Source organism: Procambarus clarkii, chromosome 15 (genome assembly GCF_040958095.1).
Source record: "Procambarus clarkii isolate CNS0578487 chromosome 15, FALCON_Pclarkii_2.0, whole genome shotgun sequence".
NCBI classification, from domain to species: Eukaryota; Metazoa; Arthropoda; class Malacostraca; order Decapoda; family Cambaridae; genus Procambarus; species Procambarus clarkii.
This window is the reverse complement of record NC_091164.1, coordinates 25,627,766-25,698,810: the sequence shown is the minus strand read 5'-3', so window position 1 is coordinate 25,698,810 and position 71,045 is coordinate 25,627,766. Positions and strand designations below refer to the sequence as shown.

General features: G+C 46.9%; 5 protein-coding genes across 5 annotated transcripts; all 5 read right to left on the bottom strand.

Annotated features, from left to right (window-relative positions):
* Positions 1 to 22,958: 22,958 nt before the first annotated feature.
* On the bottom strand, positions 22,959 to 23,489 carry LOC138365016 (ice nucleation protein InaU-like). The gene has a single exon (XM_069325112.1). It carries the CDS (start codon positions 23,487 to 23,489, stop codon positions 22,959 to 22,961), a length of 531 nt encoding a protein of 176 aa, XP_069181213.1.
* Positions 23,490 to 29,841: 6,352 nt separating this feature from the next.
* On the bottom strand, positions 29,842 to 33,825 carry LOC138365015 (ice nucleation protein-like). The gene is made up of 2 exons (XM_069325111.1): positions 33,284 to 33,825; positions 29,842 to 30,298 (listed from the first exon to the last, which is right to left on the bottom strand). Exons 1-2 carry the CDS (start codon positions 33,823 to 33,825, stop codon positions 29,842 to 29,844), a joined length of 999 nt encoding a protein of 332 aa, XP_069181212.1.
* A 4,482-nt stretch (positions 33,826 to 38,307) lies between these two features.
* LOC138365014 (ice nucleation protein-like) lies at positions 38,308 to 38,814 on the bottom strand. Its single transcript, XM_069325110.1, has one exon. It carries the CDS (start codon positions 38,812 to 38,814, stop codon positions 38,308 to 38,310), a length of 507 nt encoding a protein of 168 aa, XP_069181211.1.
* Positions 38,815 to 44,923: 6,109 nt separating this feature from the next.
* Positions 44,924 to 45,430, bottom strand: LOC138365013 (ice nucleation protein-like). The gene has a single exon (XM_069325109.1). It carries the CDS (start codon positions 45,428 to 45,430, stop codon positions 44,924 to 44,926), a length of 507 nt encoding a protein of 168 aa, XP_069181210.1.
* A 24,106-nt stretch (positions 45,431 to 69,536) lies between these two features.
* Positions 69,537 to 69,983, bottom strand: LOC138365012 (ice nucleation protein InaU-like). Its single transcript, XM_069325108.1, has one exon. It carries the CDS (start codon positions 69,981 to 69,983, stop codon positions 69,537 to 69,539), a length of 447 nt encoding a protein of 148 aa, XP_069181209.1.
* Between the last annotated feature and the right edge of the window lie 1,062 nt (positions 69,984 to 71,045).

Below are 71,045 nucleotides of genomic sequence, written 5' to 3'. Positions count from 1 at the left end.
GATAACATCCATCTGATCACCAATGTCTTATCATTCATGCACACACTCCACCGACAAGGCCGACGGGTGCTTATCAACTGGGTGCCAAGTCATGTGGGACTATTAGGTAATGACATTGCAGACGAAGCTGCAAAACTTGCTACTAAGAGGAGGAATGTAGACATTTCCATACCACCGAGTCTCTCCCAGATGAAGAAAGTGATTCGAAACAGAGCAATGCGAAGGCTGTACAGTGACCACGACGCAGCAGTTGCAACATCAGGATCTGCGGGTTGGTACAAGAATTCCACCAACTACGAACCACTTAGTTTGATGAAAGGGGGCAGTAGAACAACAGAAGTGCACTTACATCGCATCAGGCTTGGATACCCATGTGCATGGGAAATAGGCTTACGGGTTCCGGAAGGTGAGAGGAAATGTCAACACTGTGGAGAAATGCCCGACAGACCACTGGAACATTATCTAACACAGTGCACAGTTACATACCCGTTAAGATTTCACCTTCGATTCGACAGAGCAGAGGAAGTTGTTAAACACATATGGCAAAATCTTACTGAAGCGACCATACGGGTCATACATACTCATCCTCCGCCCAGGTAAACCAGAAACGAGCATCACTTAGTGGGCCAGCCAGAGGCTTAGGGCCCGCGCAGGATTATCCCTGCTAAAAAGAAAAAAAAAGAAGAAAAAAACCTGTCCCAGGTGTGGCATCTATACTTATACTTACGAAATCGACGGTATGGTAAACAACACAGCTCAATTCCAACACAATGTCACACAAAATAATTCCTTAAAAAATAAAATAAATCAAAATCTATGAAAATAAAATTTATCAATGCAATCGGAAGTATTGAAATGGAATTCGTGATATATTTAATATAGCGTGCATGTTGCCATTATGTGCAACAGATGGCGCTGTTTTTCTAAAACGCATGTTTTTTACATGTCACAGGGGGTGGCATCAATATAGTAGGTACATAAAAACATGCTCCTATTCGAATGCAACGTTGTGTCAAAATTTCAAAGCAATTGGTGAAGAACTTTCTGAGATTACAGCGTGTGTTGCCCTTACGTCCAACAGATGGCGCTATTTTTCAAAAATAGTATGTTTTTTCCTGTCACAGGTGAGGCATGTATATAGTAGATATATAAATATCCGCGGCTATTCGAATGCAACGTTGTGTCAAAATTTTAAAGCAATCAGTAAAGATGTTTCAAAGATTTCCCTCACATGAAAAACACATAGAAAACACAGTTTTTCAGAAAAAGCCTTTTCTTTACCGTCACAGACGTGACATCTATATAATATGTATATAAAACCTGCTCGGATGCGAATGGAACGTTGTGTGAAAATTTCAAAGCAATCGGTGAAGTACTTTCGGAGATTAGCGATTTTGAACAAACGAACATTCCCATTTTTATTTATATAGACTATCTGTACCCGGCCACACGTTGCTGTGGCTCAGCAACGCTTGTGCGTTGCTGAGCCACAGTAGCCTTCCCTGTCCCCCAGTCCTCCCCAACATTGCCCCCCTCTCCCATCTCCTTGTCCACTCAACCTTTCCCTACTCCCCTGTCCCCTCGTCCTTCCCACCATTCCCCCCCTCCCCCGTCCCTCTGTCCTCCCAACCATTCCCCACTCCAGCGTCCCCTCGTTCTCCCAATCATTCCTCACTCCACTGTCCCCTCATCCCCACCATCCCCAACTCTACCATCCTTTCCATCATTTCCCCCTGCCCCATTTCTCTCGTCCTCCCAACCATTCCTCCCTCCCCTTTTCCCTCGCCTTTCCATCCATTTTCCACTCCTCCGTTCCCTCGTCCTCCCTAACATTCCCCCCTCCCCAATCCCCTTATCCTCTCAACCATCTCCCACTTCCCCGTTACCTCGTCCTCCCTACCATCCCCCCACCCCCTCCCCCATTTTACCGGCATCCCCACCATCCTCCACTCTCCTGTTCTCTTGTCCTCACCACCATTCTCCATTCCCCTGTCTCCTCATCCCCAACTCCCACGTCCCTTTATCCTTACACACCATTACCCCCTCCTATGTCCCCTCTTCCTCCCCACTATCCCCCACTCCCGTCCTCTCGTCCTCCCTACCATTCCCACTCCTCCGTCCAATGTGTTCCCAAATGATCTGATGTTCCCATCACTGAAATATAAGAAAAACAGTTAAAAAAAATGAAAAATTGAAAAAATACAAAATAAACTATTCTCACAAAATGAACAGTATGGTAAACAACCCAAGTCAATTCCTATGCAATGTCACAGAAAATAGTTAAATCAAAATGAAAATAAATCAAAATCAATTAAAATTAAATTTATCAATGAAATCAGAAACCATGAAATGGTATCGTAACATATTTAGTACAACGTGTGTTGCTCTTACATGCAACAGATGGCACTGTTTTTCAAAATAGCATGTTTTTGCCTGTCATAGGTATGGCATTAAATACTTAAACTCATGAAATGAATGGTATGGGAAACAACACAGCTCAATTCCAATGCAATGTCACACAAAATAATTAAATCAAAAAATAAATAAAAAAGAATCTATGAAAATTCCATTTGTCAATGCAATCGGATACATTGAAGTGGATTTAGTATAGCATGTGTTGCTCCTACGTGCAACAGGTGGCGCTGTTCCTTAAAAAAAGAATGTTTTTAAGTGTCACAGGTGAGTCATTTATATAGTAGTATATAACAACAGGCGCGTATTTGAATGGAATGTTGTGTCAAAATTTCAAAGCAATTGGTAAAGAACTTTTGGAGATTACAGCATGTGTTGCTCTTACGTCCAACAGATGGCGCTGTTTTTCAAAAAAATCATGTTTTTTCCTGTCACAGGTAAGACATGTATATAGTAGGTATATAAAAACACTCGCCTATTCGAATGGAACCTTGTGTCAAAATTTTAAAGCAATCGTAAAGAGTTTCAAAGATTTCCCTCACATGAAAAAAACATGAAAAACACAGTTTTTCAAACAAAGCATGTAACGCTTTTCCCATCACAGACGTGGCATCTATACAGCATGTATATAAAACCCCCACTCGGATGCGAATGGAAGGTTATGTGAAAATTTCAAAGCAATCGGTGAAGAACTTTTGGAGATTAGCGGTTATGAACAAACGAACATTCCCATTTTTATTTATATAGATATTTATAGTAAGTATATATTTATATATATGTATACGGCATTTATATATATGTATACGGCATTTATATATAAGTATACTTATTCTTATGAAATGAAAGGTATGATAAACAACAGCTCAATTCCAACACAATGTCAAACAAAATAATTCAATACAAATTAAAATAATCGAAATCAATGAATATTAAATTTATCAATGTAATCGGAAACATTGAAATTAAATTCGTAACATATTTAGTATTGCAAGTGTGTTGCTATTACGTGCAACAGATGCCGCTCATTTAAAAAAAAACATGTTTTTTTTCCTGTCATAGGTAAGGCATGTATATAGTAGGTATATAAAAAATACGCGCCTATTCGAATGCAACGTTGTGTCAAAATTTCATAGCAATCGGTAAAGTAGTTTCGAAGATTTCCCTCACATGAAAAACACTAGAAGAGACACATAGTTTTTCAAAAAAAGCATGTTTTTTTCCGTCACAGACGTGATATCTATATAATATGTATATAAAAACCTGCTCGAATGCGAATGGAGCGTTGTGTGAAAATTTCAAAGCAATCGGTGAAGAACTTTCGGAATTAGCGATTTTGAAAAAACGAACATTTCCATTTGTATTTATATAGACATATATTTTTTGTAATTTTAATTATGAGGCAATACAAAGGCGTCTCTTCGTCGCCATTACCATATAAGGGAATTGCGTGAGGTTCTGTGGTGTGCGCATTGTTCCCAGTTTAGCGTGCTGTTGTACCTTGTATTTTATTTATGTTTAATGATGATTCTCATTCCTGTATTATTTTCTATGTAATGTACATTAATACAGCTTTAGATTCAGACGTGTTTTGGAGTGAGTAGGTCAGGATTTCCTAGTGACAGAGAGAAGTCGTCTGTCAAGTTAAGGGCACTGTGTGGAAGCTTGGCTTGCTAGCGTGGGAAAGAGTTAGCAGTTGTGGGGTGCTGGTATAGGTCTGATGTGTGTTCCCAGGTTCAGAGATAAGTCTGCATGCCTTTCTGTTTTATGTTCATTGTGTTGCTTAATTAATCTGGTGAGATAACTATCCATGTATTATACCATTAATCTAAGTGTGTGCCATTAGTGATTTTGTGCTTATAAGAATTTATTGGATCCATCCTTATGTGATTGTAATTATACGTGTAGGGCTTTTGTCGCCCCCCTTCACCCCCCACCGCTATAAATTCATTGATGTAATTATTAAGACGGTTTATCTTATCCCTAGACATTTTTTTCTAATCTTGTGAGGCCATCTATTTGACTTGTTTACCACTGTACAGTAACATGAACCGAACTGGTACTGGCGGCGGATTGTAACAGATATCGTGCCCACAACGTTACCCATTGTCCCTCACAGACTCCCGCTACTCCAAGGTGGAGGAGCATCATTGTTTCGATTAAAATCGTTTCAAAGAGTTATGGATATCATTAATCATTATATTTACTATAACTTTGCTTTTAATAGTATTTTAATTTGAATATCTTATTTCCTCGTAAGGACTTGAGTGTAATAGCAAACTTCCGGGTAATATTAATAATATTCCATACTTCATCTGCCTGAAAGTGTTCACCAAATTAATTGGGAGCATTTATCTTCAATCACCAGATGTAAGGACAGTGTACATATAAATATATTTTGAATGTGTTTTAATACAAAGAACTTAAACATGTATCTTGAGGTTATCTTGAGATGATTTCGGGGCTTTTTAGTGTCCCCGCGGCCCGGTCCTCGACCAGGCCTCCACCCCCAGGAAGCAGCCCGTGACAGCTGACTAACACCCAGGTACCTATTTTACTGCTAGGTAACAGGGGCATAGGGTGAAAGAAACTCTGCCCAATGTTTCTCGCCGGCGCCTGGGATCGAACCCAGGACCACAGGATCAGAAGCCCAGCGTGCTGTCCACTCGGCCGACCGGATCACTGTAGCACGAATATTAATAACGAATTGAACTCTCTTCGTTAATTTGTAATTATTTTATAAAAATTTTCGATACCTTATCCATGATAATCTCCTAGACTATGTTCCTTCACCATAGCTGTGTCATCCTGGAAGACCTAGATTAACGGAGTCATTGAACATTAAAGGGGATCGTTCTGTCTTAAATATAAGCGACTCTTCTGAAGAACGTTACATATAAGCTTCCGCATTTTAATATCTAGTCGATTGCATTTTTTATTTTTTCGTTTTTATTTATATTAAAATTTATGTGGATTAGAAATTAACTCCATTGTATTGTTAGGAGTTGTCAAGAATTATTTGTATTCCTTTTGATAATTCTTTTTATTTCTATTTTATTTGATCTGTCAGTATCGTTTAATGATTATTATCTTCAATACGACAATACGAGCTTGTATGTCGTTCTTCAAGGTATGTATACAGAGATGTGTTCTCCACTTATCCCTCGACACACTCTGAGAAGTTCTTGTGGTCCTTGTCTTGCATCAGGACCAGAGTGTAGTAGCCGGATCGTCACTAACTGGTGTTACGGCCTTAAAAACCCTCATGCAGTTAAGAGGCCTTAAGTCCAAGACCAAGCAAATGTTTGTCGTTGTTGTCGTGGATATACACTAAGAGGTGCATTAATCTTCTCAGCGTAAATACACAGAGGCAACTTTAAACCTGAACAAAGTTCGGAACTTGTATGCTTACTGACTCGTCAACAAGTTTGTGGTATTTTTCTGTTTTGTACATTAAAATGTTGTCATAACCTTCTCTTGGCGTTTTCAAGATTATTTTCTTTTAATTTTTTAATGTTTGTCAAATTGAAACTATTTTAACTTGACAATAAAAAAAGTTTATCTCTTTATTATTTTGTTATATTCAGATCTGACGAGAAAAATACAATGTTTAATAACGTAAAGAGGCGACGAAACAAATGTATTCTTGCACGACATGTTTCCCATTACCCTGATACACAAGCAGGAGAGCACGTTCCTCATCAGTGGAAAGTTTCCCGCAGACTTTCTGAGGGCTCGGGTGAGGAAAATACGAGACATCGTACTTATGGTATGGTCCTATTAGCATGAGCCTCACTTTCTCCTGTTAGCTTTATACGACAACACCCGAGTTATGTTTACACTCCAACGGCTGAAGTGTATGGAGAGTGAAGGCATAGTTTATGAGGATATGCTGCAGGGGGAGAGTGGTGGTGAAGAGTATGGTTGTCACTGCTGCAGGGGGTGAGTGGTGGTGAAGGTATGGTTGTCACTGCTGCAGGGGTGAGTGGTGTTGAGGGGGTATGGTTGTCACTGCTGCAGGGGAGAGTGGTGGTGAGGGGGAATGGCTGTCACTGCTGCAGGGGAGAGTGGTGGTGAAGGGTATGGTTGTCACTGCTGCAGGGGGTGAGTGGTGGTGAAGGTATGGTTGTCACTGCTGCAGGGGGTCAGTGGTGTTGAGGGGGTATGGTTGTCACTGCTGCGGGGGTGAGTGGTGGTGAAGGGTATGGTTGTCACTGCTGCAGGGGTGAGTGGTGGTGAAGGGTATGGGTGTCACTGCTGCAGGGGGTGAGTGGTGGTGAAGGGTATGGTTGTCACTGCTGCAGGGGGTGAGTGGTGGTGAAGGGTATGGTTGTCAATGCTGCCGGGGGAGAGTGGTGGTGAAGGGTATGGTTGTCACTGCTGCAGGGGGTGAGTGGTGGTGAAGGGTATGGTTGTCACTGCTGCAGGGGGTGAGTGGTGGTGAAGGGTATGGTTGTCACTGCTGCAGGGGTGAGTGGTGGTGAAGGGTATGGCTGTCACTGCTGCAGGGGAGAGTGGTGGTGAAGGTATGGTTGTCACTGCTGCAGGGGGTGAGTGGTGGTGAGGGGGTATGGTTGTCACTGCTGCAGGGGGTGAGTGGTGGTGAGGGGGTATGGTTGTCACTGCTGCAGGGGAGAGTGGTGGTGAAGGTATGGTTGTCACTGCTGCAGGGGGAGAGTGGTGGTGAGGGGGTATGGCTGTCACTGCTGCAGGGGAGAGTGGTGGTGAGGGGGTATGGCTGTCACTGCTGCAGGGGTGAGTGGTGGTAAGAGGGGATGGTTGTCACTGCTGCAGGGGGTGAGTGGTGGTGAAGGTATGGCTGTCACTGCTGCAGGGGAGAGTGGTGGTGAAGGTATGGCTGTCACTGCTGCAGGGGGAGAGTGGTGGTGAAGGGTATGGCTGTCACTGCTGCAGGGGAGAGTGGTGGTGAAGGTATGGTTGTCACTGCTGCAGGTGGTGAGTGGTGGTGACGGGGTATGGTTGTCACTGCTGCAGGGGGTGAGTGGTGGTGAGGGGGTATGGTTGTCACTGCTGCAGGGGGTGAGTGGTGGTGAAGGTATGGTTGTCACTGCTGCAGGGGGAGAGTGGTGGTGAAGGGTATGGTTGTCACTGCTGCAGGGGAGAGTGGTGGTGAAGGTATGGTTGTCATTGCTGCAGGGGGTGAGTGGTGGTGAAGGTATGGTTGTCACTGCTGCAGGGGGTGAGTGGTGGTGAAGGTATGGTTGTCACTGCTACAGGGGGTGAATGGTGGTGAAGGGTATGGCTGTCACTGCTGCAGGGGAGAGTGGTAGTGAAGGTATGGTTGTCACTGCTGCAGGGGGTGAGTGGTGGTGAAGGTATGGTTGTCACTGCTGCAGGGGGTGAGTGGTAGTGAAAGTATGGTTGTCACTGCTGCAGGGGTGAGTGGTGGTGAAAGTATGGTTGTCACTGCTGCAGGGGAGAGTGGTGGTGAAGGTATGGTTGTCATTGCTGCAGGGGGTGAGTGGTGGTGAAGGTATGGTTGTCACTGCTGCAGGGGTGAGTGGTGGTGAAGGTATGGTTGTCACTGTTGCAGGGGGTGAGTGGTGGTGAAGGTATGGTTGTCACTGCTGCAGGGGTGAGTGGTGGTGAAGGGTATGGTTGTCACTGCTGCAGGGGGAGAGTGGTGGTGAAGGGTATGGCTGTCACTGCTGCAGGGGAGAGTGGTGATGAAGGGTATGGTTGTCACTGCTGCAGGGGTGAGTGGTGGTGAAGGGTATGGCTGTCACTGCTGCAGGGGAGAGTGGTGGTGAAGGGAATGGTTGTCACTGCTGCAGGGGGAGAGTGGTGGTGAAGGGTATGGCTGTCACTGCTGCAGGGGAGAGTGGTGGTGAGGGGGTATGGTTGTCACTGCTGCAGGGGGTGAGGAGGTATGGCTGTCACTGCTGCAGGGGGTGAGGGGGTATGGTTGTCACTGCTGCAGGGGGTGAGGGGGTATGGTTGTCACTGCTGCAGGGGGTGAGGGGGTATGGTTGTCACTGTTGCAGGGGGTGAGGGGGTATGGTTGTCACTGCTGCAGGGGGTGAGGGGGAATGGTTGTCACCGCTGCAGGGGGTGAAGGGGTATGGTTGTCACTGCTGCAGGGGGTGAGGGGGTATGGCTATCACAGCTGCAGGGGGTGAGAGGGTATGGCTGTCACTGCTGCAGGGGGTGAGGGGGTATGGCTATCACTGCTGCAGGGGGTGAGGGGGTATGGCTATCACTGCTGCAGGGGGTGAGGGGGTATGGCTATCACTGCTGCAGGGGGTGATGGGGGTATGGATGTCACTGCTGCAGGGGGTGAGTGGGTAATACAACGGGACGGCTGTGGGACGACTGCCCATTGTTTCTCGCCAGCGCCTAGGATCGAACCCAGGACCACAGGATCACAAGTCCAGCGTGCTGTCCACTCGGCTGACCGGCTCCCTAGGCTCAAGAATCCGTGCACCAGTTGATTGACAATTCAAAGGAGGGGCCAAATAGCCGAAGCTTAACCCCCGCATGCACAACTAGGTGAGTACAGGGCGCTGATGCCTCTGACAGTGGCTGGACTACTATGACATGGCCTTAGATGTCATGGAAGACAAACAAAGCGCTGATGTAATACACAGATTTCACACAAGCTTGCGACAAATGTCACCATAGTGATATTCCTCACAAAATACGCGGAAAGGGAATTACTGGCAAAATGGAGATCTTTACTTTCCTAATGAACAGAACCCAAAGTGTAATTAATAGTCAACACAGTAAGATCAGAATCATCCAACGTGGAAAGCTCAGTACCACAAAGTACCGTTCCTGCTACGGTACTTGTCTTCGTCCTCATATCAGACTTCCACGAGGATACAAACTGTAGTGCTTAATCATGCTTTGCACATGACTCTAGGATTTTCCTTAGAGTAGACAATATAGAGGACAGAACAAACCTCCAGTCTGATTTTACTCAAGTCTCTCAATGAGTCACAGAAAATAACATGATGAAGATAAGTTCCAAAAACTGCGCTATAGAAAAAACGAAATTATAGCAAAACCCACATCAAAAACACAGTCAAATTACACTATTGGAAGAAAAAGCAGTGCAAAAGACTCATGAGTAATCATATCGGAAAACCATACCAATAACGAACACAGCAAAGTTGTTGTCTCAACTGGAAGAAAAATGACATAATGGATAAATTTTCAAACAAGAGCTCACATACCAATGACGATATTTTTCAAGACACTAGTGCTTCCTAGGGGTGGGATATTGCTGCACGTTAACCGCCTCATCCAAAGATGGAGAAATTGTTGAAATGGAGAGCGTACAAAGATCTTGTACTGCTGGAATCCACTCAGTAAACATTGTATTATTGAGATGTTCAAATTGTTGAGACTGTTTAAAAGTTTTAAATCACTACTCCCTATAGACCGCAGGCGGGATAGGTATATAATAATTTGCACTTATAAATTATTAGAATGACTAGTTCTAAATCAATACACTTGGTAATTATTAAGAGGACTGGATCCAAATCAACACACAAAAATAACACCACATGAGGCCAGAATCCATAGCAAGAAGTGTACAACAGCCCCACTGAGGAGCAGAGGTACAATAGGCACGCTGAGAGAGAATTCGTTCAACATCAATCATCCAAAAATTGTCAACATTCTTCTCTTACACATACGAGACATAACGGGTCGACCTCTCGAGGGGTTCCAAAAAGAGCTCGCAAGCTCCATCAAACGTTATTTGATCAACCAGGCTGTGGCTCATACATCAGGCTGTAAGCAGCCACATCGAACAGCCTCGTTGATGAGACCAGCAACCTGGAGACCTGGTCAGAGACCGGGCCGCAGAGACATTGATCCTCGAAATCATCAACAGGTAGTCAACAGGTAGGTGGGGTAGTCCCTTACCTATATTAATTCCAACTTTCTAAACTACTGAGTAAACTCTTCACTGAGTTTAATATTATCATAATTAGTTATTATTCTCCGGTGTTTATCTTTCACGTTTCCACAGTCTTCACCACCAGTCTCCTGTGACAGCTGCACCTTGTACCACAGTCTTCCCCACCAGTCTCCTGTGACAGCTGCACCTTGTACCACAGTCTTCACCACCAGTCTCCTGTGACAGCTGCACCTTGTACCACAGTCTTCACCACCAGTCTCCTGTGACAGCTGCACCTTGTACCACAGTCTTCCCCACCAGTCTCCTGTGACAGCTGCACCTTGTACCACAGTCTTCACCACCAGTCTCCTGTGACAGCTGCACCTTGTACCACAGTCTTCACCACCAGTCTCCTGTGACAGCTGCACCTTGTACCACAGTCTTCACCACCAGTCTCCTGTGACAGTTGCACCTTGTACCACAGTCTTCTCCACCAGTCTCCTGTGACAGCTGCACCTTGTACCACAGTCTTCACCACCAGTCTCTTGTGACAGCTGCACCTTGTACCAGTCTTCTCCACCAGTCTCTTGTGACAGCTGCACCTTGTACCAGTCTTCTCCACCAGTCTCCTGTGACAGCTGCACCTTGTACCAGTCTTCTCCACCAGTCTCCTGTGACAGCTGCACCTTGTACCACAGTCTTCTCCACCAGTCTCCTGTGACAGCTGCACCTTGTACCAGTCTTCACCACCAGTCTCCTGTGACAGCTGCACCTTGTACCACAGTCTTCACCACCAGTCTCTTGTGACAGCTGCACCTTGTACCAGTCTTCTCCACCAGTCTCCTGTGACAGCTGCACCTTGTACCACAGTCTTCTCCACCAGTCTCCTGTGACAGCTGCACCTTGTACCACAGTCTTCACCACCAGTCTCCTGTGACAGCTGCACCTTGTACCACAGTCTTCTCCACCAGTCTCCTGAGACAGCTAATACGGTTGTCTCGTGAACCAGTCTTGATGGTCTCCTTCCCAAACTTTACTACTTTTTTATTGAAATTCTTGTTTGCCTATTTTATTCACTGAAATGTTCTTCGCTGCTCTTCATTCACTGAATGTTGCCAGTTGAACAAACGTTTTACCTTGGCCTTCAACCTTCATCTTATTCCTGTTTTCTTCGAAATAAATAAGGCAAATTCTGAAGCAGAAACGATAAACTGTTCTGTAAACAATTCCCAAGCATTCGTAGCGTTCTTATGTGGACTGTTAAGTATAAGGTTAAGCCTCCTTAAGATGTTTGATGTTGTTTTAGATTCAGCTTCTTGGAACAAAAGCAGTTGCAAGTAGCACGGGCTATGGTGAGCCCGTAGTGGACTTTAGTGGATGATGTTTACAGCTGCTTGAAGGGCTGGAGAATAAACATGACGATACAATTTATGTAAGATTATGGTGGATGGAATTTATTAAGATTTATTTAAATAATGTTTTTTACGTATAATCTGAAGGTAATTTATTGAGACAAGTTTGAATTTGAGACAAGAAAATTTGTGAAAACTGGTATGAAAGTAGACTTACAGATCTGAGGAAAAAAATTAGCCAAGAAGCAACATTCATTGAAGACAATTAAATTAAAAGCTTCAAAATATAGTTTAAAGAGAGTGTGACCATCGACTGATGTAAACATGAGCTGCGTGTTGGAACTATCTGCCGTTACCTGAGCTGCAATATTGGTGATAATTCTCACTATAGACCTGTCCAGTGCGCGCCCAAGGCTTCCACACCCACCCTGTACACATATTTATTATTTAGTTGACATTCATGATTTACTTGAAGTGTTTGTGGGCAGAATATTCCAGCAGCATCACTGAAATATCGTTGGAATGTAACTGGAATATTATTAGAACTTCTCTGGAATATCTCCGGAACATCTCTGAAATATCACACGAACATCTCTGGAATATCTCTTGAACAACACTGGAATATCGCCAAAACCTCTCTGGAATATCTCTGGAATCCTCAGAATATCTAGAGAACACTGCTGGAACATCTCTGTTGATAGAGGAAAAGACTGCGATGTTGTGGACCTTCACCTCAGCAAAGTTATTGATATGTTGCCTTGAATCTCTAAAATATTGCTGGTACGTATCTGGAATATTGCTGGAACATCTCTAGAATATTTGTGAAATATTACTGGAATATTAATGAAATATCTCAGGAATATTTACGAAAAACTCTACGAATATTTAAGAATATCGCTGGAACATCTCCGCAACGTGAGTGTTGTGAGAATATGGTGAAGACCACTGAGACTCTCCTCGGGGCCTCATGGAACACTGTCATTACTCCACCGTTTGTGTAGATTTACTGCCATAATATACCTCGTTATGTTCTCAGCGCTGCGGCTCACACCACAATTACTGAGCAACCTTTCTCAGCTTTAGTATATTGCTGCTGCTCGCTCCAGACTAAGTACGTGTTGATGAGTGGGGCAAGGTACGTGTTGATGCTCGGGGGCAATGTACGTGTTGATTAGTGGGGCAAGGTACGTGTTGATGCTCGGGGGCAATGTACGTGTTGATTAGTGGGGCAAGGTACGTGTTGATGCTCGGGGGCAATGTACGTGTTGATGAGTGGGGCAAGGTACGTGTTGATGCTCGGGGGCAATGTACGTGTTGATGAGTGGGGCAAGGTACGTGTTGATGCTCGGGAGCAAGGTACGTGTTGATGCTCGGGAGCAATGTACGTGTTGATGATTGGGGCAAAGTACGTGTTGATGCTCGGGGGCAATGTACGTGTTGATGAGTGGGGCAAAGTATGTGTTAATGATTGGGGCTAAGACCATGTTGATGATTGGGGCTAAGACCGTGTTGACGATTGGGGCTACGTACGTGTTGATGATTGGGGCAAAGTACGTGTTGATGATTGGGGCTAAGACCGTGTTGATGATTGGGGCTAAGACCGTGTTGATAATTGGGGCTAAGACAGTGTTGATGATTGGGGCTAAGACTGTGTTGATGATTGGGCCTAAGACCGTGTTGATGATTGGGCCTAAGACCGTGTTGATGATTGGGGCTAAGACTGTGTTAATGATTGGGGCTAAGACCGTGTTGATGATTGGGGCTAAGACCGTGTTGATAATTGGGGCTAAGACAGTGTTGATGATTGGGGCTAAGACTGTGTTGATGATTGGGGCTAAGACCGTGTCGATAATTGGGGCTAAGACAGTGTTGATGATTGGGGCTAAGACTGTGTTGATGATTGGGGCTAAGACAGTGTTGATGATTGGGGTTAAGACCGTGTTGATAATTGGGGCTAAGACTGTGTTGATGATTGGGCCTAAGACCGTGTTGATGATTGGGCCTAAGACCGTGTTGATGATTGGGGCTAAGACCGTGTTGATGATTGGGGCTAAGACCGTGTTAATGATTGGGGCTAAGACCGTGTTGATGATTGGGGCTAAGTACCCGTTGATGTTCGTGGCTAAGTACCCGTTGATGCTCGAGGCTAAATACCCGTTGATGCTCAAGGCTAAATTCCCGTTGATGCTCGTGGCTAAGTTCCCGTTGATGCTCGTGGCTAAATACCCATTGATGCTCGTGGCTAAATACCCGTTGATGCTCGAGGCTAAATACCCGTTGATGCTCGTGGCTAAATACCCGTTGATGCTCTAGGCTAAGTACCCGTTGATGCTCGAGGCTAAATACCCGTTGATGCTCGTATCTAAGTACCCGTTGATGCTCGTGGCTAAGCACCCGTTGTTGCTCATGGCTAAGTACCCGTTGATGCTCGTGGCTAAGTAACCGTTGATGCTCAAGGCTATGTACCCGTTGATGATCGAGGCTAAATACCCGTTGATGCTCGTGCCTAAGTACCCGTTGATGTTCGTGGCTAAGTACCCGTTGATGCTCTAGGCTAAGTACCCGTTGGTGCTCGAGGCTAAGTACCCGTTGATGCTCGTGGCTAAGTACCCGTTGATGCTCAAGGCTATGTACCCGTTGATGATCGAGGCTAAATACCCGTTGATGCTCGTGCCTAAGTACCCGTTGATGCTCTAGGGTAAGTACCCGTTGATGCTCGATGCTAAGTACCCGTTGATGCTCGAGGCTAAGTACCCGTTGATGCTCGAGGCTAAATACCCGTTGATGCTCAAGGCTAAATTCCCGTTGATGCTCGTGGCTAAGTTCCCGTTGATGCTCGTGGCTAAATACCCGTTGATGCTCGTGGCTAAATACCCGTTGATGCTCGAGGCTAAATGCCCGTTGATGCTCGTGGCTAAATAGCCGTTGATGCTCGTGGCTAAGTACCCGTTGATGCTCGAGGCTAAATACCCGTTGATGCTCATATCTAAGTACTCGTTGATGCTCGTGGCTAAGTACCAGTTGTTGCTCATGGCTAAGTACCCGTTGATGCTCGTGGCTAAGTACCCGTTGATGCTCGGGGCTAAATACCCGTTGATGCTCGTGGCAAAGTACCTGTTGATGCTCGTGGCTAAATACCCGTTGATGCTCAAGGCTATGTACCCGTTGATGATCGAGGCTAAATACCCGTTGATGCTCGTGGCTAAGTACCCGTTGATGCTCAAGGCTATGTACCCGTTGATGATCGAGGCTAAATACCCGTTGATGCTCGTGCCTAAGTACCCGTTGATGCTCGTGGCTAAGCACCCGTTGATGCTCTAGGCTAAGTACCCGTTGATGCTCGTGGCTAAGCACCCGTTGATGCTCTAGGCTAAGTACCCGTTGAGCTTGAGGCTAAATACCCGTTGATGCTCAAGGCTAAATTCCCGTTGATGCTCGTGGCTAAGTTCCCGTTGATGCTCATGGCTAAATACCCGTTGATGCTCGTGGCTAAATACCCGTTGATGCTCGAGGCTAAATACCCGTTGATGCTCGTGGCTAAATACCCGTTGATGCTCGTGGCTAAGTACCCGTTGATGCTCGAGGCTAAATACCCGTTGATGCTCGTTTCTAAGTACCTGTTGATGCTCGTGGCTAAGTACCCGTTGTTGTTCATAGCTAACTACCCGTTGATGCTCGTGGCTAAGTAACCGTTGATGCTCAAGGCTATGTACCCGTTGATGATCGAGGCTAAATACCCGTTGATGCTCGTGCCTAAGTACCCGTTGATGCTCGTGGCTAAGTACCCGTTGATGCTCTAGGCTAAGTACCCGTTGATGCTCGAGGCTAAGTACCCGTTGATGCTCGTGGCTAAGTACCCGTTGATGCTCAATGCTATGTACCCGTTGATGATTGAGGCTAAATACCCGTTGATGTTCGTGCCTAAGTACCCGTTGATGCTCTAGGCTAAGTACCCGTTGATGCTCGATGCTAAGTACCCGTTGATGCTCGGGGCTAAGTACCCGTTGATGCTCGAGGCTAAGTACTATTATAGACTCGTGGGTTGGTTGGTGTTGTCGTCGTTGATCCTTCTCTACGGACAACCCAACCCACAACTCGGTAGAGTGCTTACACATCACTAGGAGATCACACTAGGCGCTTCTGGCTCTTGGAGAGGGGCTCAACGTCACACGTTTAGGGGATGCGGCTCCAACACTTAGCCTCGTTGTCACGTGCACACACCCACTCGAGCCGCTGTGACTCCCCACTCTCTCCTTAGATAAGATATGATCTCCTCAATCCCCTATGACTTACTAGTATTACCTCCTACCCTGTCCACAGCAGTGGTTCTTGGTTCTTTCTCTCTCCTTCTTTACTACCTCCTGGGAAGCCTCACTGGGACAAGGGCAAACACCAGCAAATTGTGACACATTTACTTAACAAAGCACATACACGATACATACACACATATAATAATAATGAATCCTATACTCTATAATATCACAATCAGGTTGCACTCCAACACCATCAGAACTCTATTATCAGCTTATCAAGGGGTATCCTATCTCCTGGTTCGCCACCTGATACTATCAACCTCCTCAAATTGACCAAGCCTACGTACACTGTTGCACCATCAGCAAGATAACATATATATATAGAAAATCAGCATTTGAATGCAATAACATATACCAGTATAAATGTTCATTGATACTTCAGTATAAAAAACTCCTTGACATAAGAATGCCAACAGTCACTCACCTCTCACTGCGTCTTGCACGCTAATGACAACCAAACACTATCAACTCCCTACTAGTAATCCACCAGAACTTCCCCTTCCACCTCTGGAAGTTCACAACCCTAATATCCTTAGGTTCTTCCGGGCTTCACTACCAGGATCCTCTGCAGCTCCTCCAGGCTGCTATCATGAAGTTTCCTTGTGCAACTACGGTGCTTCACCCTTCTGTTAGGTTCTTCCACAGCTCTCTTGGCTGCTACACCACCTCTACAGAAGCACGTGACACTCCTCTTCACTGCTGCTTCTCCTCACAGCTCGAGGTCCTCTGCTCCACTACCTTGGAGTCTCATCAGCTACATCATCTGCTGGCTTCGAAGTTCTCAGCAACTTCTTCCCCAAAGACAAACCTGCAACCCATCGACACTCCAATAAAATGTTCCCCTTTAACACATAAACAAAAATAACCACGCAATATGCTTGCCTCAAACCTCTATCTGTCCTCTACATACAGTGAGAGTGGACTCCCCCGTTTTGGGCGGGTCCATACTCCACCTCGCCTGGCGGCGGTCCTCACTCGCTGGGAGGGTCTTCCTCCATCCGGAGCCAGGCTCCCTCAGTCGTCCGCCAGCGCTCAGAGTGGACGGACGTCGCTCCGTGCTCCTCCCTCTCCACTCTCTTATTTCAGGCCTTCTGCCTTATTAAAACATGTCTAACCTATAAATAAACATCGCTACTGTCGCTGGGCACACGACCAACTACAAACAATCACTATGAACTAGCGTTTATCGTGCTTACCACAGATTAATTGGTCGAGGGCGCTTTCCCTCTGACGGCGTCTGGTCAGGGCGCTCCACACAGCCCACAATAATGCTTCTGGGCGATTTAATATCTGCTCGTCGACCAGGACTTGAGACCACAACGTTCCCAGCTCGATTCCACAGCTGGTACGTCTACACACTTCTCTTCTCTTCGAGATATATCACTAGGGGTTCCCTTCTGGCGGGAGCTCAAACGGAGCGCGGCTTCCCCCTGCGATGTCTGGCACTCAAGTGAGGTCAAAGCCCCTCCAGAAGCGAGCCTCACGCCTCCAGCAAAATGTCCACATCTCCTAGCCAGTCATTTATCTATTTCCTTACTTACTGCCCATAATCTTAAATTGTTTTACATATCCAACCAGCCATTTTTCATATGGGTTATCACCTCAAATTTTGCTAGACCTTCTAGTTAGGTCAGGCTTGCTGAATAACTCTCAAGGAGGGAGACTCGTTTCTCCTGTAGGCTGAGATCATAACACTACCCATTGATGATTGGGGCTAAGAACCCGTTGATGGTTGGGGCTAAGTACCCGTTGATGGTCGTGCCTAAGTACCCGTTGATGCTCGAGGCTAAGTACCCGTTGATGCTCGAGGTTAAGTACCCGTTGATGCTCGATGCTAAGTACCCGTTGATGCTCGTGGCTAAGTACCCATTGATGCTCGTGGCTAAGTACCCGTTGATGCTCGAGGATAAGTACCCGTTGATGCTCCAGGCTAAGTACTCGTCAATGCTCGTGGCTAAGTACCCATTGATGCTCGTGGCTAAGTACCGTTGATGCTCGAGGCTAAGTACCCGTTCATGCTCGAGGCTAAGTACCCGTCAATGCTCGTGGCTAAGTACCCGTTGATGCTCGAGGCTGAGTACCCGTTGATGCTCGAGGCTGAGTACCCGTTGATGCTCGAGGCTGAGTACCCGTTGATGCTCGAGGCTAAGTACCCGTTGATGCTCGAGGCTAAGTACCCGTTGATGCTCTAGGCTAAATACCTTTTTTTTTTTTTTTTTTTTTTTGGGGGGGGGGGGGATATTCCTGTTTTACTTGGGCGGATTATGAGTATTTATGACTCGTATGATCGCTTCAGTAAGATTTTGCCATATGTGTTTAACAACTTCTTTTGCTCTGTTCAATCTAAGTTGAAATCTTAATGGGTTTGTAACTGTGCACTGTGTTAAAAAATGTTCCAGAGGTCTGTCGGGCATTTCTCCACAGTGTTGACATTTCCCCTCATCTTCCGGAACCTGTAAGCCTATTTCCCATGCACATGGGTATCCAAGCCTGATGCGATGTAAGTGCACTTCTGTTGCTCTACTGTTCCCTTTCATCAAACTAAGTGGTTCGTAGTTGGTTGAATTCTTGTACCAACCCGCAGATCATGATGTTGCAACTGCTGTGTTGTGGTCACTGTACATCTTTTGCATTGCTCTGTTTCTAATTACTTTCTTAATCTGTGATAGACTCTGTGGTATGTAAATGTCTACATTTCTCCTCTTAGTAGCAAGTTTTGCAGCTTCGTCTGCAATGTCATTTCCTATTATTCCCACATGACTTGGCACCCAGTTGATAAGTACCCGTCGGCCTTGTCGTTTGAGTGTTTGTATGAATGATATGACATAAGTACTCGTTGATGCTCACCGCTAAGTACCCGTTGATGCTTGGGGCTAAGAATCCGTTGATAATCGAGGCTAAGTACCCGTTGATGCTCATGGCTAAGTATCCATTGATGCTCGAGGCTAAGTACCCGTTGATGCTCGAGGCTAAATACCCGTTGATGCTCGTGGCTAAGTATCCGTTGATGCTCAAGGCAAAGTACCCGTTGATGCTCAAGGCTAAGTACCCGTTGATGCTCGTGGCTAAGTACCCATTGATGCTCGTGGCTAAGTACCCGTTGATGCTAGAGGCTAAGTACCCGTTGATGCTCGAGGCTAAGTACCCGTTGATGCTCGTGGCAAAGTACCCGTTGATGCTCGAGGCTAAGTAACTGTTGATGCTCGAGGCTAAGTACCCGTTGATGCACGGGGCTAAGAACCCGTTGATGGTCGGGGCTAAGTACCCGATGATGCTCGTGGCTAAGTACCCGTTGATTCTCGTGGCTAAGTACCCATTGATGCTCAAGGCTAAGTTCCCGTTGATGCTCGAGGCTAAGTATCTGTTGATGCTCGAGGCTAAGTACCCGTTGATGCTCGAGGCTAAGTACCTGTTGATGCTCGAGGCTAAGTACCCGTTGATGCTCGACGCTAAGTACCCGTTGATGCTCGTGGCTAAATACCTGTTGATGCTCGAGGCACAAGTAGCCGTTGATGCTCGAGGCTAAATAACCGTTGATGCTCGTGGCTAAGTACCAGTTCATGCTCGAGGCTAAGTACCCATTGATGCTCGTGGACAAGTACCCGTTGATGCTCGGGGTTAAATACCCGTTGATGCTCGTGAACAAGTACCCGTTGATGCTCGTGGCTAAGTACACGTTGATGCTCAAGGCTATGTACCCGTTGATGATCGAGGATAAATACCCGTTGATGCTCGTGGCTAAGTACCCGTTGATGCTCAAGGCTATGTACCCGTTGATGATCGAGGCTAAATACCCGTTGATGCTCGTGCCTAAGTACCCGTTGATAATCGAGGCTAAATACCCGTTGATGCTCGTGCCTAAGTAACCGTTGATGCTCTAGGCTAAATACCCGGTGATGCTCGGGGCTAAGAACCCGTTGATGGTCAGGCTAAGTACCCGTTGATGCTCGTGGCTAAGTACCCGTTGATGATTGTGGCTAAGTACCCGTTGATGCTCGAGGCTAAGTACCCGTTGATGCTCGAGGCTAAGTACCCGTTGATGCTCGAGGTTAAGTACCCGTTGATGCTCAGGGCTAAGAACCCGTTGATGGTCGGGGCTTAGTACCCGTTGATGCTCGTGCCTAAGTACCCGTTGATGCTCGTGGCTAAGTACCCGTTGATGCTCGAGCCTAAGTACCCGTTGATGCTCGAGGCTAAGTACCCGTTGATGCTCGAGGCTAAGTACCCGTTGATGCTCGACGCTAAGTACCTGTTGATGCTCGTGGCTAAGTACCCATTGATGCTCGTGGCTAAGTACCCGTTGATGCTCCAGGCTAAGTACCCGTCAATGCTTGTGGCTACGTACCCATTGATGCTCGTGGCTAAGTACCCGTTGATGCTCGAGGCTAAGTACCCGTTGATGCTCGAGGTTAAGTACCCGTTGATGCTCGAGGCAAAGTACCCATCAATGCTCGTGGCAAAGTACCCATTGATGCTCGGGGCTAAGTACCCGTTGATGCTCGAGGCTAAGTACCCGTTGATGCTCGAGGCTAAGTACCCGTTGATGCTCGAGGCTAAGTACCCGTTGATGCTCGAGCCTAAGTACCCGTTGATGCTCTAGGGTAAGTACCCTTTGATGCTCGAGGCTAAGTACCCGTTGATGCTCGAGGCTAAGTACCCGTTGATGCTCTAGGGTAAGTACCCGTTGATGCTCGAGGCTAAGTACCCGTTGATGCTCGGGGCTAAGTATCCGTTGATACTCGAGGCTAAGTACCCGTTGATGCTCGTAGCTAAGTATCCGTTGATGCTCAAGGCTAAGTACCCGTTGATGCTCGAGGCTAAATACCCGTTGATGATCGTGGCTAAGTATCCGTTGATGCTCAATGCAAAGCACCCGTTGATGCTCAAGGCTAAGTACCCGTTGATGCTCGTGGCTAAGTACCCATTGATGCTCGTGGCTAAGTACCCGTTGATGCTCGAGGCTAAGTACCCGTTGATGCTCGTGGCAGAGTACCCGTTAATGCTCGACGCTAAGTACCCGTTGATGCTCGAGGCTAAGTACCCGTTGATGCTCGGGTCTAAGAACTCGTTGATGGTCGGGGCTAAGTATCCGTTGATGCTCGAGGCTAAGTACCCGTTGATGCTCAAGGCTAAGTACCCGTTGATGCTCGAGGCTAAGTACCCGTTGATGCTCGAGGCTAAGTACCCGTTGATGCTCGGGGCTAAGAACTCGTTGATGCTCGAGGCTAAGTACCCGTTGATGCTCGAGGCTAAGTACCTGTTGATGCTCGAGGCTAAGTACCCGTTGATGCTCGACGCTAAGTACCCGTTGATGCTCGTGGCTAAATACCCGTTGATTCCAGGCTAAATACCCGTTGATGCTCGAGGCTAAATAACCGTTGATGCTCGTGGCTAAGTACCCGTTGATGCTCGAGGCTAAGTACCCGTTGATGCTCGAGGCTAAGTACCCGTTGATGCTCGGGGCTAAGAACCCGTTGATGGTCATGGCTAAGTACCCGTTGATGCTCGTGGCTAAGTACCCGTTGATGCTCGTGGCTAAGTACCCGTTGATGCTCGAGGCTAAGTACCCGTTGATGCTCGACGCTAAGTACCCGTTGATGCTCGTGGCTAAATACCTGTTGATGCTCGAGGCTAAATACCCGTTGATGCTCGAGGCTAAATAACCGTTGATGCTCGTGGCTAAGTACCCGTTGATGCTCGAGGCTAAGTACCCATTGATGCTCGTGGACAAGTACCCGTTGATGCTCGGGGTTAAATACCCGTTGATGCTCGTGGACAAGTACCCGTTGATGCTCGTGGCTAAGTACCAGTTGATGCTCAAGGCTATGTACCCGTTGATGATCGAGGCTAAATACCCGTTGATGCTCGTGGCTAAGTACCCGTTGATGCTCAAGGCTATGAACCCGTTGATGATCAAGGCTAAATACCCGTTGATGCTCGTGCCTAAGTACCCGTTAATGCTCGAGGCTACGTACCCGTTGATGCTCGTGGCTAAGTACCCGTTGATGCTCAAGGCTATGTACCCGTTGATGATCGAGGCTAAATACCCGTTGATGCTCGTGCCTAAGTACCCGTTGATGATCGAGGCTAAATACTCGTTGATGCTCGTGCCTAAGTACCCTTTGATGCTCTAGGCCTTATACCCGTTGATGCTCGGGGCTAAAAATCCGTTGATGGTCAGGTTAAGTACCCGTTGATGCTCGAGGCTAAGTACCCGTTGATGCTCGAGGCTAAGTACCCGTTGATGCTCGAGGCTAAGTACCCGTTGATGCTCGGGGCTAAGAACCCGTTGATGGTCGGGGCTAAGTACCCGTTGATGCTCATGCCTAAGTACCCGTTGATGCTCGTGGCTAAGTACCCGTTGATGCTCGAGCCTAAGTACCCGTTGATGCTCGAGGCTAAGTACCCGTTGATGCTCGAGGCTAAGTACCCGTTGATGCTCGACGCTAAGTACCTGTTGATGCTCGTGGCTAAGTACCCATTGATACTCGTGGCTAAGTACCCGTTGATGCTCGAGGCTAAGTACCCGTTGATGCTCGACGCTAAGTACCTGTTGATGCTCGTGGCTAAGTACCCATTGATACTCGTGGCTAAGTACCCGTTGATGCTCGAGGCTAAGTACCCGTTGATGCTCCAGGCTAAGTACCTGTCAATGCTTGTGACTACGTACCCATTGATGCTCGTGGCTAAGTACCCGTTGATGCTCGAGGCTAAGTACCCGTTGATGCTCGAGGCTAAGTACCCGTTGATTCTCGAGGCAAAGTACCCATCAATGCTCGTGGCTAAGTACCCATTGATGCTCGTGGCTAAGTACCCGTTGATGCTCGAGGCTAAGTACCCGTTGATGCTCGAGGCTAAGTAACCGTTGATGCTCGAGGCTAAGTACCTGTTGATGCTCGAGCCTAAGTACCCGTTGATGCTCTAGGGTAAGTACCCGTTGATGCTCGAGGCTAAGTACCCGTTGATGCTCGAGGCTAAGTACCCGTTGATGCTCGAGGCTAAGTACCCGTTGATGCTCTAGGGTAAGTACCCGTTGATGCTCGAGGCTAAGTACCCGTTGATGCTCGGGGCTAAGTATCCGTTGATACTCGAGGCTAAGTACCCGTTGATGCTCGTGGCTAAGTATCCGTTGATGCTCAAGGCTAAGTACCCGTTGATGCTCGAGGCTAAATACCCGTTGATGATCGTGGCTAAGTATCCGTTGATGCTCAATGCAAAGTACCCGTTGATGCTCAAGGCTAAGTACCCGTTGATGCTCGTGGCTAAGTACCCGTTGATGCTCGAGGCTAAGTACCCGTTGATGCTCGTGGCAAAGTACCCGTTAATGTTCGAGGCTAAGTACCCGTTGATGCTCGAGGCTAAGTACCCGTTGATGCTCGGGGCTAAGAACGCGTTGATGGTCGGGGCTAAGTACCCGTTGATGCTCAAGGCTAAGTACCCGTCAATGCTCGTGGCAAAGTACCCGTTGATAGTCGAGGCTAAGTACCCGTTGATGCTCGAGGCTAAGTACCCGTTGATGCTCGGGGCTAAGAACCCGTTGATGGTCATGGCTAAGAACCCGTTGACGCTCGTGGCTACGTACCCGTTGATGCTCGTGGCTAAGTACCCGTTGATGCTCGAGGCTAAGTACCCGTTGATGCTCGAGGCTAAGTACCTGTTGATGCTCGAGGCTAAGTACCCGTTGATGCTCGACGCTAAGTACCCGTTGATGCTCGTGGCTAAATACCTGTTGATGCTCGAGGCTAAATACCCGTTGATGCTCCAGGCTAAATAACCGTTGATGCTCGTGGCTAAGTACCCGTTGATGCTCGAGGCTAAGTACCCATTGATGCTCGTGGACAAGTACCCGATGATGCTCGGGGTTAAATACCCGTTGATGCTCGTGGACAAGTACCCGTTGATGCTCGTGGCTAAGTACCCATTGATGCTCAAGGCTATGTACCCGTTGATGATCGAGGCTAAATACCCGTTGATGCTCGTGGCTAAGTACCCGTTGATGCTCAAGGCTATGTACCCGTTGATGATCGAGGCTAAATACCCGTTGATGTTCGTGCCTATGTACCCGTTGATGATCGAGGCTAAATACCCGTTGATGCTCGTGCCTAAGTACCCGTTGATAATCGAGGCTAAATACCCGTTGATGCTCGTGCCTAAGTAACCGTTGATGCTCTTGGCTAAATACCCGTTGATGCTCGGGGCTAAGAACCCGTTGATGGTCAGGCTAAGTACCCGTTGATGCTCGTGGCTAAGTACCCGTTGATACTTGTGGCTAAGTACCCGTTGATGCTCGAGGCTAAGTACCCGTTGATGCTCGAGGCTAAGTACCCGTTGATGCTCGAGGCTAAGTACCCGTTGATGCTCGGGGCTAAGAACCCGTTGATGGTCGGGGCTAAGTACCCGTTGATGCTCATGCCTAAGTACCCGTTGATGCTCGTGGCTAAGTACCCGTTGATGCTCGAGCCTAAGTACCCGTTGATGCTCGAGGCTAAGTACCCGTTGATGCTCGAGGCTAAGTACCCGTTGATGCTCGACGCTAAGTACCTGTTGATGCTCGTGGCTAAGTACCCATTGATGCTCGTGGCTAAGTACCCGTTGATGCTCCAGGCTAAGTATCCGTCAATGCTTGTGGCTACGTACCCATTGATGCTCGTGGCTAAGTACCCGTTGATGCTCGAGGCTAAGTACCCGTTGATGCTCGAGGTTAAGTACCCGTTGATGCTCGAGGCAAAGTACCCATCAATGCTCGTGGCAAAGTACCCATTGATGCTCGTGGCTAAGTACCCGTTGATGCTCGAGGCTAAGTACCCGTTGATGCTCGAGGCTAAGTACCCGTTGATGCTCGAGGCTAAGTACCCGTTGATGCTCGAGCCTAAGTACCCGTTGATGCTCTAGGGTAAGTACCCTTTGATGCTCGAGGCTAGGTACCCGTTGATGCTCGAGGCTAAGTACCCGTTGATGCTCTAGGGTAAGTACCCGTTGATGCTCGAGGCTAAGTACCCGTTGATGCTCGGGGCTAAGTATCCGTTGATACTCGAGGCTAAGTACCAGTTGATGCTCGTGGCTAAGTATCCGTTGATGCTCAAGGCTAAGTACCCGTTGATGCTCGAGGCTAAATACCCGTTGATGATCGTGGCTAAGTATCCGTTGATGCTCAATGCAAAGTACCCGTTGATGCTCAAGGCTAAGTACCCGTTGATGCTCGTGGCTTAGTACCCATTGATGCTCGTGGCTAAGTACCCGTTGATGCTCGAGGCTAAGTACCCGTTGATGCTCGTGGCAGAGTACCCGTTAATGCTCGTCGCTAAGTACCCGTTGGTGCTCGAGGCTAAGTACCCGTTGATGCTCGGGGCTAAGAACTCGTTGATGGTCGGGGCTAAGTATCCGTTGATGCTCGAGGCTAAGTACCCGTTGATGCTCAAGGCTAAGTACCCGTCAATGCTCGTGGCAAAGTACCCGTTGATGCTCGAGGCTAAGTACCCGTTGATGCTCGAGGCTAAGTACCCGTTGATGCTCGGGGCTAAGAACTCGTTGATGCTCGAGGCTAAGTACCCGTTGATGCTCGAGGCTAAGTACCTGTTGATGCTCGAGGCTAAGTACCCGTTGATGCTCGACGCTAAGTACCCGTTGATGCTCGTGGCTAAATACCCGTTGATTCCAGGCTAAATACCCGTTGATGCTCGAGGCTAAATAACCGTTGATGCTCGTGGCTAAGTACCCGTTGATGCTCGAGGCTAAGTACCCGTTGATGCTCGAGGCTAAGTACCCGTTGATGCTCGGGGCTGAGAACCCGTTGATGGTCATGGCTAAGTACCCGTTGATGCTCGTGGCTAAGTACCCGTTGATGCTCGTGGCTAAGTACCCGTTGATGCTCGAGGCTAAGTACCCGTTGATGCTCGATGCTAAGTACCTGTTGATGCTCGAGGCTAAGTACCCGTTGATGCTCGACGCTAAGTACCCGTTGATGCTCGTGGCTAAATACCTGTTGATGTTCGAGGCTAAATACCCGTTGATGCTCGAGGCTAAATAACCGTTGATGCTCGTGGCTAAGTACCCGTTGATGCTCGACGCTAAGTACCCATTGATGCTCGTGGACAAGTACCCGTTGATGCTCGGAGTTAAATACCCGTTGATGCTCGTGGACAAGTACCCGTTGATGCTCGTGGCTAAGTACCAGTTGATGCTCAAGGCTATGTACCCGTTGATGATCGAGGCTAAATATCCGTTGATGCTCGTGGCTAAGTACCCGTTGATGCTCAAGGCTATGAACCCGTTGATGATCGAGGCTAAATACCCGTTGATGCTCGTGCCTAAGTACCCGTTGATGCTCGTAGCTAAGTACCCGTTGATACTCTAGGCTAAGTACCCGTTAATGCTCGAGGCTACGTACCCGTTGATGCTCGTGGCTAAGTACCCGTTGATGCTCAAGGCTATGTACCCGTTGATGATCGAGGCTAAATACCCGTTGATGCTCGTGCCTAAGTACCCGTTGATGATCGAGGCTAAATACTCGTTGATGCTCGTGCCTAAGTACCCGTTGATGCTCTAGGCCTTATACCCGTTGATGCTCGGGGCTAAAAATCCGTTGATGGTCAGGTTAAGTACCCGTTGATGCTCGTGGCTAAGTACCCGTTGATGCTTGTGGCTAAGTACCCGTTGATGCTCGAGGCTAAGTACCCGTTGATGCTCGAGGCTAAGTACCCGTTGATGCTCGAGGCTAAGTACCCGTTGATGCTCGGGGCTAAGAACCCGTTGATGGTCGGGGCTAAGTACCCGTTGAAGCTCGTGCCTAAGTACCCGTTGATGCTCGTGGCTAAGTACCCGTTGATGCTCGAGCCTAAGTACCCGTTGATGCTCGAGGCTAAGTACCCGTTGATGCTCGAGGCTAAGTACCCGTTGATGCTCGACGCTAAGTACCTGTTGATGCTCGTGGCTAAGTACCCATTGATGCTCGTGGCTAAGTACCCGTTGATGCTCGAGGCAAAGTACCCGTTTATGCTCCAGGCTAAGTACCTGTCAATGCTTGTGGCTACGTACCCATTGATGCTCGTGGCTAAGTACCCGTTGATGCTCGAGGCTAAGTACCCGTTGATGCTCGAGGCTAAGTACCCGTTGATGCTGGAGGCAAAGTACCCATCAATGCTCGTGGCTAAGTACCCATTGATGCTCGTGGCTAAGTACCCGTTGATGCTCGAGGCTAAGTACCCGTTGATGCTCGAGGCTAAGTACCCGTTGATGCTCGAGGCTAAGTACCTGTTGATGCTCGAGCCTAAGTACCCGTTGATGCTCTAGGGTAAGTACCCGTTGATGCTCGAGGCTAAGTACCCGTTGATGCTCGAGGCTAAGTACCCGTTGATGCTCGAGGGTAAGTACCCGTTGATGCTCGAGGCTAAGTACCCGTTGATGCTCGGGGCTAAGTATCCGTTGATACTCGAGGCTAAGTACCCGTTGATGCTCGTGGCTAAGTATCCGTTGATGCTGAAGGCTAAGTACCCGTTGATGCTCGAGGCTAAATACCCGTTGATGATCGTGGCTAAGTATCCGTTGATGCTCAATGCAAAGTACCCGTTGATGCTCAAGGCTAAGTACCCGTTGATGCTCGTGGCTAAGTACCCATTGATGCTCGTGGCTAAGTACCCGTTGATGCTCGAGGATAAGTACCCGTTGATGCTCGTGGCAAAGTACCCGTTAATGTTCGAGGCTAAGTGCCCGTTGATGCTCGAGGCTAAGTACCCGTTGTTGCTCGGGGCTAAGAACTCTTTGATGGTCGGGGCTAAGTACCCGTTGATGCTCAAGGCTAAGTACCCGTCAATGCTCGTGGCAAAGTACCCGTTGATGGTCGAGGCTAAGTACCCGTTGATGCTCGAGGCTAAGTACCCGTTGATGCTCGGGGCTAAGAACTCGTTGATGCTCGAGGCTAAGTACCCGTTGATGCTCGAGGCTAAGTACCTGTTGATGCTCGAGGCTAAGTACCTGTTGATGCTCGACGCTAAGTACCCGTTGATGCTCGTGGCTAAATACCAGTTGATGCTCGAGGCTAAATACCCGTTGATGCTCGAGGCTAAATAACCGTTGGTGCTCGTTGCTAAGTACCCGTTGATGCTCGAGGCTAAGTACCCGTTGATGCTCGAGGCTAAGTACCCGTTGATGCTCGGGGCTAAGAACCCGTTGATGGTCATGGCTAAGTACCCGTTGATGCTCGTGGCTAAGTACCCGTTGATGCTCGTGGCTAAGTACCCGTTGATGCTCGAGGCTAAGTACCCGTTGATGCTCGAGGCTAAGTACCTGTTGATGCTCGAGGCTAAGTACCCGTTGATGCTCGACGCTAAGTACCCGTTGATGCTCGTGGCTAAATACCTGTTGATGCTCGAGGCTAAATACCCGTTGATGCTCCAGGCTAAATTACCGTTGATGCTCGTGGCTAAGTACCCGTTGATGCTCGAGGCTAAGTACCCATTGATGCTCGTGGACAAGTACCCGTTGATGCTCGGGGTTAAATACCCGTTGATGCTCGTGGACAAGTACCCGTTGATGCTCAAGGCTATGTACCCGTTGATGATCGAGGCTAAATACCCGTTGATACTCGTGCCTAAGTACCCGTTGATGTTCGTGGCTAAGTACCCGTTGATGCTCTAGGCTAAGTACCCGTTGGTGCTCGAGGCAAAGTACCCGTTGATGCTCGTGGCTAAGTACCCGTTGATGCTCAAGGCTATGTACTCGTTGATGATCGAGGCTAAATACCCGTTGATGCTCGTGCCTAAGTACCCGTTGATGCTCTAGGGTAAGTACCCTTTGATGCTCGATGCTAAGTACCCGTTGATGCTCGAGGCTAAGTACCCGTTGATGCTCGAGGCTAAATACCCGTTGATGCTCAAGGCTAAATTCCCGTTGATGCTCGTGGCTAAGTTTCCGTTGATGCTCGTGGCTAAATACCCGTTGATGCTCGTGGTTAAATACCCGTTGATGCTCGAGGCTAAATGCCCGTTGATGCTCGTGGCTAAATAGCCGTTGATGCTCGTGGCTAAGTACCCGTTGATGCTCGAGGCTAAATACCCGTTGATGCTCATATCTAAGTACTCGTTGATGCTCGTGGCTAAGTACCAGTTGTTGCTCATGGCTAAGTACCCGTTGATGCTCGTGGCTAAGTACCCGTTGATGCACGGGGCTAAATACCCGTTGATGCTCGTGGCAAAGTACCTGTTGATGCTCGTGGCTAAATACCCGTTGCTGCTCAAGGCTATGTACCCGTTGATGATCGAGGCTAAATACCCGTTGATGCTCGTGGCTAAGTACCCGTTGATGCTCAAGGCTATGTACCCGTTGATGATCGAGGCTAAATACCCGTTGATGCTCGTGCCTAAGTACCCGTTGATGCTCGTGGCTAAGCACCCGTTGATGCTCTAGGCTAAGTACCCGTTGAGCTCGAGGCTAAATACCCGTTGATGCTCGAGGCTAAGTACCCGTTGATGCTCGTGGCTAAGTAACCGTTGATGCTCAAGGCTATGTACCCGTTGATGATCGAGGCTAAATACCCGTTGATGCTCGTGCCTAAGTACCCGTTGATGCTCGTGGCTAAGTACCCGTTGATGCTCTAGGCTAAGTACCCGTTGATGCTCGAGGCTAAGTACCCGTTGATGCTCGTGGCTAAGTAACCGTTGATGCTCAAGGCTATGTACCCGTTGATGATCGAGGCTAAATACCCGTTGATGCTCGTGCCTAAGTACCCGTTGATGCTCGTGGCTAAGTACCCGTTGATGCTCTAGGCTAAGTACCCGTTGATGCTCGAGGCTAAGTACCCGTTGATGCTCGTGGCTAAGAACCCGTTGATGCTGAATGCTATGTACCCGTTGATGATTGAGGCTAAATACCCGTTGATGTTCGTGCCTAAGTACCCGTTGATGCTCTAGGCTAAGTACCCGTTGATGCTCGATGCTAAGTACCCGTTGATGCTCGGGGCTAAGTACCCGTTGATGCTCGAGGCTAAGTACCCATTGATGATCGGGGCTAAGAACCCGTTGATGGTTGGGGCTAAGTACCCGTTCATGGTCGTGCCTAAGTACCCGTTGATGCTCGAGGCTAAGTACCCGTTGATGCTCGAGGTTAAGTACCCGTTGATGCTCGATGCTAAGTTCCCGTTGATGCTCGTGGCTAAGTACCCATTGATGCTCGTGGCTAAGTACCCGTTGATGCTCGAGGCTAAGTACCCGTTGATGCTCCAGGCTAAGTACCCGTCAATGCTTGTGGCTACGTACCCATTGATGCTCGTGGCTAAGTACCCGTTGATGCTCGAGGCTAAGTACCCGTTGATGCTCGAGGTTAAGTACCCGTTGATGCTCGAGGCAAAGTACCCATCAATGCTCCTGGCAAAGTACCCATTGATGCTCGTAACTAAGTACCCGTTGATGCTCGAGGCTAAGTGCCCGTTGATGCTCGAGGCTAAGTACCCGTTGATGCTCGAGGCTAAGTACCCGTTGATGCTCGAGCCTAAGTACCCGTTGATGCTCTAGGGTAAGTACCCTTTGATGCTCGAGGCTAAGTACCCGTTGATGCTCGAGGTTAAGTACCCGTTGATGCTCTAGGGTAAGTACCCGTTGATGCTCGAGGCTAAGTACCCGCTGATGCTCGGGGCTAAGTATCCGTTGATACTCGAGGCTAAGTACCCGTTGATGCTCGTAGCTAAGTATCCGTTGATGCTCAAGGCTAAGTACCCGTTGATGCTCGAGGCTAAATACCCGTTGATGATCATGGCTAAGTATCCGTTGATGCTCAATGCAAAGTACCCGTTGATGCTCAAGGCTAAGTACCCGTTGATGCTCGTGGCTAAGTACCCATTGATGCTCGTTGCTAAGTACCCGTTGATGCTCGAGGCTAAGTACCCGTTGATGCTCGTGGCTAAGTACCCGTTAATGCTCGACGCTAAGTACCCGTTGATGCTCGAGGCTAAGTACCCGTTGATGCTCGGGGCTAAGAACTCGTTGATGGTCGGGGCTAAGTATCCGTTGATACTCGAGGCTAAGTACCCGTTGATGCTCAAGGCTAAGTACCCGTCAATGCTCGTGGCAAAGTACCCGTTGATGCTCGAGGCTAAGTACCCGTTGATGCTCGAGGCTAAGTACCCGTTGATGCTCGGGGCTAAGAACTCGTTGATGCTCGAGGCTAAGTACCCGTTGATGCTCGAGGCTAAGTACCTGTTGATGCTCGAGGCTAAGTACCCGTTGATGCTCGACGCTAAGTACCCGTTGATGCTCGTGGCTAAATACCCGTTGATTCCAGGCTAAATACCCGTTGATGCTCGAGGCTAAATAACCGTTGATGCTCGTGGCTAAGTACCCGTTGATGCTCGAGGCTAAGTACCCGTTGATGCTCGAGGCTAAGTACCCGTTGATGCTCGGGGCTAAGAACCCGTTGATGGTCATGGCTAAGTACCCGTTGATGCTCGTGGCTAAGTACCCGTTGATGCTCGTGGCTAAGTACCCGTTGATGCTCAAGGCTAAGTACCCGTTGATGCTCGACGCTAAGTACCCGTTGATGCTCGTGGCTAAATACCTGTTGATGCTCGAGGCTAAATACCCGTTGATGCTCGAGGCTAAATAACCGTTGATGCTCGTGGCTAAGTACCCGTTGATGCTCGAGGCTAAGTACCCATTGATGCTCGTGGACAAGTAACCGTTGATGCTCGGGGTTAAATACCTGTTGATGCTCGTGGACAAGTACCCGTTGATGCTCGTGGCTAAGTACCAGTTGATGCTCAAGGCTATGTACCCGTTGATGATCGAGGCTAAATACCCGTTGATGCTCGTGGCTAAGTACCCGTTGATGCTCAAGGCTATGAACCCGTTAATGATCGAGGCTAAATACCCGTTGATGCTCGTGCCTAAGTACCCGTTGATGCTCGTGGCTAAGTACCCGTTGATACTCTAGGCTAAGTACCCGTTAATGCTCGAGGCTACGTACCCGTTGATGCTCGTGGCTAAGTACCCGTTGATGCTCAAGGCTATGTACCCGTTGATGATCGAGGCTAAATACCCGTTGATGCTCGTGCCTAAGTACCCGTTGATGATCGAGGCTAAATACTCGTTGATGCTCGTGCCTAAGAACCCGTTGATGCTCTAGGCCTTATACCCGTTGATGCTCGGGGCTAAAAATCCGTTGATGGTCAGGTTAAGTACCCGTTGATGCTCGTGGCTAAGTACCCGTTGATGCTTGTGGCTAAGTACCCGTTGATGCTCGAGGCTAAGTACCCGTTGATGCTCGAGGCTAAGTACCCGTTGATGCTCGAGGCTAAGTACCCGTTGATGCTCGGGGCTAAGAACCCGTTGATGGTCGGGGCTAAGTACCCGTTGATGCTCGTGCCTAAGTACCCGTTGATGCTCGAGCCTAAGTACCCGTTGATGCTCGAGGCTAAGTACCCGTTGATGCTCGAGGCTAAGTACCCGTTGATGCTCGACGCTAAGTACCTGTTGATGCTCGTGGCTAAGTACCCATTGATGCTCGTGGCTAAGTACCCGTTGATGCTCGAGGCTAAGTACTCGTTGATGCTCCAGGCTAAGTACCTGTCAATGCTTGTGACTACGTACCCATTGATGCTCGTGGCTAAGTACCCGTTGATGCTCGAGGCTAAGTACCCGTTGATGCTCGAGGCTAAGTACCCGTTGATGCTCGAGGCTAAGTACCCGTTGATGCTCGAGGCTAAGTACCCGTTGATGCTCGGGGCTAAGAACCCGTTGATGGTCGGGGCTAAGTACCCGTTGATGCTCGTGCCTAAGTACCCGTTGATGCTCGAGCCTAAGTACCCGTTGATGCTCGAGGCTAAGTACCCGTTGATGCTCGAGGCTAAGTACCCGTTGATGCTCGACGCTAAGTACCTGTTGATGCTCGTGGCTAAGTACCCATTGATGCTCGTGGCTAAGTACCCGTTGATGCTCGAGGCTAAGTACCCGTTGATGCTCCAGGCTAAGTACCTGTCAATGCTTGTGACTACGTACCCATTGATGCTCGTGGCTAAGTACCCGTTGATGCTCGAGGCTAAGTACCCGTTGATGCTCGAGGCTAAGTACCCGTTGATACTCGAGGCAAAGTACCCATCAATGCTCGTGGCTAAGTACCCATTGATGCTCGTGGCTAAGTACCCGTTGATGCTCGAGGCTAAGTACCCGTTGATGCTCGAGGTTAAGTACCCGTTGATGCTCGAGGCTAAGTACCTGTTGATGCTCGAGCCTAAGTACCCGTTGATGCTCTAGGGTAAGTACCCGTTGATGCTCGAGGCTAAGTACCCGTTGATGCTCGAGGCTAAGTACCCGTTGATGCTCGAGGCTAAGTACCCGTTGATGCTCTAGGGTAAGTACCCGTTGATGCTCGAGGCTAAGTACCCGTTGATGCTCGGGGCTAAGTATCCGTTGATACTCGAGGCTAAGTACCCGTTGATGCTCGTGGCTAAGTATCCGTTGATGCTCAAGGCTAAGTACCCGTTGATGCTCGAGGCTAAATACCCGTTGATGATCGTGGCTAAGTATCCGTTGATGCTCAATGCAAAGTACCCGTTGATGCTCAAGGCTAAGTACCCGTTGATGCTCGTGGCTAAGTACCCATTGATGCTCGTGGCTAAGTACCCGTTGATGCTCGAGGCTAAGTACCCGTTGATGCTCGTGGCAAAGTACCCGTTAATGTTCGAGGCTAAGTACCCGTTGATGCTCGAGGCTAAGTACCCGTTGATGCTCGGGGCTAAGAACTCGTTGATGGTCGGGGCTAAGTACCCGTTGATGCTCATGGCTAAGTACCCGTCAATGCTCGTGGCAAAGTACCCGTTGATGGTCGAGGCTAAGTACCCGTTGATGCTCGAGGCTAAGTACCCGTTGATGCTCGGGGCTAAGAACCCGTTGATGGTCATGGCTAAGTACCCGTTGACGCTCGAGGCTAAGTACCCGTTGATGCTCGTGGCTAAGTACCCGTTGATGCTCGAGGCTAAGTACCCGTTGATGCTCGAGGCTAAGTACCTGTTGATGCTCGAGGCTAAGTACCCGTTGATGCTCGACGCTAAGTACCCGTTGATGCTCGTGGCTAAATACCTGTTGATGCTCGAGGCTAAATACCCGTTGATGCTCCAGGCTAAATAACCGTTGATGCTCGTGGCTAAGTACCCGTTGATGCTCGAGGCTAAGTACCCATTGATGCTCGTGGACAAGTACCCGTTGATGCTCGGGGTTAAATACCCGTTGATGCTCGTGGACAAGTACCCGTTGATGCTCGTGGCTTAGTACCCATTGATGCTCAAGGCTATGTACCCGTTGATGATCGAGGCTAAATACCCGTTGATGCTCGTGGCTAAGTACCCGTTGATGCTCAAGGCTATGTACCCGTTGATGATCGAGGCTAAATACCCGTTGATGTTCGTGCCTATGTACCCGTTGATGATCGAGGCTAAATACCCGTTGATGCTCGTGCCTAAGTACCCGTTGATAATCGAGGCTAAATACCCGTTGATGCTCGTGCCTAAGTAACCGTTGATGCTCTAGGCTAAGTAACCGTTGATGCTCAAGGCTATGTACCCGTTGATGATCGAGGCTAAATACCCGTTGATGCTCGTGCCTAAGTACCCGTTGATGCTCGTGGCTAAGTACCCGTTGATGCTCTAGGCTAAGTACCCGTTGATGCTCGAGGCTAAGTACCCGTTGATGCTCGTGGCTAAGTAACCGTTGATGCTCAAGGCTATGTACCCGTTGATGATCGAGGCTAAATACCCGTTGATGCTCGTGCCTAAGTACCCGTTGATGCTCGTGGCTAAGTACCCGTTGATGCTCTAGGCTAAGTACCCGTTGATGCTCGAGGCTAAGTACCCGTTGATGCTCGTGGCTAAGAACCCGTTGATGCTGAATGCTATGTACCCGTTGATGATTGAGGCTAAATACCCGTTGATGTTCGTGCCTAAGTACCCGTTGATGCTCTAGGCTAAGTACCCGTTGATGCTCGATGCTAAGTACCCGTTGATGCTCGGGGCTAAGTACCCGTTGATGCTCGAGGCTAAGTACCCATTGATGATCGGGGCTAAGAACCCGTTGATGGTTGGGGCTAAGTACCCGTTCATGGTCGTGCCTAAGTACCCGTTGATGCTCGAGGCTAAGTACCCGTTGATGCTCGAGGTTAAGTACCCGTTGATGCTCGATGCTAAGTACCCGTTGATGCTCGTGGCTAAGTACCCATTGATGCTCGTGGCTAAGTACCCGTTGATGCTCGAGGCTAAGTACCCGTTGATGCTCCAGGCTAAGTACCCGTCAATGCTTGTGGCTACGTACCCATTGATGCTCGTGGCTAAGTACCCGTTGATGCTCGAGGCTAAGTACCCGTTGATGCTCGAGGTTAAGTACCCGTTGATGCTCGAGGCAAAGTACCCATCAATGCTCCTGGCAAAGTACCCATTGATGCTCGTAACTAAGTACCCGTTGATGCTCGAGGCTAAGTACCCGTTGATGCTCGAGGCTAAGTACCCGTTGATGCTCGAGGCTAAGTACCCGTTGATGCTCGAGCCTAAGTACCCGTTGATGCTCTAGGGTAAGTACCCTTTGATGCTCGAGGCTAAGTACCCGTTGATGCTCGAGGTTAAGTACACGTTGATGCTCTAGGGTAAGTACCCGTTGATGCTCGAGGCTAAGTACCCGCTGATGCTCGGGGCTAAGTATCCGTTGATACTCGAGGCTAAGTACCCGTTGATGCTCGTAGCTAAGTATCCGTTGATGCTCAAGGCTAAGTACCCGTTGATGCTCGTTGCTAAATACCCGTTGATGATCATGGCTAAGTATCCGTTGATGCTCAATGCAAAGTACCCGTTGATGCTCAAGGCTAAGTACCCGTTGATGCTCGTGGCTAAGTACCCATTGATGCTCGTTGCTAAGTACCCGTTGATGCTCGAGGCTAAGTACCCGTTGATGCTCGTGGCTAAGTACCCGTTAATGCTCGACGCTAAGTACCCGTTGATGCTCGAGGCTAAGTACCCGTTGATGCTCGGGGCTAAGAACTCGTTGATGGTCGGGGCTAAGTATCCGTTGATACTCGAGGCTAAGTACCCGTTGATGCTCAAGGCTAAGTACCCGTCAATGCTCGTGGCAAAGTACCCGTTGATGCTCGAGGCTAAGTACCCGTTGATGCTCGAGGCTAAGTACCCGTTGATGCTCGGGGCTAAGAACTCGTTGATGCTCGAGGCTAAGTACCCGTTGATGCTCGAGGCTAAGTACCTGTTGATGCTCGAGGCTAAGTACCCGTTGATGCTCGACGCTAAGTACCCGTTGATGCTCGTGGCTAAATACCCGTTGATTCCAGGCTAAATACCCGTTGATGCTCGAGGCTAAATAACCGTTGATGCTCGTGGCTAAGTACCCGTTGATGCTCGAGGCTAAGTACCCGTTGATGCTCGAGGCTAAGTACCCGTTGATGCTCGGGGCTAAGAACCCGTTGATGGTCATGGCTAAGTACCCGTTGATGCTCGTGGCTAAGTACCCGTTGATGCTCGTGGCTAAGTACCCGTTGATGCTCAAGGCTAAGTACCCGTTGATGCTCGACGCTAAGTACCCGTTGATGCTCGTGGCTAAATACCTGTTGATGCTCGAGGCTAAATACCCGTTGATGCTCGAGGCTAAATAACCGTTGATGCTCGTGGCTAAGTACCCGTTGATGCTCGAGGCTAAGTACCCATTGATGCTCGTGGACAAGTACCCGTTGATGCTCGGGGTTAAATACCTGTTGATGCTCGTGGACAAGTACCCGTTGATGCTCGTGGCTAAGTACCAGTTGATGCTCAAGGCTATGTACCCGTTGATGATCGAGGCTAAATACCCGTTGATGCTCGTGGCTAAGTACCCGTTGATGCTCAAGGCTATGAACCCGTTGATGATCGAGGCTAAATACCCGTTGATGCTCGTGCCTAAGTACCCGTTGATGCTCGTGGCTAAGTACCCGTTGATACTCTAGGCTAAGTACCCGTTAATGCTCGAGGCTACGTACCCGTTGATGCTCGTGGCTAAGTACCCGTTGATGCTCAAGGCTATGTACCCGTTGATGATCGAGGCTAAATACCCGTTGATGCTCGTGCCTAAGTACCCGTTGATGATCGAGGCTAAATACTCGTTGATGCTCGTGCCTAAGAACCCGTTGATGCTCTAGGCCTTATACCCGTTGATGCTCGGGGCTAAAAATCCGTTGATGGTCAGGTTAAGTACCCGTTGATGCTCGTGGCTAAGTACCCGTTGATGCTTGTGGCTAAGTACCCGTTGATGCTCGAGGCTAAGTACCCGTTGATGCTCGAGGCTAAGTACCCGTTGATGCTCGAGGCTAAGTACCCGTTGATGCTCGGGGCTAAGAACCCGTTGATGGTCGGGGCTAAGTACCCGTTGATGCTCGTGCCTAAGTACCCGTTGATGCTCGAGCCTAAGTACCCGTTGATGCTCGAGGCTAAGTACCCGTTGATGCTCGAGGCTAAGTACCCGTTGATGCTCGACGCTAAGTACCTGTTGATGCTCGTGGCTAAGTACCCATTGATGCTCGTGGCTAAGTACCCGTTGATGCTCGAGGCTAAGTACCCGTTGATGCTCCAGGCTAAGTACCTGTCAATGCTTGTGACTACGTACCCATTGATGCTCGTGGCTAAGTACCCGTTGATGCTCGAGGCTAAGTACCCGTTGATGCTCGAGGCTAAGTACCCGTTGATGCTCGAGGCTAAGTACCCGTTGATGCTCGAGGCTAAGTACCCGTTGATGCTCGGGGCTAAGAACCCGTTGATGGTCGGGGCTAAGTACCCGTTGATGCTCGTGCCTAAGTACCCGTTGATGCTCGAGCCTAAGTACCCGTTGATGCTCGAGGCTAAGTACCCGTTGATGCTCGAGGCTAAGTACCCGTTGATGCTCGACGCTAAGTACCTGTTGATGCTCGTGGCTAAGTACCCATTGATGCTCGTGGCTAAGTACCCGTTGATGCTCGAGGCTAAGTACCCGTTGATGCTCCAGGCTAAGTACCTGTCAATGCTTGTGACTACGTACCCATTGATGCTCGTGGCTAAGTACCCGTTGATGCTCGAGGCTAAGTACCCGTTGATGCTCGAGGCTAAGTACCCGTTGATACTCGAGGCAAAGTACCCATCAATGCTCGTGGCTAAGTACCCATTGATGCTCGTGGCTAAGTACCCGTTGATGCTCGAGGCTAAGTACCCGTTGATGCTCGAGGCTAAGTACCCGTTGATGCTCGAGGCTAAGTACCTGTTGATGCTCGAGCCTAAGTACCCGTTGATGCTCTAGGGTAAGTACCCGTTGATGCTCGAGGCTAAGTACCCGTTGATGCTCGAGGCTAAGTACCCGTTGATGCTCGAGGCTAAGTACCCGTTGATGCTCTAGGGTAAGTACCCGTTGATGCTCGAGGCTAAGTACCCGTTGATGCTCGGGGCTAAGTATCCGTTGATACTCGAGGCTAAGTACCCGTTGATGCTCGTGGCTAAGTATCCGTTGATGCTCAAGGCTAAGTACCCGTTGATGCTCGAGGCTAAATACCCGTTGATGATCGTGGCTAAGTATCCGTTGATGCTCAATGCAAAGTACCCGTTGATGCTCAAGGCTAAGTACCCGTTGATGCTCGAGGCTAAGTACCCGTTGATGCTCGTGGCAAAGTACCCGTTAATGTTCGAGGCTAAGTACCCGTTGATGCTCGAGGCTAAGTACCCGTTGATGCTCGGGGCTAAGAACTCGTTGATGGTCGGGGCTAAGTACCCGTTGATGCTCATGGCTAAGTACCCGTCAATGCTCGTGGCAAAGTACCCGTTGATGGTCGAGGCTAAGTACCCGTTGATGCTCGAGGCTAAGTACCCGTTGATGCTCGGGGCTAAGAACCCGTTGATGGTCATGGCTAAGTACCCGTTGACGCTCGAGGCTAAGTACCCGTTGATGCTCGTGGCTAAGTACCCGTTGATGCTCGAGGCTAAGTACCCGTTGATGCTCGAGGCTAAGTACCTGTTGATGCTCGAGGCTAAGTACCCGTTGATGCTCGACGCTAAGTACCCGTTGATGCTCGTGGCTAAATACCTGTTGATGCTCGAGGCTAAATACCCGTTGATGCTCCAGGCTAAATAACCGTTGATGCTCGTGGCTAAGTACCCGTTGATGCTCGAGGCTAAGTACCCATTGATGCTCGTGGACAAGTACCCGTTGATGCTCGGGGTTAAATACCCGTTGATGCTCGTGGACAAGTACCCGTTGATGCTCGTGGCTTAGTACCCATTGATGCTCAAGGCTATGTACCCGTTGATGATCGAGGCTAAATACCCGTTGATGCTCGTGGCTAAGTACCCGTTGATGCTCAAGGCTATGTACCCGTTGATGATCGAGGCTAAATACCCGTTGATGTTCGTGCCTATGTACCCGTTGATGATCGAGGCTAAATACCCGTTGATGCTCGTGCCTAAGTACCCGTTGATAATCGAGGCTAAATACCCGTTGATGCTCGTGCCTAAGTAACCGTTGATGCTCTAGGCTAAATACCCGTTGATGCTCGGGGCTAAGAACCCGTTGATGGTCAGGCTAAGTACCCGTTGATGCTCGTGGCTAAGTACCCGTTGATGCTTGTGACTAAGTACCCGTTGATGCTCGAGGCTAAGTACCCGTTGATGCTCGAGGCTAAGTACCCGTTGATGCTCGAGGCTAAGTACCCGTTGATGCTCGGGGCTAAGAACCCGTTGATGGTCGGGGCTAAGTACCCGTTGATGCTCGTGCCTAAGTACCCGTTGATGCTCGTGGCTAAGTACCCGTTGATGCTCGAGCCTAAGTACCCGTTGATGCTCGAGGCTAAGTACCCGTTGATGCTCGAGGCTAAGTACCCGTTGATGCTCGACGCTAAGTACCTGTTGATGCTCGTGGCTAAGTACCCATTGATGCTCGTGGCTAAGTACCCGTTGATGCTCCAGGCTAAGTATCCGTCAATGCTTGTGGCTACGTACCCATTGATGCTCGTGGCTAAGTACCCGTTGATGCTCGAGGCTAAGTACCCGTTGATGCTCGAGGTTAAGTACCCGTTGATGCTCGAGGCAAAGTACCCATCAATGCTCGTGGCAAAGTACCCATTGATGCTCGTGGCTAAGTACCCGTTGATGCTCGAGGCTAAGTACCCGTTGATGCTCGAGGCTAAGTACCCGTTGATGCTCGAGGCTAAGTACCCGTTGATGCTCGAGGCTAAGTACCCGTTGATGCTCGAGGCTAAGTACCCATTGATGCTCTAGGGTAAGTACCCGTTGATGCTCGAGGCTAAGTACCCGTTGATGCTCGGGGCTAAGTATCCGTTGATACTCGAGGCTAAGTACCAGTTGATGCTCGTGGCTAAGTATCCGTTGATGCTCAAGGCTAAGTACCCGTTGATGCTCGAGGCTAAATACCCGTTGATGATCGTGGCTAAGTATCCGTTGATGCTCAATGCAAAGTACCCGTTGATGCTCAAGGCTAAGTACCCGTTGATGCTCGTGGCTAAGTACCCATTGATGCTCGTGGCTAAGTACCCGTTGATGCTCGAGGCTAAGTACCCGTTGATGCTCGTGGCAGAGTACCCGTTAATGCTCGACGCTAAGTACCCGTTGATGCTCGAGGCTAAGTACCCGTTGATGCTCGGGGCTAAGAACTCGTTGATGGTCGGGGCTAAGTATCCGTTGATGCTCGAGGCTAAGTACCCGTTGATGCTCAAGGCTAAGTACCCGTCAATGCTCGTGGCAAAGTACCCGTTGATGCTCGAGGCTAAGTACCCGTTGATGCTCGAGGCTAAGTACCCGTTGATGCTCGGGGCTAAGAACTCGTTGATGCTCGAGGCTTAGTACCCGTTGATGCTCGAGGCTAAGTACCTGTTGATGCTCGAGGCTAAGTACCCGTTGATGCTCGACGCTAAGTACCCGTTGATGCTCGTGGCTAAATACCCGTTGATTCCAGGCTAAATACTCGTTGATGCTCGAGGCTAAATAACCGTTGATGCTCGTGGCTAAGTACCCGTTGATGCTCGAGGCTAAGTACCCGTTGATGCTCGAGGCTAAGTACCCGTTGATGCTCGGGGCTAAGAACCCGTTGATGGTCTGGCTAAGTACCCGTTGATGCTCGTGGCTAAGTACCCGTTGATGCTCGTGGCTAAGTACCCGTTGATGCTCGAGGCTAAGTACCCGTTGATGCTCGATGCTAAGTACCTGTTGATGCTCGAGGCTAAGTACCCGTTGATGCTCGACGCTAAGTACCCGTTGATGCTCGTGGCTAAATACCTGTTGATGCTCGAGGCTAAATACCCGTTGATGCTCGAGGCTAAATAACCGTTGATGCTCGTGGCTAAGTACCCGTTGATGCTCGAGGCTAAGTACCCATTGATGCTCGTGGACAAGTACCCGTTGATGCTCGGGGTTAAATACCTGTTGATGCTCGTGGACAAGTACCCGTTGATGCTCGTGGCTAAGTACCAGTTGATGCTCAAGGCTATGTACCCGTTGATGATCGAGGCTAAATACCCGTTGATGCTCGTGGCTAAGTACCCGTTGATGCTCAAGGCTATGAACCCGTTGATGATCGAGGCTAAATACCCGTTGATGCTCGTGTCTAAGTACCCGTTGATGCTCGTAGCTAAGTACCCGTTGATACTCTAGGCTAAGTACCCGTTAATGCTCGAGGCTACGTACCCGTTGATGCTCGTGGCTAAGTACCCGTTGATGCTCAAGGCTATGTACCCGTTGATGATCGAGGCTAAATACCCGTTGATGTTCGTGCCTATGTACCCGTTGATGATCGAGGCTAAATACCCGTTGATGCTCGTGCCTAAGTACCCGTTGATAATCGAGGCTAAATACCCGTTGATGCTCGTGCCTAAGTAACCGTTGATGCTCTAGGCTAAATACCCGTTGATGCTCGGGGCTAAGAACCCGTTGATGGTCAGGCTAAGTACCCGTTGATGCTCGTGGCTAAGTACCCGTTGATGCTTGTGGCTAAGTACACGTTGATGCTCGAGGCTAAGTACCCGTTGATGCTCGAGGCTAAGTACCCATTGATGCTCGAGGCTAAGAACCCGTTGATGCTCGGGGCTAAGAACCCGTTGATGGTCGGGGCTAAGTACCCGTTGATGCTCGTGCCTAAGTACCCGTTGATGCTCGTGGCTAAGTACCCGTTGATGATCGAGCCTAAGTACCCGTTGATGCTCGAGGCTAAGTACCCGTTGATGCTCGAGGCTAAGTACCCGTTGATGCTCGACGCTAAGTACCTGTTGATGCTCGTGGCTAAGTACCCATTGATGCTCGTGGCTAAGTACCCGTTGATGCTCCAGGCTAAGTATCCGTCAATGCTTGTGGCTACGTACCCATTGATGCTCGTGGCTAAGTACCCGTTGATGCTCGAGGCTAAGTACCCGTTGATGCTCGAGGTTAAGTACCCGTTGATGCTCGAGGCAAAGTACCCATCAATGCTCGTGGCAAAGTACCCATTGATGCTCGTGGCTAATTACCCGTTGATGCTCGAGGCTAAGTACCCGTTGATGCTCGAGGCTAAGTACCCGTTGATGCTCGAGGCTAAGTACCCGTTGATGCTCGAGCCTAAGTACCCGTTGATGCTCTAGGGTAAGTACCCTTTGATGCTCGAGGCTAAGTACCCGTTGATGCTCGAGGCTAAGTACCCGTTGATGCTCTAGGGTAAGTACCCGTTGATGCTCGAGGCTAAGTACCCGTTGATGCTCGGGGCTAAGTATCCGTTGATACTCGAGGCTAAGTACCAGTTGATGCTCGTGGCTAAGTATCCGTTGATGCTCAAGGCTAAGTACCCGTTGATGCTCGAGGCTAAATACCCGTTGATGATCGTGGCTAAGTACCCGTTGATGCTCAAGGCTAAGTACCCGTTGATGCTCGTGGCTAAGTACCCATTGATGCTCGTGGCTAAGTACCCGTTGATGCTCGAGGCTAAGTACCCGTTGATGCTCGTGGCAGAGTACCCGTTAATGCTCGACGCTAAGTACCCGTTGATGCTCGAGGCTAAGTACCCGTTGATGCTCGGGGCTAAGAACTCGTTGATGGTCGGGGCTAAGTATCCGTTGATGCTCGAGGCTAAGTACCCGTTGATGCTCAAGGCTAAGTACCCGTCAATGCTCGTGGCAAAGTATCCGTTGATGCTCGAGGCTAAGTACCCGTTGATGCTCGAGGCTAAGTACCCGTTGATGCTCGGGGCTAAGAACTCGTTGATGCTCGAGGCTAAGTACCCGTTGATGCTCGAGGCTAAGTACCTGTTGATGCTCGAGGCTAAGTACCCGTTGATTCCAGGCTAAATACCCGTTGATGCTCGAGGCTAAATAACCGTTGATGCTCGTGGCTAAGTACCCGTTGATGCTCGAGGCTAAGTACCCGTTGATGCTCGAGGCTAAGTACCCGTTGATGCTCGGGGCTAAGAACCCGTTGATGGTCATGGCTAAGTACCCGTTGATGCTCGTGGCTAAGTACCCGTTGATGCTCGTGGCTAAGTACCCGTTGATGCTCGAGGCTAAGTACCCGTTGATGCTCGATGCTAAGTACCTGTTGATGCTCGAGGCTAAGTACCCGTTGATGCTCGACGCTAAGTACCCGTTGATGCTCGTGGCTAAATACCTGTTGATGCTCGAGGCTAAATACCCGTTGATGCTCGAGGCTAAATAACCGTTGATGCTCGTGGCTAAGTACCCGTTGATGCTCGAGGCTAAGTACCCATTGATGCTCGTGGACAAGTACCCGTTGATGCTCGGGGTTAAATACCCGTTGATGCTCGTGGACAAGTACCCGTTGATGCTCGTGGATAAGTACCAGTTGATGCTCAAAGCTATGTACCCGTTGATGATCGAGGCTAAATACCCGTTGATGCTCGTGGCTAAGTACCCGTTGATGCTCAAGGCTATGAACCCGTTGATGATCGAGGCTAAATACCCGTTGATGCTCGTGCCTAAGTACCCGTTGATGCTCGTAGCTAAGTACCCGTTGATACTCTAGGCTAAGTACCCGTTATTGCTCGAGGCTACGTACCCGTTGATGCTCAAGGCTATGTACCCGTTGATGATCGAGGCTAACTACCCGTTGATGCTCGTGCCTAAGTACCCGTTGATGATCGAGGCTAAATACTCGTTGATGCTCGTGCCTAAGTACCCGTTGATGCTCTAGGCCTTATACCCGTTGATTCTCGGGGCTAAAAATCCGTTGATGGTCAGGTTAAGTACCCGTTGATGCTCGTGGCTAAGTACCCGTTGATGCTTGTGGCTAATTACCCGTTGATGCTCGAGGCTAAGTACCCGTTGATGCTCGAGGCTAAGTACCCGTTGATGCTCGAGGCTAAGTACCCGTTGATGCTCGAGGCTAAGTACCCGTTGATGCTCGGGGCTAAGAACCCGTTGATGGTCGGGGCTAAGTACCCGTTGATGCTCGTGCCTAAGTACCCGTTGATGCTCGAGCCTAAGTACCCGTTGATGCTCGAGGCTAAGTACCCGTTGATGCTCGAGGCTAAGTACCCGTTGATGCTCGACGCTAAGTACCTGTTGATGCTCGTGGCTAAGTACCCATTGATGCTCGTGGCTAAGTACCCGTTGATGCTCGAGGCTAAGTACCCGTTGATGCTCCAGGCTAAGTACCTGTCAATGCTTGTGACTACGTACCCATTGATGCTCGTGGCTAAGTACCCGTTGATGCTCGAGGCTAAGTACCCGTTGATGCTCGAGGCTAAGTACCCGTTGATACTCGAGGCAAAGTACCCATCAATGCTCGTGGCTAAGTACCCATTGATGCTCGTGGCTAAGTACCCGTTGATGCTCGAGGCTAAGTACCCGTTGATGCTCGAGGCTAAGTACCCGTTGATGCTCGAGGCTAAGTACCTGTTGATGCTCGAGCCTAAGTACCCGTTGATGCTCTAGGGTAAGTACCCGTTGATGCTCGAGGCTAAGTACCCGTTGATGCTCGAGGCTAAGTACCCGTTGATGCTCGAGGCTAAGTACCCGTTGATGCTCTAGGGTAAGTACCCGTTGATGCTCGAGGCTAAGTACCCGTTGATGCTCGGGGCTAAGTATCCGTTGATACTCGAGGCTAAGTACCCGTTGATGCTCGTGGCTAAGTATCCGTTGATGCTCAAGGCTAAGTACCCGTTGATGCTCGAGGCTAAATACCCGTTGATGATCGTGGCTAAGTATCCGTTGATGCTCAATGCAAAGTACCCGTTGATGCTCAAGGCTAAGTACCCGTTGATGCTCGAGGCTAAGTACCCGTTGATGCTCGTGGCAAAGTACCCGTTAATGTTCGAGGCTAAGTACCCGTTGATGATCGAGGCTAAGTAACCGTTGATGCTCGGGGCTAAGAACTCGTTGATGGTCGGGGCTAAGTACCCGTTGATGCTCATGGCTAAGTACCCGTCAATGCTCGTGGCAAAGTACCCGTTGATGGTCGAGGCTAAGTACCCGTTGATGCTCGAGGCTAAGTACCCGTTGATGCTCGGGGCTAAGAACCCGTTGATGGTCATGGCTAAGTACCCGTTGACGCTCGAGGCTAAGTACCCGTTGATGCTCGTGGCTAAGTACCCGTTGATGCTCGAGGCTAAGTACCCGTTGATGCTCGAGGCTAAGTACCTGTTGATGCTCGAGGCTAAGTACCCGTTGATGCTCGACGCTAAGTACCCGTTGATGCTCGTGGCTAAATACCTGTTGATGCTCGAGGCTAAATACCCGTTGATGCTCCAGGCTAAATAACCGTTGATGCTCGTGGCTAAGTACCCGTTGATGCTCGAGGCTAAGTACCCATTGATGCTCGTGGACAAGTACCCGTTGATGCTCGGGGTTAAATACCCGTTGATGCTCGTGGACAAGTACCCGTTGATGCTCGTGGCTTAGTACCCATTGATGCTCAAGGCTATGTACCCGTTGATGATCGAGGCTAAATACCCGTTGATGCTCGTGGCTAAGTACCCGTTGATGCTCAAGGCTATGTACCCGTTGATGATCGAGGCTAAATACCCGTTGATGTTCGTGCCTATGTACCCGTTGATGATCGAGGCTAAATACCCGTTGATGCTCGTGCCTAAGTACCCGTTGATAATCGAGGCTAAATACCCGTTGATGCTCGTGCCTAAGTAACCGTTGATGCTCTAGGCTAAATACCCGTTGATGCTCGGGGCTAAGAACCCGTTGATGGTCAGGCTAAGTACCCGTTGATGCTCGTGGCTAAGTACCCGTTGATGCTTGTGACTAAGTACCCGTTGATGCTCGAGGCTAAGTACCCGTTGATGCTCGAGGCTAAGTACCCGTTGATGCTCGAGGCTAAGTACCCGTTGATGCTCGGGGCTAAGAACCCGTTGATGGTCGGGGCTAAGTACCCGTTGATGCTCGTGCCTAAGTACCCGTTGATGCTCGTGGCTAAGTACCCGTTGATGCTCGAGCCTAAGTACCCGTTGATGCTCGAGGCTAAGTACCCGTTGATGCTCGAGGCTAAGTACCCGTTGATGCTCGACGCTAAGTACCTGTTGATGCTCGTGGCTAAGTACCCATTGATGCTCGTGGCTAAGTACCCGTTGATGCTCCAGGCTAAGTATCCGTCAATGCTTGTGGCTACGTACCCATTGATGCTCGTGGCTAAGTACCCGTTGATGCTCGAGGCTAAGTACCCGTTGATGCTCGAGGTTAAGTACCCGTTGATGCTCGAGGCAAAGTACCCATCAATGCTCGTGGCAAAGTACCCATTGATGCTCGTGGCTAAGTACCCGTTGATGCTCGAGGCTAAGTACCCGTTGATGCTCGAGGCTAAGTACCCGTTGATGCTCGAGGCTAAGTACCCGTTGATGCTCGAGGCTAAGTACCCGTTGATGCTCGAGGCTAAGTACCCATTGATGCTCTAGGGTAAGTACCCGTTGATGCTCGAGGCTAAGTACCCGTTGATGCTCGGGGCTAAGTATCCGTTGATACTCGAGGCTAAGTACCAGTTGATGCTCGTGGCTAAGTATCCGTTGATGCTCAAGGCTAAGTACCCGTTGATGCTCGAGGCTAAATACCCGTTGATGATCGTGGCTAAGTATCCGTTGATGCTCAATGCAAAGTACCCGTTGATGCTCAAGGCTAAGTACCCATTGATGCTCGTGGCTAAGTACCCGTTGATGCTCGAGGCTAAGTACCCGTTGATGCTCGTGGCAGAGTACCCGTTAATGCTCGACGCTAAGTACCCGTTGATGCTCGAGGCTAAGTACCCGTTGATGCTCGGGGCTAAGAACTCGTTGATGGTCGGGGCTAAGTATCCGTTGATGCTCGAGGCTAAGTACCCGTTGATGCTCAAGGCTAAGTACCCGTCAATGCTCGTGGCAAAGTACCCGTTGATGCTCGAGGCTAAGTACCCGTTGATGCTCGAGGCTAAGTACCCGTTGATGCTCGGGGCTAAGAACTCGTTGATGCTCGAGGCTAAGTACCCGTTGATGCTCGAGGCTAAGTACCTGTTGATGCTCGAGGCTAAGTACCCGTTGATGCTCGACGCTAAGTACCCGTTGATGCTCGTGGCTAAATACCCGTTGATTCCAGGCTAAATACTCGTTGATGCTCGAGGCTAAATAACCGTTGATGCTCGTGGCTAAGTACCCGTTGATGCTCGAGGCTAAGTACCCGTTGATGCTCGAGGCTAAGTACCCGTTGATGCTCGGGGCTAAGAACCCGTTGATGGTCTGGCTAAGTACCCGTTGATGCTCGTGGCTAAGTACCCGTTGATGCTCGTGGCTAAGTACCCGTTGATGCTCGAGGCTAAGTACCCGTTGATGCTCGATGCTAAGTACCTGTTGATGCTCGAGGCTAAGTACCCGTTGATGCTCGACGCTAAGTACCCGTTGATGCTCGTGGCTAAATACCTGTTGATGCTCGAGGCTAAATACCCGTTGATGCTCGAGGCTAAATAACCGTTGATGCTCGTGGCTAAGTACCCGTTGATGCTCGAGGCTAAGTACCCATTGATGCTCGTGGACAAGTACCCGTTGATGCTCGGGGTTAAATACCTGTTGATGCTCGTGGACAAGTACCCGTTGATGCTCGTGGCTAAGTACCAGTTGATGCTCAAGGCTATGTACCCGTTGATGATTGAGGCTAAATACCCGTTGATGCTCGTGGCTAAGTACCCGTTGATGCTCAAGGCTATGAACCCGTTGATGATCGAGGCTAAATACCCGTTGATGCTCGTGTCTAAGTACCCGTTGATGCTCGTAGCTAAGTACCCGTTGATACTCTAGGCTAAGTACCCGTTAATGCTCGAGGCTACGTACCCGTTGATGCTCGTGGCTAAGTACCCGTTGATGCTCAAGGCTATGTACCCGTTGATGATCGAGGCTAAATACCCGTTGATGTTCGTGCCTATGTACCCGTTGATGATCGAGGCTAAATACCCGTTGATGCTCGTGCCTAAGTACCCGTTGATAATCGAGGCTAAATACCCGTTGATGCTCGTGCCTAAGTAACCGTTGATGCTCTAGGGTAAGTACCCTTTGATGCTCGAGGCTAAGTACCCGTTGATGCTCGAGGCTAAGTACCCGTTGATGCTCTAGGGTAAGTACCCGTTGATGCTCGAGGCTAAGTACCCGTTGATGCTCGGGGCTAAGTATCCGTTGATACTCGAGGCTAAGTACCAGTTGATGCTCGTGGCTAAGTATCCGTTGATGCTCAAGGCTAAGTACCCGTTGATGCTCGAGGCTAAATACCTGTTGATGATCGTGGCTAAGTATCCGTTGATGCTCAATGCAAAGTACCCGTTGATGCTCAAGGCTAAGTACCCGTTGATGCTCGTGGCTAAGTACCCATTGATGCTCGTGGCTAAGTACCCGTTGATGCTCGAGGCTAAGTACCCGTTGATGCTCGTGGCAGAGTACCCGTTAATGCTCGACGCTAAGTACCCGTTGATGCTCGAGGCTAAGTACCCGTTGATGCTCGGGGCTAAGAACTCGTTGATGGTCGGGGCTAAGTATCCGTTGATGCTCGAGGCTAAGTACCCGTTGATGCTCAAGGCTAAGTACCCGTCAATGCTCGTGGCAAAGTATCCGTTGATGCTCGAGGCTAAGTACCCGTTGATGCTCGAGGCTAAGTACCCGTTGATGCTCGGGGCTAAGAACTCGTTGATGCTCGAGGCTAAGTACCCGTTGATGCTCGAGGCTAAGTACCTGTTGATGCTCGAGGCTAAGTACCCGTTGATGCTCGACGCTAAGTACCCGTTGATGCTCGTGGCTAAATACCCGTTGATTCCAGGCTAAATACCCGTTGATGCTCGAGGCTAAATAACCGTTGATGCTCGTGGCTAAGTACCCGTTGATGCTCGAGGCTAAGTACCCGTTGATGCTCGAGGCTAAGTACCCGTTGATGCTCGGGGCTAAGAACCCGTTGATGGTCATGGCTAAGTACCCGTTGATGCTCGTGGCTAAGTACCCGTTGATGCTCGTGGCTAAGTACCCGTTGATGCTCGAGGCTAAGTACCCGTTGATGCTCGATGCTAAGTACCTGTTGATGCTCGAGGCTAAGTACCCGTTGATGCTCGACGCTAAGTACCCGTTGATGCTCGTGGCTAAATACCTGTTGATGCTCGAGGCTAAATACCCGTTGATGCTCGAGGCTAAATAACCGTTGATGCTCGTGGCTAAGTACCCGTTGATGCTCGAGGCTAAGTACCCATTGATGCTCGTGGACAAGTACCCGTTGATGCTCGGGGTTAAATACCCGTTGATGCTCGTGGACAAGTACCCGTTGATGCTCGTGGATAAGTACCAGTTGATGCTCAAAGCTATGTACCCGTTGATGATCGAGGCTAAATACCCGTTGATGCTCGTGGCTAAGTACCCGTTGATGCTCAAGGCTATGAACCCGTTGATGATCGAGGCTAAATACCCGTTGATGCTCGTGCCTAAGTACCCGTTGATGCTCGTAGCTAAGTACCCGTTGATACTCTAGGCTAAGTACCCGTTATTGCTCGAGGCTACGTACCCGTTGATGCTCAAGGCTATGTACCCGTTGATGATCGAGGCTAACTACCCGTTGATGCTCGTGCCTAAGTACCCGTTGATGATCGAGGCTAAATACTCGTTGATGCTCGTGCCTAAGTACCCGTTGATGCTCTAGGCCTTATACCCGTTGATTCTCGGGGCTAAAAATCCGTTGATGGTCAGGTTAAGTACCCGTTGATGCTCGTGGCTAAGTACCCGTTGATGCTTGTGGCTAAGTACCCGTTGATGCTCGAGGCTAAGTACCCGTTGATGCTCGAGGCTAAGTACCCGTTGATGCTCGAGGCTAAGTACCCGTTGATGCTCGGGGCTAAGAACCCGTTGATGGTCGAGGCTAAGTACCCGTTGATGCTTGTGCCTAAGTACTCGTTGATGCTCGTGGCTAAGTACCCGTTGATGCTCGAGCCTAAGTACCCGTTGATGCTCGAGGCTAAGTACCCGTTGATGCTCGAGGCTAAGTACCCGTTGATGCTCGACGCTAAGTACCTGTTGATGCTCGTGGCTAAGTACCCATTGATGCTCGTGGCTAAGTACCCGTTGATGCTCGAGGCTAAGTACCCGTTGATGCTCCAGGCTAAGTACCTGTCAATGCTTGTGGCTACGTACCCATTGATGCTCGTGGCTAAGTACCCGTTGATGCTCGAGGCTAAGTACCCGTTGATGTTCGAGGCTAAGTACCCGTTGATGCTGGAGGCAAAGTACCCATCAATGCTCGTGGCTAAGTACCCATTGATGCTCGTGGCTAAGTACCCGTTGATGCTCGAGGCTAAGTACCCGTTGATGCTCGAGGCTAAGTACCCGTTGATGCTCGAGGCTAAGTACCTGTTGATGCTCGAGCCTAAGTACCCGTTGATGCTCTAGGGTAAGGACCCGTTGATGCTCGAGGCTAAGTACCCGTTGATGCTCGAGGCTAAGTACCCGTTGATGCTCTAGGGTAAGTACCCGTTGATGCTCGAGGCTAAGTACCCGTTGATGCTCGGGGCTAAGTATCCGTTGATACTCGAGGCTAAGTACCCGTTGATGCTCGTGGCTAAGTATCCGTTGATGCTGAAGGCTAAGTACCCGTTGATGCTCGAGGCTAAATACCCGTTGATGATCGTGGCTAAGTATCCGTTGATGCTCAATGCAAAGTAACCGTTGATGCTCAAGGCTAAGTACCCGTTGATGCTCGTGGCTAAGTACCCATTGATGCTCGTGGCTAAGTACCCGTTGATGCTCGAGGCTAAGTACCCGTTGATGCTCGTGGCAAAGTACCCGTTAATGTTCGAGGCTAAGTACCCGTTGATGCTCGAGGCTAAGTACCCGTTGATGCTCGGGGCTAAGAACTCGTTGATGGTCGGGGCTAAGTACCCTTTGATGCTCAAGGCTAAGTACCCGTCAATGCTCGTGGCAAAGTACCCGTTGATGGTCGAGGCTAAGTACCCGTTGATGCTCGAGGCTAAGTACCCGTTGATGCTCGGGGCTAAGAACTCGTTGATGCTCGAGGCTAAGTACCCGTTGATGCTCGAGGCTAAGTACCTGTTGATGCTCGAGGCTAAGTACCTGTTGATGCTCGACGCTAAGTACCCGTTGATGCTCGTGGCTAAATACCCGTTGATGCTCGAGGCTAAATAACCGTTGGTGCTCGTTGCTAAGTACCCGTTGATGCTCGAGGCTAAGTACCCGTTAGTAGTAGGGTGTAAGCGCCACAGGCTCCTTTTTTTTTTGGGGAGAGGACCCCTGTGGAATGTAAGCGCCACAGGCTCCTTTTTTTTTTGGGGGAGAGGACCCCTGTGGAATGTAAGCGCCACAGGCTCCTTTTTTTTTTGGGGAGAGGACCCCTGTGGAATGTAAGCGCCAGCGGCTCCTTTTTTTTTCAGGCCAGAGGACCCCTGTGGGGTGTAAGCGCCAGCGGCTCCTTTTTTTTTTTCTGGGAAATATCGTGTCTGTGAGCCAGGGTTTTCAGGTAAATTTTTTGTCACAGATTTTAGAAGTAAGGATTTCTTATGATGAAAATAATTTCCGAGACTTAGAAGTTTGTTAAGGTTTCTTATGATGTAAATAATGTCATACGAGTTTGTTAAAAAGTTCTTATGGGAGAATTTTTTTTTTCAGAGTGCCTACCCATAATAAAACAGATATTTAGGCTGTATATGTTTAAGTTGGATTCTTACTTAGAAACTAGTATATCTGAATCATTTCACAGCCATCCCCTCCCTCACCTTTCCCTCCCCCTGCGTCTCCCACTCGTACCTCACTCCCCCCTCCCTCCCCCCTTACCTCGCAATCTGTCGCCTCACTTGTGTTTACTTTAGACGTCAGCCAGACACGGCCTTCAGGTCACCTCGGTAATCGTATCTTATCTTCTCCATAATAATATCTGGACCGTCCCTCTCTCTCTCTCTCCTCCTATTTCCTTACAGCTATTTTCAGAGTTTCAAATAGTCATAGAAGTTTATTTATATGTTTATGACCGAATTTGTAAAAGGACCATTTTCAGAGAATATTATCTTAGATGTTTTGTTAAGGAAAACAGACAACTTATCCATAACATTTAGTTTTATATCCATTTACGGCTATTTCATCTGTAAAGACCAAAATTGAACAGAGCCCAGTTTTAAGCTCATATTTCATCAGAGTCCAATTATCAACAGAAATTCGCCAGAGTCTACTTTGAGAGCAAAATTAGTCAGAGACAGTTTTAAGCTCATATTTCATCAGAGTCCAATTATCAACAGAAATTCGCCAGAGTCTACTTTGAGAGCAAAATTAGTCAGAGACAGTTTTAAGCTCATATTTCATCAGAGTCCAATTATCAACAGAAATTCGCCAGAGTCTACTTTGAGAGCAAAATTAGTCAGAGACAGTTTTAAGCTCATATTTCATCAGAGTCCAATTATCAACAGAAATTTGCCAGAGTCTACTTTGAGAGCAAAATTAGTCAGAGACAGTTTTAAGCTCATATTTCATCAGAGTCCAATTATCAACAGAAATTCGCCAGAGTCTACTTTGAGAGCAAAATTAGTCAGAGACAGTTTTAAGCTCATATTTCATCGAGTCCAATTATCAACAGAAATTTGCCAGAGTCTACTTTGAGAGCAAATTAGTCAGAGACAGTTTTAAGCTCAAATTTCATCAGAGTCCAGTTTATACCGAAAATTCGCCAGAGTCTACTTTGTGCCAAAATATTCAGAGTCCAGTTCATGATCGAAATTAATCAGTCCAATTAAAGACCCAAATTTGACAGAGACCACATTTTCGCTACTAGCAGTCCAATCCCCCTGAAATTTTAAACAGTCATATTTCAGACGTAGTAAATAAGATCAAGTCAGTTACAGAGCTCCAGCTCTCATCCCCCGCCTTAGTTCTCCTTCGTATCTTTGTAAATAACCCATCAATTTCCCGAAAATTAAAAGCAGACATACTTCAAAGTTAGTAAATAAGATCAAGTCAGTTACTGAGCTCCAGCTCTCGTCCCCACCTTAGTTCTCTCGCGTATCTTTGTAAATAACCCATCAATTTTCCCCTGAAATTTTTACCCTCTGTATTTCAGACATAGTAAATATGATAAAAACAATTATAAAACTCTAGCTGTTGTCCTCTGTCCGAGTTCACTCCTATAAATTCATTACTATCAGTCCAAATCCCCCTGAGATTTAAACACTCAACTACATTTTCAGACATAGTAAATAAAACCAGTTCAGTTATCAAGTTTCAACTCTTGTCCCCCCAGCTTAGTTCATTTTGTACAAGTTCTTTATTTCCAACTATATCACATGAGATTTAAGATCACCTTATTTCTAACGTAGTAAAATTAATCAGGGCATTAACCAAGCTACATTTCCTCTGTCTTAGATCATCGAACATAATTATATCCGATCAAATCCATCTCCAGCCTAACTCTTATCCGAGTACACACATAACCCCAACCTGTGTAATTATCTTTCACCCCCTCCCACCTTCCTCCATCTCATCTCACCTTACCCTTTCCCTCCCTTACCTTCTCATCCCCAACGTATCCAAACCTTCAATAATCATACTGTATTTGCATATTTTCTCTATATTCAGCTGTGTTCTTCACATTTTGTCCATGTTTTCTGTGTTCATTCCATGTTCTACAAATGTTCACAGTCCCATTCAGTTCATATTTTCACAAGTATCTCCATTTTTTCTGTAATCTTTCTCTTAGTCTCATTATGTTCTCTACAAATTCTAGTCATATTTTCTATGTACATCATATGTTCTCTGTATAACTTTTATACTCAATATTCATGTTCTCAATGTTCTTAGCTTGTTCTTCGCATGTTCAGTGTTCATTCTTTGTAATCCCTATTCTCCTTATCATGTTTTCATGTTCTCTGTAAGTTCATATTCCCAGCATGTTCACTGTATTCATCAACTTTTCTTACATATGTTCTTTGCCATGTTCCCCATATGTTCTCTGGGTTTTTCCCCTTACATGTTATTTAACGTTCCTTAACTAAAAAAATCTTTCGCCAATCAACTAAAACATAGTCACTTTCGTCATTTCTCAACTAAACTTATTATCCAGTCAACTAAAAATTGTCAAAGGAATCTTTCCAACACTGTTCATAACTAAACTTATTCCCCAGTCATCAGAAATAACCGTGTTCTTCATGTTTCATTGTCATTTCATAACTAAAATTATCCATCAATCAACAGAAAAAGTCATGTGCATCATGTTTTGTCTTTTGCTCAACTAAAAGTATTCATCGGTCAACTAAAAATAGTTACTTCATCATGTTTCCTCGTCATTTCTTAACTGAAATATCACTTCTCTCATCTGAAAATAGTCAGGATTAATCTCTTTCAACACCGTTCTTAACTAAAACAACCTTTCGCTTAGCTAAAAAATTGTCAAAGGAATCTTCTTTCAGCACTGTTCATAACTAACTTTATCCATCGTCAAGTAAGAAAATATAGTCAAAGATATCTATCATCGTCGTTCTTAACTGACATTTATACTTTGTGGAGCACTAAAAATAGTCAAATGTAACTTTTTCAACACTTTCGTAACTAAAATTATATGTCGCTAAGTAAGAAAAATAGTCAAAGGTGCTCTCCGTTACACCAAAGTTACTCTTCGAGAAATCAAAGACACTCTTCAATACATTAAGGACTTACTCAAAGACACCAAAGTTACACTCAAAGACATCCTTTGAGACATCAAAGACATCCTTAAGACTTCAATGGGACTCTTCCATTCATCAAAGACATTCTCTAAGCCCTCAAAGTTATTCTCAGAACAATCAAAAGTTATTCCAAGACAACAAAAGTTATTCTCAGAACAATCAAAAGTTATTCCAAGACAGCAAAAGTCATTCTCAGAGCTATCAAGATTATTCTCGGAGTCATCAAAAGGTATTCTCTAACTCACTTTTGGTCATTAAAGTTAATTTCTATGTTATAAAAGTTTGTCTCAGAGACATCTAAAGTTAATCTTAGAGTTATCAAATGTAATCTCTAACTCACTTTTGTTCATCAAAGTTGATCTCAGAGTTAACAAAGGTAATCTCTAACTCACTCTCGTTCATCAAAGTTGTTTCAAAGACATCAAAGTTAATCTCAGAGTTATCCAAAGATATTCTCATGTCCACAAAGTTAATCCAAGAGACGTCAAAGTTAATCTCAGACATCTTCGTTCATAAAAGTTATTCTCAGAGACATCTAAAGTTATTCTTTAAGACAACAAAGTCTTTCTCAGAGTCATCAAAGTTTTTCTCAGAGTCACCTTTGTTATTCAAAGAAGCCTTCTGAGACATCCTCGTTCAACAAAAACTGTCCTCAGAGCCATCAAAAAGTTAAATACAGTCGTCAAAGTTATTCTCTAAGTATCTTTTCGTTCATCAGAGAAGCTTTCTAAGACATCTTTGTTCATCCAAGTTGTTCTCTAAGACATCAATCTTGTTCTCTAAGACATCAAAGATGTTCTCTAAATCATAAAAGTTAATCTCTAAGTTACCTTCGTTCGTCAGAGAAACTTTCCAAAACATCTTTGTTCATCAAACTTGTTTTCAAAGTCATCAAAAGTTAATCTAAGACATCTTTTTTCATCAAAGTTATTTTCAGAGACATCTAAAGTTATTATGTAAGACATAAAAGTTATTCTCAGAGTCATCAAATGTTATTCTCGAAGTCATCAAAGATATTTTCAGAGACATCTAAAGTTAATTTCTATGTTATAAAAGTTATTCTCAGAGACATCTAAAGTTAATCTTGGTCATCAAAGTTGTTCTCTAAACATCAATGTTGTTCTCCAAGACATCAAAGATGTTCTCAAAATCATAAAAGTTATTCCCAGAGCTATCAAAGTTATTCTCAAAGTCATCAAAGTTATTCAAAGAGCTAACAAAAGTTATTCTCTAAGTAACCTTTCGTTCATCAGAGAAGCTTTCTAAGACATCTTCGTTCATCAATGTTGATCTCTAAGTCACCTTGGTTCATCAAAGAAACTCTCCTTCTTCCATCAAGTTATACTTTAAGACAACATTGTTGTTCTCTAAGACATCTTCAGGCATAAAATTTCTCTCCAAATGTAACTAGTTCAGCTTTTCATATCAAACTTACACTTCTGTTAAATATATTTTCTTAGACATTTTACCTTTTAAACTGTTCTCTGAACTACACTGTTCAAACCTACGTAACCTATCCTCTCCACCCAATGTTACTTAGTTAACGTAACGTTCCTAAACCTAACTTTACCTATCCTATCATAACTTACCTTACCTTACCTATCTTACCTAACTTTACCTATCTTACCTAACTTAACCAGCATAACCTAACTTTACCTATGTTACCTTACCTTACCTATCTTACCTAACCTAACCTAACTTTACCTATGTTACCTTACCTTACCTTACCTTACCTTCCCTTCATAACCTAACTTTACCTATCCTAACATAACTTACCTTACCTTCCCTATCTTACCTAACTTTACCTATCCTAACATAACTTACCTTACCTACCTTACCTAACTTTACCTATCCTAACATAACTTACCTTACCTACCTTACCTAACTTAACCTGCTTAACCTTACCTTACCTTAACTTACCTATCTTACCTAACTTTACCTAACCTAACCTAACTTTACCTATGTTACCTTACCTTACCTATCTTACCTAACTTAACCTGCATAACCTAACTTTACCTATCCTAACCTAACTTACCTTACCTTACCTATCTTACCTAACCTAACTTTACCTATGTTACCTTACCTTACCTTACCTATCTTACCTAACTTAACCTGCATAACCTAACTTTACCTATGTTACCTTACCTTACCTTCCCTATCTTACCTATCCTAACGTAACCTAACTTGTCTTACCTAACTTAATCTTACTTTCCCAAACTGATGTATCCTAACTTATCTAGTCCAACCAGACATGATCTAACTTGCATAAGTATTCCTTCTTTTCTTTGTGTTTCGTCAATCAGTGTCTCATATTCATTTTACTCATTTCAAGGGATAATTTCTCAAATGGTCACTTATGCATTTCAAGTGCTATTTGTTAGAGATTGGATATTTAAGCATTTCAAAGAATTTTTGTTATATATGGGCATTTACTCATTTCAAGGGATAATTTCTCAAATGGACGTTTTTGCATTTCAAGTGTTATTTGTTTAAGATTGGGTGTTTAACGATTTCAAAGGATTTTTGTTATATATGGGAACTTACTCGTTTCAAGGGCTAATTTCTCAAATGGTCATTTTTGCAGATCAAGGGTTATTTGTTAAAGTTCAACAAGTTGCCCATAAGTTGTATTTATTATGTTTGTTATCATTTATTCTTATTCCCCAACCCCTTAACCTAACCTTTCAGATGTAGTTTATTGTGTTTTTGACGTATTTGTTGATTATCCTTTTCCTAACCTTTCAGATGTAGTTTTGTTTCTCCTTTGTATATTTTTACCCAAACCCACCATCCCACTTAACTTTCTTTCCTTCTTTTACTTTGTTTTTCACATATAAGTTCGTTCTTTATCTTAGTAATAATAGAATTACAATAGTAAAGAATCAGATCTACTAAGACTTGAAATTGAGAAACAAGAACTCAAGGGAGTGAGAGCATGAAGGAAGAGCACGGAGTAAGAGAGGGGGGGCGGAAGAAAATGGGACCAAAGAAGAGAGAATGAGAGAGAGTATGGGCATGGGAGCACTAAGACTTGAATTGAGAAAAAGAAAAACTAAGTGAATGAGAGTGAGGGTGTGAGAATGGGAGCAATAAGACTTGAATTTGAGAAACAAGAGAGCATTTGAGCAAATGAGGGAGAGAGAGGGGGAGGAAGAGAGAGAATAAGGGAGAGAGATAGAAAAGGAGGGTTAGAAGGAGTAGGAGAATCAAAGTAAAAGAAGGAAAGAAGGTTTGGGTAAAAATATACAAAGGAGAAACAAAACTACATCTGAAAGGTTAGGAAAAGGATAATCAACAAATACGTCAAAAACACAATAAACTACATCTGAAAGGTTAGGTTAAGGGGTTGGGGAATAAGAATAAATGATAACAAACATAATAAATACAACTTATGGGCAACTTGTTGAACTTTAACAAATAACCCTTGATCTGCAAAAATGACCATTTGAGAAATTAGCCCTTGAAACGAGTAAGTTCCCATATATAACAAAAATCCTTTGAAATGGTTAAACACCCAATCTTAAACAAATAACACTTGAAATGCAAAAACGTCCATTTGAGGAATTATCCCTTGAAATGAGTAAATGCCCATATATAACAAAAATTCTTTGAAATGCTTAAATATCCAATCTCTAACAAATAGCACTTGAAATGCATAAGTGACCATTTGAGAAATTATCCCTTGAAATGAGTAAAATGAATATGAGACACTGATTGACGAAACACAAAGAAAAGAAGGAATACTTATGCAAGTTAGATCATGTCTGGTTGGACTAGATAAGTTAGGATACATCAGTTTGGGAAAGTAAGATTAAGTTAGGTAAGACAAGTTAGGTTACGTTAGGATAGGTAAGATAGGGAAGGTAAGGTAAGGTAACATAGGTAAAGTTAGGTTATGCAGGTTAAGTTAGGTAAGATAGGTAAGGTAAGGTAAGGTAACATAGGTAAAGTTAGGTTAGGTAAGATAGGTAAGGTAAGGTAAGTTAGGTTAGGATAGGTAAAGTTAGGTTATGCAGGTTAAGTTAGGTAAGATAGGTAAGGTAAGGTAACATAGGTAAAGTTAGGTTAGGTTAGGTAAAGTTAGGTAAGATAGGTAAGTTAAGGTAAGGTAAGGTTAAGCAGGTTAAGTTAGGTAAGGTAGGTAAGGTAAGTTATGTTAGGATAGGTAAAGTTAGGTAAGGTAGGTAAGGTAAGTTATGTTAGGATAGGTAAAGTTAGGTAAGATAGGGAAGGTAAGGTAAGTTATGTTAGGATAGGTAAAGTTAGGTTATGAAGGGAAGGTAAGGTAAGGTAAGGTAAGGTAACATAGGTAAAGTTAGGTTAGGTTAGGTAAGATAGGTAAGGTAAGGTAACATAGGTAAAGTTAGGTTATGCTGGTTAAGTTAGGTAAGATAGGTAAAGTTAGGTAAGATAGGTAAGGTAAGGTAAGTTATGATAGGATAGGTAAAGTTAGGTTTAGGAACGTTACGTTAACTAAGTAACATTGGGTGGAGAGGATAGGTTACGTAGGTTTGAACAGTGTAGTTCAGAGAACAGTTTAAAAGGTAAAATGTCTAAGAAAATATATTTAACAGAAGTGTAAGTTTGATATGAAAAGCTGAACTAGTTACATTTGGAGAGAAATTTTATGCCTGAAGATGTCTTAGAGAACAACAATGTTGTCTTAAAGTATAACTTGATGGAAGAAGGAGAGTTTCTTTGATGAACCAAGGTGACTTAGAGATCAACATTGATGAACGAAGATGTCTTAGAAAGCTTCTCTGATGAACGAAAGGTTACTTAGAGAATAACTTTTGTTAGCTCTTTGAATAACTTTGATGACTTTGAGAATAACTTTGATAGCTCTGGGAATAACTTTTATGATTTTGAGAACATCTTTGATGTCTTGGAGAACAACATTGATGTTTAGAGAACAACTTTGATGACCAAGATTAACTTTAGATGTCTCTGAGAATAACTTTTATAACATAGAAATTAACTTTAGATGTCTCTGAAAATATCTTTGATGACTTCGAGAATAACATTTGATGACTCTGAGAATAACTTTTATGTCTTACATAATAACTTTAGATGTCTCTGAAAATAACTTTGATGAAAAAAGATGTCTTAGATTAACTTTTGATGACTTTGAAAACAAGTTTGATGAACAAAGATGTTTTGGAAAGTTTCTCTGACGAACGAAGGTAACTTAGAGATTAACTTTTATGATTTAGAGAACATCTTTGATGTCTTAGAGAACAAGATTGATGTCTTAGAGAACAACTTGGATGAACAAAGATGTCTTAGAAAGCTTCTCTGATGAACGAAAAGATACTTAGAGAATAACTTTGACGACTGTATTTAACTTTTTGATGGCTCTGAGGACAGTTTTTGTTGAACGAGGATGTCTCAGAAGGCTTCTTTGAATAACAAAGGTGACTCTGAGAAAAACTTTGATGACTCTGAGAAAGACTTTGTTGTCTTAAAGAATAACTTTAGATGTCTCTGAGAATAACTTTTATGAACGAAGATGTCTGAGATTAACTTTGACGTCTCTTGGATTAACTTTGTGGACATGAGAATATCTTTGGATAACTCTGAGATTAACTTTGATGTCTTTGAAACAACTTTGATGAACGAGAGTGAGTTAGAGATTACCTTTGTTAACTCTGAGATCAACTTTGATGAACAAAAGTGAGTTAGAGATTACATTTGATAACTCTAAGATTAACTTTAGATGTCTCTGAGACAAACTTTTATAACATAGAAATTAACTTTAATGACCAAAAGTGAGTTAGAGAATACCTTTTGATGACTCCGAGAATAATCTTGATAGCTCTGAGAATGACTTTTGCTGTCTTGGAATAACTTTTGATTGTTCTGAGAATAACTTTTGTTGTCTTGGAATAACTTTTGATTGTTCTGAGAATAACTTTGAGGGCTTAGAGAATGTCTTTGATGAATGGAAGAGTCCCATTGAAGTCTTAAGGATGTCTTTGATGTCTCAAAGGATGTCTTTGAGTGTAACTTTGGTGTCTTTGAGTAAGTCCTTAATGTATTGAAGAGTGTCTTTGATTTCTCGAAGAGTAACTTTGGTGTAACGGAGAGCACCTTTGACTATTTTTCTTACTTAGCGACATATAATTTTAGTTACGAAAGTGTTGAAAAAGTTACATTTGACTATTTTTAGTGCTCCACAAAGTATAAATGTCAGTTAAGAACGACGATGATAGATATCTTTGACTATATTTTCTTACTTGACGATGGATAAAGTTAGTTATGAACAGTGCTGAAAGAAGATTCCTTTGACAATTTTTAGCTAAGCGAAAGGTTGTTTTAGTTAAGAACGGTGTTGAAAGAGATTAATCCTGACTATTTTCAGATGAGAGAAGTGATATTTCAGTTAAGAAATGACGAGGAAACATGATGAAGTAACTATTTTTAGTTGACCGATGAATACTTTTAGTTGAGCAAAAGACAAAACATGATGAACATGACTTTTTCTGTTGATTGATGGATAATTTTAGTTATGAAATGACAATGAAACATGAAGAACACGGTTATTTCTGATGACTGGGGAATAAGTTTAGTTATGAACAGTGTTGGAAAGATTCCTTTGACAATTTTTAGTTGACTGGATAATAAGTTTAGTTGAGAAATGACGAAAGTGACTATGTTTTAGTTGATTGGCGAAAGATTTTTTTAGTTAAGGAACGTTAAATAACATGTAAGGGGAAAAACCCAGAGAACATATGGGGAACATGGCAAAGAACATATGTAAGAAAAGTTGATGAATACAGTGAACATGCTGGGAATATGAACTTACAGAGAACATGAAAACATGATAAGGAGAATAGGGATTACAAAGAATGAACACTGAACATGCGAAGAACAAGCTAAGAACATTGAGAACATGAATATTGAGTATAAAAGTTATACAGAGAACATATGATGTACATAGAAAATATGACTAGAATTTGTAGAGAACATAATGAGACTAAGAGAAAGATTACAGAAAAAATGGAGATACTTGTGAAAATATGAACTGAATGGGACTGTGAACATTTGTAGAACATGGAATGAACACAGAAAACATGGACAAAATGTGAAGAACACAGCTGAATATAGAGAAAATATGCAAATACAGTATGATTATTGAAGGTTTGGATACGTTGGGGATGAGAAGGTAAGGGAGGGAAAGGGTAAGGTGAGATGAGATGGAGGAAGGTGGGAGGGGGTGAAAGATAATTACACAGGTTGGGGTTATGTGTGTACTCGGATAAGAGTTAGGCTGGAGATGGATTTGATCGGATATAATTATGTTCGATGATCTAAGACAGAGGAAATGTAGCTTGGTTAATGCCCTGATTAATTTTACTACGTTAGAAATAAGGTGATCTTAAATCTCATGTGATATAGTTGGAAATAAAGAACTTGTACAAAATGAACTAAGCTGGGGGGACAAGAGTTGAAACTTGATAACTGAACTGGTTTTATTTACTATGTCTGAAAATGTAGTTGAGTGTTTAAATCTCAGGGGGATTTGGACTGATAGTAATGAATTTATAGGAGTGAACTCGGACAGAGGACAACAGCTAGAGTTTTATAATTGTTTTTATCATATTTACTATGTCTGAAATACAGAGGGTAAAAATTTCAGGGGAAAATTGATGGGTTATTTACAAAGATACGCGAGAGAACTAAGGTGGGGACGAGAGCTGGAGCTCAGTAACTGACTTGATCTTATTTACTAACTTTGAAGTATGTCTGCTTTTAATTTTCGGGAAATTGATGGGTTATTTACAAAGATACGAAGGAGAACTAAGGCGGGGGATGAGAGCTGGAGCTCTGTAACTGACTTGATCTTATTTACTACGTCTGAAATATGACTGTTTAAAATTTCAGGGGGATTGGACTGCTAGTAGCGAAAATGTGGTCTCTGTCAAGTTTGGGTCTTTAATTGGACTCTGATTAATTTCGATCATGAACTGGACTCTGAATATTTTGGCACAAAGTAGACTCTGGCGAATTTTCGGTATAAACTGGACTCTGATGAAATTTGAGCTTAAAACTGTCTCTGACTAATTTGCTCTCAAAGTAGACTCTGGCAAATTTCTGTTGATAATTGGACTCGATGAAATATGAGCTTAAAACTGTCTCTGACTAATTTTGCTCTCAAAGTAGACTCTGGCGAATTTCTGTTGATAATTGGACTCTGATGAAATATGAGCTTAAAACTGTCTCTGACTAATTTTGCTCTCAAAGTAGACTCTGGCAAATTTCTGTTGATAATTGGACTCTGATGAAATATGAGCTTAAAACTGTCTCTGACTAATTTTGCTCTCAAAGTAGACTCTGGCGAATTTCTGTTGATAATTGGACTCTGATGAAATATGAGCTTAAAACTGTCTCTGACTAATTTTGCTCTCAAAGTAGACTCTGGCGAATTTCTGTTGATAATTGGACTCTGATGAAATATGAGCTTAAAACTGTCTCTGACTAATTTTGCTCTCAAAGTAGACTCTGGCGAATTTCTGTTGATAATTGGACTCTGATGAAATATGAGCTTAAAACTGGGCTCTGTTCAATTTTGGTCTTTACAGATGAAATAGCCGTAAATGGATATAAAACTAAATGTTATGGATAAGTTGTCTGTTTTCCTTAACAAAACATCTAAGACAATATTCTCTGAAAATGGTCCTTTTACAAATTCGGTCATAAACATATAAATAAACTTCTATGACTATTTGAAACTCTGAAAATAGCTGTAAGGAAATAGGAGGAGAGAGAGAGAGAGGGACGGTCCAGATATTATTATGGAGAAGATAAGATACGATTACCGAGGTGACCTGAAGGCCGTGTCTGGCTGACGTCTAAAGTAAACACAAGTGAGGCGACAGATTGCGAGGTAAGGGGGGAGGGAGGGGGGAGTGAGGTACGAGTGGGAGACGCAGGGGGAGGGAAAGGTGAGGGAGGGGATGGCTGTGAAATGATTCAGATATACTAGTTTCTAAGTAAGAATCCAACTTAAACATATACAGCCTAAATATCTGTTTTATTATGGGTAGGCACTCTGAAAAAAAAAATTCTCCCATAAGAACTTTTTAACAAACTCGTATGACATTATTTACATCATAAGAAACCTTAACAAACTTCTAAGTCTCGGAAATTATTTTCATCATAAGAAATCCTTACTTCTAAAATCTGTGACAAAAAATTTACCTGAAAACCCTGGCTCACAGACACGATATTTCCCAGAAAAAAAAAAGGAGCCGCTGGCGCTTACACCCCACAGGGGTCCTCTGGCCTGAAAAAAAAAGGAGCCGCTGGCGCTTACATTCCACAGGGGTCCTCTCCCCAAAAAAAAAAGGAGCCTGTGGCGCTTACATTCCACAGGGGTCCTCTCCCCAAAAAAAAAAGGAGCCTGTGGCGCTTACACCCTACTACTCCCGTTGATGCTCGAGGCTAAGTACCCGTTGATGCTCGGGGCTAAGAACCCGTTGATGGTCATGGCTAAGTACCCGTTGATGCTCGTGGCTAAGTACCCGTTGATGCTCGTGGCTAAGTACCCGTTGATGCTCGAGGCTAAGTACCCGTTGATGCTCGAGGCTAAGTACCTGTTGATGCTCGAGGCTAAGTACCCGTTGATGCTCGACGCTAAGTACCCGTTGATGCTCGTGGCTAAATACCTGTTGATGCTCGAGGCTAAATACCCGTTGATGCTCCAGGCAAAATAACCGTTGATGCTCGTGGCTAAGTACCCGTTGATGCTCGAGGCTAAGTACCCATTGATGCTCGTGGACAAGTACCCGTTGATGCTCGGGGTTAAATACCCGTTGATGCTCGTGGACAAGTACCCGTTGATGCTCAAGGCTATGTACCCGTTGATGATCGAGGCTAAATACCCGTTGATACTCGTGCCTAAGTACCCGTTGATGTTCGTGGCTAAGTACCCGTTGATGCTCTAGGCTAAGTACCCGTTGGTGCTCGAGGCTAAGTACCCTTTGATGCTCGTGGCTAAGTACCCGTTGATGCTCAAGGCTATGTACCCGTTGATGATCGAGGCTAAATACCCGTTGATGCTCGTGCCTAAGTACCCGTTGATGCTCTAGGGTAAGTACCCGTTGATGCTCGATGCTAAGTACCCGTTGATGCTCGAGGCTAAGTACCCGTTGATGCTCGAGGCCAAATACCCGTTGATGCTCAAGGCTAAATTCCCGTTGATGCTCGTGGCTAAGTTCCCGTTGATGCTCGTGGCTAAATACCCGTTGATGCTCGTGGCTAAATACCCGTTGATGCTCGAGGCTAAATGCCCGTTGATGCTCGTGGCTAAATAGCCGTTGATGCTCGTGGCTAAGTACCCGTTGATGCTCGAGGCTAAATACCCGTTGATGCTCATATCTAAGTATTCGTTGATGCTCGTGGCTAAGTACCAGTTGTTGCTCATGGCTAAGTACCCGTTGATGCTCGTGGCTAAGTACCCGTTGATGCTCGGGGCTAAATACCCGTTGATGCTCGTGGCAAAGTACCTGTTGATGCTCGTGGCTAAATACCCGTTGATGCTCAAGGCTATGTACCCGTTGATGATCGAGGCTAAATACCCGTTGATGCTCGTGGCTAAGTACCCGTTGATGCTCAAGGCTATGTACCCGTTGATGATCGAGGCTAAATACCCGTTGATGCTCGTGCCTAAGTACCCGTTGATGCTCGTGGCTAAGCACCCGTTGATGCTCTAGGCTAAGTACCCGTTGAGCTCGAGGCTAAATACCCGTTGATGCTCAAGGCTAAATTCCCGTTGATGCTCGTGGCTAAGTTCCCGTTGATGCTCGTGGCTAAATACCCGTTGATGCTCGTGGCTAAATACCCGTTGATGCTCGAGGCTAAATACCCGTTGATGCTCGTGGCTAAATACCCGTTGATGCTCGTGGCTAAGTACCCGTTGATGCTCGAGGCTAAATACCCGTTGATGCTCGTATCTAAGTACCTGTTGATGCTCGTGGCTAAGTACCCGTTGTTGTTCATTGTTAACTACCCGTTGATGCTCGTGGCTAAGTAACCGTTGATGCTCAAGGCTATGTACCCGTTGATGATCGAGGCTAAATACCCGTTGATGCTCGTGCCTAAGTACCCGTTGATGCTCGTGGCTAAGTACCCGTTGATGCTCTAGGCTAAGTACCCGTTGATGCTCGAGGCTAAGTACCCGTTGATGCTCGTGGCTAAGTACCCGTTGATGCTGAATGCTATGTACCCGTTGATGATTGAGGCTAAATACCCGTTGATGTTCGTGCCTAAGTACCCGTTGATGCTCTAGGCTAAGTACCCGTTGATGCTCGATGCTAAGTACCCGTTGATGCTCGGGGCTAAGTACCCGTTGATGCTCGAGGCTAAGTACCCATTGATGATCGGGGCTAAGAACAAGTTGATGGTTGGGGCTAAGTACCCGTTGATGGTCGTGCCTAAGTACCCGTTGATGCTCGAGGCTAAGTACCCGTTGATGCTCGAGGTTAAGTACCCGTTGATGCTCGATGCTAAGTACCCGTTGATGCTCGTGGCTAAGTACCCATTGATGCTCGTGGCTAAGTACCCGTTGATGCTCGAGGCTAAGTACCCGTTGATGCTCCAGGCTAAGTACTCGTCAATGCTCGTGGCTAAGTACCCATTGATGCTCGTGGCTAAGTACCGTTGATGCTCGAGGCTAAGTACCCGTTCATGCTCGAGGCTAAGTACCCGTCAATGCTCGTGGCTAAGTACCCGTTGATGCTCGAGGCTGAGTACCCGTTGATGCTCGAGGCTAAGTACCCGTTGATGCTCGGGGCTAAGAACTCGTTGATGGTCGGGGCTAAGTATCCGTTGATGCTCGAGGCTAAGTACCCGTTGATGCTCAAGGCTAAGTACCCGTCAATGCTCGTGGCAAAGTACCCGTTGATGCTCGAGGCTAAGTACCCGTTGATGCTCGAGGCTAAGTACCCGTTGATGCTCGGGGCTAAGAACTCGTTGATGCTCGAGGCTAAGTACCCGTTGATGCTCGAGGCTAAGTACCTGTTGATGCTCGAGGCTAAGTACCCGTTGATGCTCGAGGCTAAGTACCCGTTGATGCTCTAGGCTAAATACCTTTTTTTTTTTTTTTTTTTTTTTTTTTTGGGGGGGGGGGGATATTCCTGTTTTACTTGGGCGGATTATGAGTATTTATGACTCGTATGATCGCTTCAGTAAGATTTTGCCATATGTGTTTAACAACTTCTTTTGCTCTGTTCAATCTAAGTTGAAATCTTAATGGGTTTGTAACTGTGCACTGTGTTAAAAAATGTTCCAGAGGTCTGTCGGGCATTTCTCCACAGTGTTGACATTTCCTCTCATCTTCCGGAACCTGTAAGCCTATTTCCCATGCACATGGGTATCCAAGCCTGATGCGATGTAAGTGCACTTCTGTTGCTCTACTGTTCCCTTTCATCAAACTAAGTGGTTCGTAGTTGGTTGAATTCTTGTACCAACCCGCAGATCATGATGTTGCAACTGCTGTGTTGTGGTCACTGTACATCTTTTGCATTGCTCTGTTTCTAATTACTTTCTTAATCTGTGATAGACTCTGTGGTATGTAAATGTCTACATTTCTCCTCTTAGTAGCAAGTTTTGCAGCTTCGTCTGCAATGTCATTTCCTATTATTCCCACATGACTTGGCACCCAGTTGATAAGTACCCGTCGGCCTTGTCGTTTGAGTGTTTGTATGAATGATATGACATAAGTACTCGTTGATGCTCACCGCTAAGTACCCGGTGATGCTTGGGGCTATGTATCCGTTGATAATCGAGGCTAAGTACCCGTTGATGCTCATGGCTAAGTATCCATTGATGCTCGAGGCTAAGTACCCGTTGATGCTCGAGGCTAAATACCCGTTGATGCTCGTGGCTAAGTATCCGTTGATGCTCAAGGCAAAGTACCCGTTGATGCTCAAGGCTAAGTACCCGTTGATGCTCGCGGCTAAGTACCCATTGATGCTCGTGGCTAAGTACCCGTTGATGCTAGAGGCTAAGTACCCGTTGATGCTCGAGGCTAAGTACCCGTTGATGCTCGTGGCAAAGTACCCGTTGATGCTCGAGGCTAAGTAACTGTTGATGCTCGAGGCTAAGTACCCGTTGATGCTCGGGGCTAAGAACCCGTTGATGGTCGGGGCTAAGTACCCGATGATGCTCGTGGCTAAGTACCCGTTGATTCTCGTGGCTAAGTACCCATTGATGCTCAAGGCTAAGTTCCCGTTGATGCTCGAGGCTAAGTATCTGTTGATGCTCGAGGCTAAGTACCCGTTGATGCTCGAGGCTAAGTACCCGTTGATCCTCGACGCTAAGTACCCGTTGATGCTCGTGGCTAAATACCTGTTGATGCTCGAGGCACAAGTAGCCGTTGATGCTCGAGGCTAAATAACCGTTGATGCTCGTGGCAAAGTACCAGTTCATGCTCGAGGCTAAGTACCCATTGATGCTCGTGGACAAGTACCCGTTGATGCTCGGGGTTAAATACCCGTTGATGCTCGTGAACAAGTACCCGTTGATGCTCGTGGCTAAGTACACGTTGATGCTCAAGGCTATGTACCCGTTGATGATCGAGGCTAAATACCCGTTGATGCTCGTGGCTAAGTACCCGTTGATGCTCAAGGCTATGTACCCGTTGATGATCGAGGCTAAATACCCGTTGATGTTCGTGCCTAAGTACCCGTTGATGATCGAGGCTAAATACCCGTTGATGCTCGTGCCTAAGTACCCGTTGATAATCGAGGCTAAATACCCGTTGATGCTCGTGCCTAAGTAACCGTTGATGCTCTAGGCTAAATACCCGTTGATGCTCGGGGCTAAGAACCCGTTGATGGTCATGCTAAGTACCCGTTGATGCTCGTGGCTAAGTACCCGTTGATGCTTGTGGCTAAGTACCCGTTGATGCTCGAGGCTAAGTACCCGTTGATGCTCGAGGCTAAGTACCCGTTGATGCTCGAGGCTAAGTACCCGTTGATGCTCGGGGCTAAGAACCCGTTGATGGTCGGGGCTTAGTACCCGTTGATGCTCGTGCCTAAGTACCCGTTGATGCTCGTGGCTAAGTACCCGTTGATGCTCGAGCCTAAGTACCCGTTGATGCTCGAGGCTAAGTACCCGTTGATGCTCGAGGCTAAGTACCCGTTGATGCTCGACGCTAAGTACCTGTTGATGTTCGTGGCTAAGTACCCATTGATGCTCGTGGCTAAGTACCCGTCAATGCTTGTGGCTACGTACCCATTGATGCTCGTGGCTAAGTACCCGTTGATGCTCGAGGCTAAGTACCCGTTGATGCTCGAGGTTAAGTACCCGTTGATGCTCGAGGCAAAGTACCCATCAATGCTCGTGGCAAAGTACCCATTGATGCTCGTGGCTAAGTACCCGTTGATGCTCGAGGCTAAGTACCCGTTGATGCTCGAGGCTAAGTACCCGTTGATGCTCGAGGCTAAGTACCCGTTGATGCTCGAGCCTAAGTACCCGTTGATGCTCTAGGGTAAGTACCCTTTGATGCTCGAGGCTAAGTACCCGTTGATGCTCGAGGCTAAGTACCCGTTGATGCTCTTGGGTAAGTACCCGTTGATGCTCGAGGCTAAGTACCCGTTGATGCTCGGGGCTAAGTATCCGTTGATACTCGAGGCTAAGTACCCGTTGATGCTCGTGGCTAAGTATCCGTTGATGCTCAAGGCTAAGTACCCGTTGATGCTCGAGGCTAAATACCCGTTGATGATCGTGGCTAAGTATCCGTTGATGCTCAATGCAAAGTACCCGTTGATGCTCAAGGCTAAGTACCCGTTGATGCTCGTGGCTAAGTACCCATTGATGCTCGTGGCTAAGTACCCGTTGATGCTCGAGGCTAAGTACCCGTTGATGCTCGTGGCAGAGTACCCGTTAATGCTCGACGCTAAGTACCCGTTGATGCTCGAGGCTAAGTACATGTTGATGCTCGGGGCTAAGAACTCGTTGATGGTCGGGGCTAAGTATCCGTTGGTGCTCGAGACTAAGTACCCGTTGATGCTCAAGGCTAAGTACCCGTCAATGCTCGTGGCAAAGTACCCGTTGATGCTCGAGGCTAAGTACCCGTTGATGCTCGAGGCTAAGTACCCGTTGATGCTCGGGGCTAAGAACTCGTTGATGCTCGAGGCTAAGTACCCGTTGATGCTCGAGGCAAAGTACCTGTTGATGCTCGAGGCTAAGTACCCGTTGATGCTCGACGCTAAGTACCCGTTGATGCTCGTGGCTAAATACCCGTTGATTCCAGGCTAAATACCCGTTGATGCTCGAGGCTAAATAACCGTTGATGCTCGTGGCTAAGTACCCGTTGATGCTCGAGGCTAAGTACCCGTTGATGCTCGAGGCTAAGTACCCGTTGATGCTCGGGGCTAAGAACCCGTTGATGGTCATGGCTAAGTACCCGTTGATGCTCGTGGCTAAGTACCCGTTGATGCTCGTGGCTAAGTACCCGTTGATGCTCGAGGCTAAGTACCCGTTGATGCTCGACGCTAAGTACCCGTTGATGCTCGTGGCTAAATACCTGTTGATGCTCGAGGCTAAATACCCGTTGATGATCGAGGCTAAATAACCGTTGATGCTCGTGGCTAAGTACCCGTTGATGCTCGAGGCTAAGTACCCATTGATGCTCGTGGACAAGTACCCGTTGATGCTCGGGGTTAAATACCCGTTGATGCTCGTGGACAAGTACCCGTTGATGCTCGTGGCTAAGTACCAGTTGATGCTCAAGGCTATGTACCCGTTGATGATCGAGGCTAAATACCCGTTGATGCTCGTGGCTAAGTACCCGTTGATGCTCAAGGCTATGAACCCGTTGATGATCGAGGCTAAATACCCGTTGATGCTCGTGCCTAAGTACCCGTTGATGCTCGTGACTAAGTACCCGTTGATACTCTAGGCTAAGTACCCGTTAATGCTCGAGGCTACGTACCCGTTGATGCTCGTGGCTAAGTACCCGTTGATGCTCAAGGCTATGTACCCGTTGATGA

Excerpts from the sequence above, each read along its gene's own strand:
- LOC138365016 (XM_069325112.1), bottom strand. The coding sequence starts at position 23,489 with ATGACCATCAACGGGTTCTTAGCCCCGAGCATCAACGGGTACTTAGCC.
- LOC138365012 (XM_069325108.1), bottom strand. The coding sequence starts at position 69,983 with ATGTACTTAGCCTCGAGCATCAACGGGTACTTAGCGTCGAGCATTAAC.
- LOC138365015 (XM_069325111.1), bottom strand. The coding sequence starts at position 33,825 with ATGACCATCAACGGGTTCTTAGCCCCGAGCATCAACGGGTACTTAGCC. Across the intron at positions 30,299-33,283 it reads TTAGCCTCGAGCATCAACGG|GAGCATTGATGGGTACTTTG; the intron begins GTACTTACCCTA and ends GTACTTTGCCAG.
- LOC138365014 (XM_069325110.1), bottom strand. The coding sequence starts at position 38,814 with ATGACCATCAACGGGTTCTTAGCCCCGAGCATCAACGGGTACTTAGCC.
- LOC138365013 (XM_069325109.1), bottom strand. The coding sequence starts at position 45,430 with ATGACCATCAACGGGTTCTTAGCCCCGAGCATCAACGGGTACTTAGCC.